Source organism: Neovison vison, chromosome 6 (assembly GCF_020171115.1).
Source record: "Neovison vison isolate M4711 chromosome 6, ASM_NN_V1, whole genome shotgun sequence".
In the NCBI taxonomy this organism is placed as follows: Eukaryota; Metazoa; Chordata; class Mammalia; order Carnivora; family Mustelidae; genus Neogale; species Neogale vison.
This window is the reverse complement of record NC_058096.1, coordinates 37,068,911-37,140,999: the sequence shown is the minus strand read 5'-3', so window position 1 is coordinate 37,140,999 and position 72,089 is coordinate 37,068,911. Positions and strand designations below refer to the sequence as shown.

General features: G+C 34.1%; 1 pseudogene; it reads left to right on the top strand.

Moving 5' to 3' along the window:
- The first annotated feature begins 13,068 nt into the window (after positions 1–13,068).
- LOC122910026 lies at positions 13,069–70,309 on the top strand (annotated as a pseudogene).
- Positions 70,310–72,089: the final 1,780 nt, after the last annotated feature.

Genomic DNA, 72,089 nt, shown 5'->3' with positions numbered 1-72,089 from the left:
ACAAAAGACTCTACCCCCAAATTGCTAGAACTCATATAGCAATCCAGCAACGTGGCAGGATATAAAATCAATGCACAGAAATTAGTTTTTATTACTATACATTAAAAATGTGCCAGAATAAAGATAAATTAAGAAATCAATCTCATTTATAATTGCACCAAAACCCATAAGAACCCTAGGAATAAACAAAAACCAAAGAGGTAAAAGATCTGTACTCTAAAAACTACAGAACACTTATGAAAGAAATTCAAGAAGACAAAGAGATGGAGAGAGATGGAAAAACATTCCAAGCTCATGGATTGGAAGAATAAACATTGTTACAATGTCTATGTTGTCCAAAGCAACCTATACATTCAATGCAATCCCTATTAAAATACCATTGACATTTTTCATTTCAATTGGGACAAACAATTCTAAAATTTGTATGGAACCAGAAAAGACCCTGAATAGCCCAGAGAAAGTTGAAAAAGAAAACCAAAGCTGGTGGGCATCACAATACCTGACTTCAAACTATATTATAGAGGTGTGATCAAGACAGCATGATATTGCACAAAAACAGATGCATAGATCAACAGAACAGAATAGAGAGCCCAGAAGTGGACCCTGAACTCTATGGTCAACTAATCTTCAACAAAGCAAGGAAGAATAGCCAATGGAAAAAAATACAGTCTCTTCAATAAATTGTGCTGGGAAAACTGGAGAGCCACATATAGAAGAATGAAACTGGATCATTCTCTTACACCATACACAGAGATAAACTCAAAATGGATGAAAGACCTAAGTGTGGACAGGAATCCATCAAAATCCTAAAAGAGAACATCAGAAATAACCTCTTCAACCTCAGCAACAACTTCTAGCAAGACATGTCTCTAAAGGCAAGGGAAACAAAATAAAAAATTAACTATTGGGAATTCATCAAGATAGAAAGCTTTTACACAACAAAAGAACCAATTAAGAAAACTAGAAGGCAACCCTCAGCATGGGAGAAGATATTTGAAAATGGTCTATCAGATAAAGGGCTGGTATCTGAGATCTATAAAGAATTTATCAAATTCAACACTCAGAAAGTAAATAATCTAGTCAAGAAAGGGCAGCAGACATGAACTGACATTTTAAAAAACAAAACAACAAACAAACAATCAAAAACATACAAATGGCCCATAGACACATGAAAAAAATGCTCTGCAGCTCTTGCCATCAGGGAAATGAAAATCAAAATCACAATGAGATACCACTGTATGCCAGTTAGAATGGCTAAAATTAAAAAGACAAGGAACAACAAATGTTGGGAAGGATGTGGAGAAAGGGGAACCCTCTTACACTGTTGGTGGGAATGCAACCTGGGACAGTGACTCTGGAAAGCACTATGGAGGTTCCGCAAGAAGTTAAAAAAATAGAGCTACTCTATGACCCAGCAATTGCACTACTAGGTATTTACCCCAAAGATACAGATGTAGTGAAAGAAGGGGTACCTGCACCCCAATGTTAATAGCAGCAATGTCCACAATAACCAAACTGTGGAAGGAGCCAAGGTGTCCTTCAGCAGATGAATGGATAAAGAAGATGTGGTTCATATATACCATGGGATATTATTCAACCATCAGAAAGGATGAACACCTACCATCTACTTTGATGAGGATGGAAATGGAGGGCTTTATGCTAAATGATGTAAGTCAATCAGAGAATGACAATGATTATATGGTTTCACTTATATGTGGAATATAAAGGATACTGCAGATGATCATAGGGAAGGGAGGGAAAACTGAAAGGGAAGAAATCAGAGAAGGAAACAAATCATGAGAAACTATAGACTCCAGGAAACAAACTGAGAGTTATGGAAAGGGAAGTAGCAAGGGGAATGAGGTATCTGGGCGACGGGAATTAAGGATGGCATGTGATGTGATGAGTACTGGGTGTTATATGCAGATAATGAATCATTGAACAGTAAGTACATAAAAAACTAATGATGTACTATATGTTGGCTAATTGAATTTAAATTAAAAAGAATTATATTATAACATAAACAGGATGAAGATTTTATTTTTTTCTTAGAGTTTGGGACCAAATAGTAACTCTATATCTTTCCTAGTGTTTACCATTTGAGAATATCATGATTGTTTTATGAAAATAATGATTTCTCTTAGCTATGCATCAGTCAAATTAAGTTGCAATATTTTATTCTAACCTCTTTATCAGAGAATTTTGGAATCTATGAAGAGTCATTAACCTGTAAATGTCCATAAATGAATAAAATTATGTGCATAATAAAAATAAAATAAAAAATAAAGTGATAATATTCCTTCTCAGGAAATTTCCCTCCCAAATATTAATGTGATATTGTAGAACATAGATTATCTTCTCTATATAGACATATAATATCTGGGTTGCAAGAGGCATCAGATTCCTTTGCAAAGAACTTGAGATGTACATTTCATAAGCCAGTGTGATAGATTCTGGATATTAGGTATTGATCAGTTTTTTTTTTTTTCCAGGAGATTAAATTTGCTCATTCTTCAATCCATGTAAGGTTTCAAACTGTTGATTTTAGGCTTACCTTTTTAGGATAAATTTCCTTATTAAGTAACAAAGCATCACTAGGTTTTTTCAAATGTTTGATGTTTTTACCCAGTAATTTTAATTAAAAAAAGTTAAGCAAAAAATAATGAACTACAGAGATCCAAACACATTTCTATATCATAAGGATTATAAAAAGCTTTATTAAAAAAACAAACCAACAAACAAATGAACAAAAGGACACTTAGGATATACTCCAGCAATATGCCTGCTCATGCATATTTTATGTTCATTAGAACTTTCACAAAAATCTGAATGAGTTGCATAAGTAAATAATCAATATGTCTGAAGAGAATGGGATCTGTCCGCTAACAGTTTTTCCCAAGGAGAGAGCATTCCTTCACAGCCTTTCTTGGTCATGGGTGAACTCGGTTGTTAATGGTCTGTGAATGGCATCATTGATACTCTCCTGGGGACAGGCCTAGTTGCTAATAATTTCTACCATGCAAATATGCTCATTGACCTACAATGGGGATGAAAGTGCAGCCTTCTGGAGCTGTTCGTAGCAATTAAACTCAGTGCCCAGGGTGGATAATTTCTACCATTAGAACAAGGAAGTGGCTAAAGCTATGCTCTGCCTTTGTCTCACATCCTGCAATTTCTATTGCTTTTCTCCTCAAACTCTGTGTCAAGTGACTTCTTCTAACGGTTTCCAGCTGAGACGATGTGTCTACATCATCCCATGTATGAAATTAGGTAGTTTAGAAAATAATGATACCAATGGGAATACAATGCAACTTTACTATACATTAATGCCTTCATTTTTGGTGTACTTTCCCTAGAACCACAAAGGTGTGTAGGTGGAAATGATAGTTTAATAGAATTGTATACAGACTCTAAACTGCAAGAGAGCCAGAAGAGAAGTCAGAAAGGCTTTTTACCCCTCCTCAGATTAACTTACTACTATTCTTTGTTGAGTTATGCTAATATATACAATGCATTATTCCTAATTATGTATCTTGTTTTAAAAGTTTGTTAAAGTAATAACATACTCCTCAAAGCCTAACCCCAAGCTAAAGAATAAAAATAAATAAATAAATAAAATAAAAATACACCCACTCTTATTGAAGAAGTTAAAAAGTGTAAGAAAAAAGTATGTGTGTTTCCTGGTTCTGGTTTCCTTTTCAGCTGTCAGAAGAGATTGGCACAGAGTCTCATGTGCATTTGTTCTATATCTTTTAAATGCCAGAAATTGCACCCCCTTAAAAAGTATTTTTTTATTTACCAGAGCCATTAATAATATGTATGAATGTGTATTTTAGAATAGAAAATTAATACAAATATTAGTTGTCTGAAAAAATTAGTATACTTTAAACCTACAAAAAATTTATGTTTCATTAAATGATCAGAAGAAATACATTGTACTTAAAGTATATTTGTTGGTGTTATTGCTTTTTCATTTTCATGGAATGGTGCTTGCAAGTAAGGAATATTAAAAATTTGCTAGAAAAAGAATTAATAGTTATTAAATCTATTAATTTTTGTAGTGGAAAAAATCAGATCTCCAGAACATAAAGAGAACTACCTTTTTGAAAAACTTGGGTAGCCATTAATAAAGGCCTTGATTTTAGTTGTAATTCTTAGTTTTCCTTAACAAGAGCCAAACCCAATATCTCCAGAATTTCTGTTTGAACAAACTGTTTTTGTTTTTGTTTTCATTTTTAAAACTTCTTATTTAGCAAAAAAATAACATTGGCATTTGAGGGACTGATGGTAAATTCTTATCAATAAACTGTTTGAAAAATAACATTTTGTGTTCTAAATTAAGACAAATTATTGTTTTTACATTTTATTGTTTTTCTATGTCTCTTATCAAAACCCAGCCTACTTTATTTATGTTTATTGCATTTATTCTTTTTCTACCCTTCTCAAATGTAACCTTCACAAAGGCATGGATTTTGCTTACTATGTTAAATTGTTCATCCTGGAACCGAGACCAATTCCTGGGACATAAGAGTGCTCAGTATGAAACATAGAAAGAATGTGTCAATGAGGATCCTTTGGAATCTCAGCCGACTTTTTATTTCACATGATAGATACTATGTGTCTTGTAAAAAAAACTTTTTTTTTTTTTTTTTTCTTCTTTGACCATTGGGAAGCTAAAGATCAAATACTTGTTACATATCCAGCAAGTATGGAGCACAAATTGAATGCATTTTGGACTTCATAATGTCCTTTCTCTTATTTTCTTTATGCTTTCATTCTCACAAATATTTGATGTGACTTTCACATTGTTATTTTTGGATATGCAAAAGGAATAAAATAAAAGGAAGCAAATAAGAATAGAGAGACATGGGACACCTGGGTGGCTCCATCTGTTCAGCCTCTAGCTCCTGATTTCAGTTGAGTTCATGATCTCATGTGTTCTGAGATCGGCCCTGCATCAAGCTCCATGGTTATGTTCCACCTTCAGCAGGGAGTCTGTTGGAAATGTTCTTTCTGCCCCTCCCCCAACTCATGCATTCGCTTTCTCTCTGTCTTCTCTCTCAAATAAATAAATAAATAAATATTATTTAAAAAAAAAAAAAGAACAGGGAGACATAGGGAAGTTAAATGGGAGAAATTTGTGAAGAGAAGGAAACTAAGAGGAAGTACGTTGTCAGTGAAGAAGAAAGAAAAGATTTGGGAACAATTCCTTAATTAGAAAGATTGAAGATCCAGAATATGTAGCAAATATTTCTTATTTAATGTGCTATATTCTGGATAAATACAAATCTATCATGGCTGAGTGTACTTTGCTTAAATTCTGTAAGACTTGTAGAGCTTTCTAGCTCACTCTGTCTCCCAATCAACCAACTAGGCAATAAGATAAGATGAAATAAAATAATTTACATTTAAGTATGAAGCTCATATCTAATGTAGTAATTTTTTAAAATTATGAGTAATAGTAGAAATAATTTATTGTTTTATAACAAATCTAGAAAGAGTAAGAGACACAGGCATAATGCAGGGAGATTCTGCAGAGAATGGAGTGATTATCCAAACAATCTCATAGCAATGAGTGGACAGCAAATAGTCAACTATTGGGTTGATGGGAAGAGCTAAAGCTGTCCTCCAAACACAACCATCAATAGCTTACAGGAACAATAATTCAGAAGATGTTTGAAGGCTTAAAATGCAGCTGAACAGTAGGCTACTCTAAAGAACTGTATTTTGTTCCCCCTCAGGTTTCTGGAAACAGAGCAATTCTGGTATTTGATGAACTATGGTTAAAGGTTAACACATTAACACAGGAAACACAATCACTAGTCTAAAACTTTCCTTGAAAAACTTTTGAGAGGGTAAAAACTGTTTCTTATCATTTGTTCCCTCACATAAATTCTTCTCTTCTTGAAATCTAAAAATACAAGACTTAATGAGAATCTACACTAATTGAACTCATCTACTCATGAAACAAGCACATCAATACTAGATCAACCCATTCCTTTTCCCTATTGGCCTTATCTACATGATTTTGCATCACAGTACTTAATGGGGGTAGACTGGAAAATGCCTAGTTAAATTTCCTGCCTTCCTCTGCCCTGCTCTGTGTCTTGGGAGACATACTATTAGAGACTGCATCAGCTGGGTGTCTTTGCCTTCTGGCTTTGAGATGGATTTGACCAAAAAGCAGAAATGGCAAAAGATTAGATGAGAGAAGGAAAATAAAGCCAGGTTGTTTATTTTCTTACTTATTTTTAGTCTGAGTTTTATAAGGTCCAAATGTGTTTCAACTATGTCTTCCATTAAGTAGTCATCCTTACCATATGCCAGCTCTCATTGGACTCTGGTGATGCCCCCCACACTTCCCTCCATTCCTTCAGGGTTAGGAGGCAATGATGGTTTTATGCAATTGCTAGAACCTACATGCCTTAAAATCCCTTGTTGGTTGCTATACCCAGTTCACATTGTATTAAAAGTCCCTATTAATTTGTCTTCAAATAGTCAGCTTCTGTGTCCTTTCATGATGTAAAGGTAATATATGTAAAAAATCCATTCTAGCCTGTGACCTGTGTCATGTTGGCCTTAACAAACCAGATTTGGAAAGCCATGCAAGAAAGAATAATTACATCTTTGGTTCCATAGTATCATTAGGAAACAAATGAGAAAAAGTGATATTATAAATTTTTGTAATTTTTAAAATAACTTTACATATACATCATGGCTTTTTAAGTAAAAACTGTAAGATTATAAAAGTGATCGTCTGCCTCCCAACTATGGTGAGGCAAATTCCAAGAAATACTTCAATACTTCTAAATATGTACAAGAGTATGTTTCAATAAGTATTACTTCTCTTTAAAAATCATGTTCTTCTGATTTTTTTCATGTACATACCTATCATCTAAGAACATGTGGTTGTTGGCAGAACATGTCAAGGAATGCTCAGAGTTAGAGGTTCTCACTGTCCCTCCTTCCCTCCCTTCCTCTCCACTCCCCTCCTTTCTTTTCTTCCCACTTATCCTCCCTCCCTCTCCTTTAATTATTAAAGGAATCCTCTGACAAGTACTGAAAGGAATGTGTCAAGGCTTAGATTAACACTAATGGAAATCAGCATGCCAATACTGTGCCCAAGATGTCAGGGAATAATATTCTGCTCTCCTCCTATGCTCCACAACAAGCCCAAGGCTTCCCTGTCTATATCTATTTGGTTTGGAGATAAAAGGCCTAGACTTGAATCTGATGTTAATCTTAGCAGCTTTCTGGTGTTGAGTTATTTATTTCATGTTTCTAACCTTCTTTCATTAGCAATAAGGGAATGATAATAACTGCACTGCATTCTTCTAAAAAGCATAACATCTAGACAAAACACTTATCATCTGGAAGTATTATATAATTATTACTGATCTCATTTATTTTACTTTATTGCTAGAAGTATAAAATATGTGACCTGGCAGAAGAACATCTAATTGGTAGAGAACTGCATTTTCTTTTCTAGAGCCAGGTTTCTGGCTTTAAGTTAATTAATTTCAGTTTGCATTCCTCCCAGCATATTCCAAATTACTGTCATGGTCCATCTATGTCTGATAGGCCAGAATGCCTTTGGCCTTTTGATTTTTAATGGCATCTAAGTTCTTTAAAATCCTGTAAGTATAAAGATTTCTTTATTTTGTATTATATTAGAAATTATGCTTTGAACTATAAGGAATACAGAAACCTCTTAATTGTGTCTCTTCTTACATTTTACAGTATATACTTATGCTTAGTTATAAGTTTTGTTTAGTTTTATTTTTACTTTCAAAATGATCTCTCTTATAACTGGAAATCAGTATATCTTCTGCTAATTCACTTAATAAATAGTAGAGTTGGTACGAGTACTGACTGTGAGGATGTTTATTTTTCTACTGATTTATCTTTTTTGCGTGTGTGTGGAGAAATTTCCATCTCAAATAAATACAAATGTCAATATAATATAAATACAAATCAATCCTTAAGTGAAATGATTCAACAGAGGAGGGTCAAAGAAAAAAATTATATTCAGTCTGGTTGTTTGTATTTTATACAATCATTAAAAATTTATTAAACCTTAATTTTGTTTTGAGAGGTAGCAGCAATATAAAAAGCAGTAATAAAACCAATGGCAAGTCATTTGAAGGTGAGATTTTATATGGAATAAAAATTGCTGTATTGGGTATTGAAAATAACTTGACCTAGTAATGATAAAAATTAATTATTTTTAATAATTTCAAATAAAAGAAGAAAAAAGGGTGCAAAAAAAATCTAGGGATTTAAAATATTGCAATTGAATTTTTCCAGAAGAACAATGCTTTTTCCTAAGAAACATTGTTGTTTTACCTTGTTGTAAGAGAGAACAAACAGAAACAACTAAGATAGATTGTGTAAAAGTGCTTCAGAAAAAAAAAATAAAAGTAAAAATGAAACATTTTTCTTCATATGTGACACAGATTTCTAGTTTAGAACTTGACTCAGTATTATTTCAACATGACTTGTGAAATGTTATTCTAAAGGTGCACAAGACTAATTTTCATTGAAGTAGCAGACCATATTTTAATCCAGAAAAGACTTTTTTTTCCTACATAACACATTTATAAGATGACTTTGATTTCTTCTGAGCATTTTCATTCATAAAGTTTTCCTTGTGCTGGTTTATAACTCTTCTCCTCTTCTCTCTCAACCTCCCTATCCTCCTTCCCCAAGCACAGACAATACTCATAATCTGCTTTATGCCATTATAGATTACTATAATTTTCTAGAATTTTATGTAAATAGAATCATAAACTATATAATCATTTTTCCTTGTTCCTTCATGGACCATAATTGTTTTAAAATTCTTTCATATTGTTCCATGTGTCAATATTGCATTCAATTTTATTGATGAGTAGTGTTTTACTATATTGATATGCCATAATTTGTTTATTCACTAAGCTTTTTATAGACATTAGGTTGTCTACAATTTTTAGCTACTAGAGATAAAACTGTTATGAAGTCTTGTTTAAGACTTTGTATGGATGTAAAGTTTAATTTCTCTTGGATAAAAACCAGGATATAGAATGGCTGGATCATTTTTTTAAGAAACTGACAAGCTTTCTTCTCCAAAGTTGCAATACCATTTTACATTTCTACCTTTAGTTTTTGAAAGTTAGGTCTTATTTTAAGCTATGTGAAGGCATGGAGAAAACACTTAGTCTAGGGTTACTTTTGGACCACTACTGAGGAAAAACCTTTCTGAGCACTCTACTTGATTCCCAATCAGTTAAGCATTTTTCTACTCTAGCTGATGGGAAAAGAAACTATTCTTGGCTACATGTGAACTTCTGTGATTGTTCTCTTTTATTCTTCCAGGTGATTTTTCCCCCCAGATTCAGATACTTTCCCAATATGCATGCAGTGATTAGCTTTCAACTAGATACTTGAGGACTCTTGGCAGATGCCCAGTGCTCTTTCTCTGTGCAGCTCTTTCTTCTCTAGGTGCTCTGTTCTGTGAAATATACCACTTCACACTTCTTGGACGACAAGTTCCATCTTCTCAAGTCAATGAGACCTCTGGCCCCTGCCTTATTTCCTCTCCTGTGTCTGTAAGCATTCAAAATTTCTCCAGATAAAAAGTTCTGGCAATTGCTAGCTCACATATTTTGTTTTAGGGAAAATATATGTTTCTTTTTTTTTTTTTTTTTTTAATTACATCTTGGCTAGTTGCTGAAGTCTCCATGGTTTTGATTCTTTCTCCTTTTCTTTCTTTCTTTCTTTTTTTTTTTTCTTTCCTCCTTCCTTTCTTCTTTCTTTCCTTTTCTTTCTTTTAAAATTCATTGTCTATTTCTGTTACCTGAAGCAAGTGTTGGTGTGGTTGCTGTATTGAGTTAGAACATTTGAGAGTCAGAGGAATCAAATAAGAGTCCATACTCTCTTCAAGCACTAACTTTAAGATAACGCTAACACTTTTATTAATACACACCTTAAGAGAGTAGATGTCTGTGCAACTCTCTACAAAAGATAATAAGACGATAGCTTTTTCTACTGATTCCAATTCTTTAATTCTTACAAAAACATGTCTACTTCAGTGGAACATATCCTGGCTGTACACTGGAAATGCCCAGATTAGTTTTAAAATTGTCTCTTGATCCCACCCTTGAAATTAAATAAAAATCTCTGGGACTTAGACATCAGCATTAGTGTTCTTTAAAAACTTCCAAGGTAATTCTAATATATGTGAGAACTGCAGCCTAATCTATTTTGAGATATTGTGTGTGTCTATGTGCATCTATGTAAGAGTGTATATGTGTGTTTGTAAATCAAGGCTGAAAACAACAAAAAAAATGCTGTTAGATATGAATGACATCTTAAACCTACCATGAATTTATAGAAACACAGAAAATAATGAAATCAATTGTGATTGAGTATTTGAAGATACTTTTATTTCAGATTTTTTTTATAAGAACTGATGGGATTTTTCTCTAAGATAAATTGAAGGAAAGGAAATATATATCAGGGAATAGTATGACCAAATGCAATAGTGTCAAAATCCAGAGAGCACACTCAGGAAATATAGTATCTGGGTTTTAAAAAAAGAAGTGTGTATGTGTTTTGTATTTTGCATTTATGAGTGGCAGAGTAAAGAAAATTAGAAGCAAAGAATGACATGCCTTGTTGGTCCAACTTTAGAGTATATTGCATTTTATTTGATGGGGTTTTACTCTGTATTTTGGTAACAGATATTTATACAAAAATTAAGTCACATAAACATAGGTTAATGTCTTAAATGTGATATATTATGAGATTTGTTAGTTATGAATGTAGTTTAGGATGCATTTTTCCTATTGATTATACAGCAGTTTTGCAGATTGTCAGAGCTCATGAGAATATACTTAAGTAAATAGCAGAAAATGTGAATGTCAAAGCAAACCATATTTTCGTCTTTGCGTATTTATTCAATCATTCGCTTATTAAAATAGTAATTATTGAGCTATTTATGACATTTAGCTAAGAGCTACATAACATATTATCCTTTAATATGTAATACTTTAGTAAATAATTTGAGAAAATAATATCATGCAGTCTGATTGTTGTCACTAATCTCTATTCAATCATGTTATTATTTCTTAAGACTGATAAGAAAATTTAAATAATGAATAGATAAATTTAGAAAGTGAGTTGAATTTATTTTCAATAAATACAAAACATGCTAGTGTATTGTGATGAGAATTTTTTTTCAACTTGTACTATGCTTGCCTTGACTGTGTTAATTTGTGATCTATTCTTCAACAGAAAATTGCGATGAAATAAACAGTGAAATTTATTGACATATATTTGTTACCAACATAAATTATACTTATAACATGCAAAGGGGTTATGTATTTTCTCAGACAGACTGCAAAAGAATTAATCTAAATACCCATAGGTAAAATTTTACCCAGAGCAAAAATTTAAAAGTGAAAGTATCAGGTAATTTGGTTTGATTGTGACAATTTTGAGTGGTTAAATAGCACATATAATGGAATTCTCTGTTAAATATTGAGGGTGGGGACAATTCTGGGTATACTTTATAAAACTAAGAGAAGAGGATGGCAAGGAAACACACTGAAACACACTGTCTGATATAAAAAAGTCTGCAAGAGATAACAAAGTTAGATAAGTAGAATAATTTAAGGTAACCGAAAATATCCACTGTTTTATAAAATAGAAAATTGGAATTTTAAATATGGCCCAATCAGGCCATCAGGGACACTTATAGAAAGGACTCTATGGTGACAGGTTAAAGCAGGAACTACACAGCCGAACCTATGAGGGAAGAGTCAATAAGAGGATAATTAGATAGCTTTATCTCGAGGTGTTTTTTTTTTTTTTAAGATTATTTAAGCACATAATGGAACTTCAGTTTATATGTAGTAGACTTAAGTTATTCTCTTCTCTCTTTTTTTTTCTCCTAAGTATTCTTATTTTGCTTTTCTAACCTAAGCTAATGGTGGACTTAAGAGATAAAATCTCAAATGCCTCTTTGTCACAGATGAAAGGCTGTGGAACTATGGAAAATATTAAATTCATAAAGAAAATTAAGAAATACATGTCAGAAAACTTTGTATTCTACTTAGTATGTTGATTGCTAAGTTGTCTGCAGATAATTAATAATTCTAAAATTCATGTTCAGTACTCCTAAACCTAAATGCATAGTTCACCTAAACAACATTATGGATCAATATGATTTCACCCCAAAAAGTAGATGAAAATTTTTTAAAAAATTAATAAAAACCATATATACATAGTATGTGTCCAGTGTATGTATGTGTGTGTGTGTGTACATGTGTATATACACATATATACATATATACTGGTTTTAAAAAATACATATATACTGGTTTTAAAAAATATATTTTATTATTATTTTTTCTGAAGGTATTTATAACCTTTTATGGATACAAACAAATGAAAGTAAAATATCTCAATTTATAATTAATTTGCCTAGGTGATCACAAAGACAAATAGATGATTAATATTTAAATTTCAGTAGTCTGATTTTTTAAATAATTTTGATTTATTTTAGTTTATTTATGTAGAATTATTCTCAAAATATAATATTTATTTTTAACATTTTCTCTTCCAGGCTCAGCTTATTGTTATTTAAGCAAACATTTGAGTAATACCTCTTACATTAAAGATTATGAAAGGGAATTGTTAAGATGGTGGATAGTAAGAGGTCCCCATGTTTGCCTTGTCCCTGCAAAACAGCTAAATAAATATCAAAACATTCTGAAAACCCAAGAAATTGATCTGAAGATTGATAGAACAAACTGCACAACAGAGAGAGAGAAGGGGTCATACTGTGGAAGGTAAGAGGTGTGGAGACATTATTTGGGGAGGAAAAGAATCACTGGTGCTGTGGAGGGGAGGCACCCCTGATCATGGAAATAGAAGAGAGAGAGAGTGCAAGACAGGGCAGTGCACAATGGATTACACCAGAAAAAACACTTCTCCAAAACTACTGACTGGGAAAATGAAAGGGGCTGGTTACTCTGAGCTTTTATAACAAGAGGAGTTCAATGACTGGTTTTAAAAGTCTGCACCATGGCCGGTGTGGAGCTTGGCAGGTGCTGTGATGTTCCTATAGAGAAGGATAGCAGGGATCCAGAAGTTGACAGCATGATCAGAAGATCCCCAGGTACTCTCTGGGGGGGGCATTTCCCCCCTCCGGGAATGCATCTGAGAGAGGTAGCACTGCCTCTCAGGGGACTGAAGAGCTGACTGTGCAATCACATCATCCCTCACTTAACATAGGGATAGAGACAGCTGCTAAGGACAACTAACCTGGACACAGGTTTTTTGCAGCATTTCACTCTAAACTACCAAGTTCTGTGCAATTCGTGTAACTGTCCTTCTGGGACAAACCAACACCAGTCCCAGCTCAAGGGGACCCTCCCCTAGAGGACCAGTGTACATTCATGCCATGCTGGGTCTCTAAAGTTTGGAATTTTGAAACTTAGCTAGCCTGCTTAGGATAAAACACAGGTGTGTCAGTCAAATGTTCTGGACACCAACAGGGTGAAAGCAGGTATATGAGGGATGCCTAGGAAACATGAAGGGAGATTATTCATACTTCTGTGAGGGTTACTGAGACAACAGAGGGTGTGAACTCCCCTCTTCAGGGATGAGGGAGAGGGCTGTTGTCATTTTTCAACCCATTAGCATGGGTTGATTTCAGTGAGTAGCACAGTGCCCACAATGGTGACCTAAGCTGTTTACACTAAACCCTGTAGCCCTGCACTTTGCAAATGCTTCTTTACTAGAAGAAGTATACCTGAGAACCAGAGCAGCAGACCCGCCCCCCAGAAGATGAGCACAAACCCCCTGCATGCACTAAGTCTCCTGATGGTAAAACTGCAAAGTTTCATCTCTATTGGATATAGGATCAGATCTCTTTTAACAAGCAGACCAGAGCACACCTACTTAAAAATTGCCACACACTGGCAAGGGTACAAATACCCCACTTCAGGTAAGGAGAAGTCAGAAGACTAACTTCAGGGAAAGAGCAGCCAAAACACAACAGCAGAGTACACCAACCTATCAAAAATACTTCTTGACGTGCCAGACTCTGGACAGCATATGACTTCTTCATAAGACCATTACTCTCAGGAGCAGAAAATTTAACAGGCTTTCATAAAACTGATAAGAAGAGAGACCTAGACATAATGCCAAGACAGATGAATTCATTCCAAAAGAAAAAATAAGAAAAAAGTCATGGCCAGGGATCTAATCAAAACAGATATAAATAATATGCCTGATCCAGAATTTACAACAACATCATAAGGATACTAGCTGGGTTTGATAAAAGCATAGAAGGCCCCAGGGAGTCCCTTATCGTAGAGATAAAAGGCCTAAAATAGCTGAAATAAAAAGTGCTATAACCTGAGATGCAAAACTGACTGGATGTAATAACAACAAAGGTGAAAGAAAAAGAGGAATGAATAATTATATAGAATACTGAAGCTAAAAAGAAGAGGGAAAGAAAAATGTTGGATCATAAATGCTGACTCAGGGAACTCAGCCACTGCATAAAGCACAATAATGTTGGTATCAGAGGAATCCTAGTAGAAGAAGAAAGGGGAAAGGGGCAAAAAGTTTATGTAAGCAAGTTATAGCTGAAAAGTTCCTTATCTTGGGGAAGGAAACAGACATCCAAATCCAGGAGGTACAGAGAATTCCCATCAAAATGAACAAAAGCAGGCCAAAACCAACATGCTGTAGTAAAATTTTCAAAATACAGAGATAAGGGAAAACAAAACAAAACAAAACAAAACCAGCACCTCTAAAAGCAGCAAGGGAAAAGAAAGCCTTAGTTTATAAGTGAAGACAAATAGCATTAGCAGCAGACCTATCTTCAGAAACTTGGCAGGCTAGAAGAGAATAGCATGATATATCAATGTGCTGAATGAGAAAAATATTCAGACAAGAATACTTTATCTAACAAGGCTGTCATTCAGAATAGAAGGAGAGATAAAGAGTTCTTGGACAAAGAAAAACTAAAGGAGTTTGTGATTACTAAACAAAGCCTGAAAGAAATATTATAGGGAACTCTTTGAGTGAGGAAGACCAAACACAGCAAAGACTAAAAAGGAACAGAGAAAATCTCCAGAAACAACTTTACAGGTAATACAATGGCACTAAGTTCATATCTATCAATAATCACTCTGAATGTAAATAGACTAAATACTCCAAAGACATAGGGTATCAGAATGGATAAAAAAGTAAGACCCATCATATGCTGCAAAAGACTCATTTTAGATTTAAAGACACCTGCATATTGAATGTGAGAGGATAGAGAACCATTTATCATTCTGATGGATGTCAAAGAAAGCCAGAGGAGCCATACTTGTATCAGACATACTATATTTTAAACCAAAGACTGTAACAAGAGATGATGAAGGGCACTATATCATAATAAAGGGGTCTATCCAACAAGAAGATCTAATAATTATAAGCGTTTATGCTTCCATGTTGGGAGCACCCAGATATATATAATAATTAATAATAAACATAAACTCACTGATAGTAATATAATAATAGTAGGGGACTTTAACACCCTACTTACATCAATGGATAGATCATCAATGCAGAAAAATCAACAAAGAAACAATGGCTGTGTATGACACACTGTACCAGATGGACTTAATAGATATACTCAGAACATTCCATCCTAAAGTAACAGAAAACACATCATTTTTGAGTGCACATGGGACATTCTTCAAAATAGATCAGATACTGTGTCCAAATCAGGCCTCAACAAATAAAGACTGAGATCATACCATGCACATTTTCTGAACACAATGCTATGAAACTTAAAGTCAACCACAAGAAAAAAATTGGGAAGACCACAAATACATAGAAGTTAGAGAACATCTTACTGAAGAATGGATGGACTAACCAGAAAATAAAAGAAGAAATAAACAAACAAAAATACATGGAAACAAATGAAAAATGAAAACACAATGGTCCAAAACCTTTGGGATGCAGTAAAAGTGGACATAGGAGAAAGTATATAGTTATGCAGATGCACCTACAGAATCAAGAAAAAACCCAAATACACAACTTAACTTTATACATAAATAATCTAGAAAAAGAAGCAAATGAAGTCTAAATCCAGCAGAAAGGAAATAATAAAGATTAGAGCAAAATTAATGATATGGAAACAAGCAGAAACTACAACAGATCAGTGAACTAGGACCTGGTTCTCTGAAAGAATTAAATTGATAAAACTCCAGTCAAACTTTTCAAAAAGAAGACAGAAAGAACAGAAATTTAAAAAAAAAAATCACCAGTGAGAGAGGAGAGACCACAAGAAACACCACAGAAATACAAACAATTATAACAGAATATTAGGAAAAATTATAGGCCTTAAATGGGCAAGCTGGAATAAATGGATAAAATGCCTAGAAACATGTAAACTAACAAAATTAAAACAAGAAGATATATAAAAATTGAACAGACTGATGATAGCCAGAAAAGAAATTGAATCTGTAATCAAAAACCTCCCCCAAAACAAGAGTCTAGGGCGAGAAGGCTTCCCAGGGGGAATTCTACCAAACATTTAATGAAGAGTTAGTACCTATTTTTCTTAGACTATTCCAAAAAAATAGAAATGGAAGGAAAATTTCCAAACTCATTCTATGAAGCCAGCATTATCTTAATTTGAAAACTGGACAAAGATCCCACTGAAAAGAATTACAGGTCAATGTCCCTGATGAACATGGATGCAAAAATTCTCAATGAAATATTAGCAAATTGAATCCAAAAGTACATTGCAGGAATCATGCACAGCAATTAAGTGACATTTATTCCTGGGCTGTGAGAATGACTCAATATTCACAAATTAATCAAAGGGAAAATCCACAATAATAAAAGACGGAATAAGAACCAGGTGATTCTCTCAATAGATGCAGGAAAACAAAAAATAAAAACAACACTTGACAAAGTATAGCATCCATTCTTGATAAAAACTTTTAACAAAGTAGATTTAGGGAGACAATACCTCAATATGATAAAGGCCATTTGTGAAAGATCCGAAGTTAATATAATCCTCAATGGGGAAAACCTGAGAGCTTTTCCTCTATGGTCAGGAACAAAACAAATATGTCCACTCTTATCATTGTTATTTAACATAGTACAGAAAGTAATCAGACGACAAAAAGAAATAAAAGAATCCACATGGGCAAGAAAGAAGTCAAACTTTCCTTATTCACAGATGACATGATAATGTATATAGAAAACTCTGAAGAGTCCATCAAAAAATTGCTAGAACTGATTCACAAATTCAATAAAGTTGCAGGACACAAAATCAATGTACAGAAATCTGTTGTATTTTTATACACCAATAATGAAACTACAGAAAGAGAATCTATCCAATTTATAGTTGCACCAAAAAACATAAGATACCTAGGAATAAACCTGATCAAAGAGGTTAAAAATACTGTACTCTGAAAACTACAAAACCCTTATTAAAGAAATTAAAGATGATACAAAGAAATGGAAAAACATCCCATGCTCATGGATGGAAGAACAAATATTGTTCAAATATCTAACTATTCAAACCAATCTACACATTTATGGCAATCCCTATCAAAATACCTCCAGCATGTTTCACAACAAATCCTAATATTGTATAGAATCACAAAAGACCTTGAGTAACCAAAGCAATCCTGAAAAAGAAAAACAAAGCTGGAGACATCACTATTCTGGTCTCCAAGCTATATTATAAATTCTAGTCATCAAGACAGTATGGTACTGGCACAAAAACAGACACACAGATGAATGGAATAGAATAGAAAACCCAGAAATGGACCCACAACTATATGGTCAACTAATATTTGACAATGAAGGAAAGAATATTCAGTGGGAAAAAAGCAGTCTTTTTAAAAAATGGTGTTGGGAAAACTGGACAGCAATATGCAGAAAAATGAAACTGGACCATTTTATTACACCATACATAAAATTATAAATTCAAAATGGATGAAAGACCTAAATGTGAGACAAGAAACCATCCAAGGCCTAGAAAGCACAGGGAGCAACCTCTTTTACATTGGCTATAGAACTTCTTACCAGATAGGTCTCCTGAGGCAAGGGAAACAAAAGCAAAATGAACTATTGGGACTTCATCAAAATAAAAAAAGCTTCTGTACAGTAAAGGAGAAAATCGACAAACTGAAAGGCAGCTTTCAGAATGGGAGAATCTATTTGTAAATGACATATCGGATAAAGGCTTAGTATCCAAAATCTATTAAGAATTGTCAAGCTCAACATCCAAAAAACAAATAATCCCATTGAAACACGAACAGAAAAAAATGAATAGACATTTTTTTTTTCTGAAGAAAACATGCAGATGGCTAACAGACACTTGAAAAGATGGTCAACATTACTCATCATCAGGGAAATACGAATCAAAACTATAATGTAATATCACCTCATTGTTGGAATGGCTCAAATTAACAACACAGGATACAACAGATATTGGCAAGGATATGGAGAACAGGGAAGCTTCTTATTCTGTTGGTAGGAATGCAAATGCAAACTGGTGCAGTTTGCTTTCCTGGAAAACAGTATGGAGGTTTCTCAAAAAACTGATAATAGAACTACCTATAACCTTGCAATTGCACTACTAGGTTTTACCCAAAGGATACAAAAATACTGATTCAAAGGGACACATAGACTGGAATGTTTATAGCAGCATTAACAACAATAGCCAGATTATGGAAAGAACCCATATGTCTATTGATTAATGAACAGATGAAAAGAGGTAGAATATGTACACAACACAATATTACTCAGCCATCAAAAAGGATGCGATCTTGCCATTTAATGATGTGGATGGAACCAAAGTAAATTACGCTAAGCAAAATAAGTCAGTCATAGAAAGACAAATACCATATGATTTCACTCATATGTGGAGTTTAAGAAGTAAAAAAGATGAACATAGGGGAAGGGCAACAAAAAGAGAAAGAGGGAAGCAAACCATAAAAGACTCTTAACTATAGAGGACAAACTAAGGGTTGATGGAGGGAGGTGGATGGGGGGTGGGCTAAATGGGTGATGGGTATCAAGGAGGGCCCTTGTTTTGATGAGCACTGAGTGTTGCATTAAGTGATGAATCACTAGATTCTACTACTCCTGAAACTCAAATCACACTATATGTTAACTAACAAGAATTTCAATAAAAACTTGAAACATTAAAAAAAAGGAAACAATAAGAAAGCATGAAGGATTACAAATATGTTTTATGATTTCATTTATAAAAATATAACCATTTATATTATTATCAAACTAAGACCAGAAAAAGTCTACCAAATGACATCACTCATAAGTAAATACAAAAAAAAAATACTGACAAAGAATTCATCACCATATTTCAAGAATGATAAAACATGACCAAAATGGTTCAATGAAGTGATGCAAAGGTATGAAATACTAGGTAAACTAGTTATATACTAACCAAAGGAATAAGTAATTAAATAATTATCTTCAGAGATGTTAAAAATGCATTATACATTTTAGCATCCACTTCTGATTATATACAATGAAATAGAAATAAGAATAGGAGAGCCTGGGATGCTCAGTCAGTTAATCATCTTTGATTTTGTCTCAGGTCATGATCTCAGGGTCGAGACATTGAGCCCCACGTTGGGTGCTGTGCTGGGTGTGGAGCCTGCTTGGTATTCTCTCTCTCTCTCCCTCTCTCCCCCTCCACCCCCCTCTTTTTCAGAAAAAAGAGAGAAAAAAGGAAAAGAAAAAAAGAAAAGAGATAAAAGAAAAGGAAAGGAAAGAAAAGAAATGAGTAGATTGATATTTTGTTAATGTTAAAAGCAGAAGTCATAATCATAGTAATTGATGAGGTAAGAAACATTTACTTTATTATCTGGAACAATGCAGTGATCCCCATTTACTTTATTATCTGGAACAATACAGTGATCCCCATTTTAATCAATGTTTTTACATGTTATTCAAAAAAAATATTAAGCATAATACTCCATAGTATATATGGACCACATCTTCCTTATCCATCCATCCACTGAAGGGCATCTTGGTTCTTTCCACAGTTTGGCAACCGTGGCCATTGCTGTTATAAACATTGGGGTACAGATGGCCCTTCTTCTCACTACATCTGTATCTATGGGGTAAATACTCAGTAGTGCAATTGCAGGGTCATAAGGAAGCTCTATTTTTAATTTCTTGAGGAATCTCCACACTGTTCTCCAAAGAGGCTGCACCAACTTGCATTCCCACCAACAGTTTAAGAGGGTTCCCCTTTCTCTACACTTTTTTCAACACACATTGTTTCCTGTTTTGCTAATTTTGGCCATTCTAACTGGTGTAAGGTGGTATCTCAATGTGGTTTTAATTTGAATCTCCCTGATGGTTAGTGATGATGAACATTTTTTCATGTGTCTGATAGCCATTTGTATGTCTTCATTGGAGAAGTATCTGTTCATGTCTTCTGCCCATTTTTTGACATGATTACCTGTTTTGTGTGTGTTGAGTTTGAGGAGTTCTTTTTTTTTTTTTTTAAAGATTTTATTTATTTATTTGACAGACAGAGATCACAAGCAGGCAGACAGGCAGGCAGAGAGAGGTAGAGGAGGAAGCAGGCTCCCTGCAGAGCAGAGAGCCCGATGTGGGACTTGATCCCAGGACCCTGAGATCATGACCTGAGTCGAAGGCAGCGGCTTAACCCACTGAGCCACCCAGGTGCCCCAAGTTTGAGGAGTTCTTTATAGATCCTGGATATCAACCTTTTGTCTGTAGTGTCATTTGCAAATATCTTCTCCCATTCCGTGGGTTGCCTCTGTGGAGTACTATATCTCCATCAGAAAGGATGAATATCCAACTTTTGTAGCAACATGGACGGGACTGAAAGAGATTATGCTGAGTGAAATAAGTCAAGCAGAGAGAGTCAATTATCATATGGTTTCACTTATTTGTGGTGCATAACAAATAACATGGAGGACATAGGGAAATGGAGAGAAGAAGGGAGTTGAGGGAAATTGGAAGGGGAGATGAACCATGAGAGACTATAGACTCTGAAAAACAATCTGAGGGTTTTGAAGGGGTGGGGGGTGGGAAGTGGGGGATCCAGGTGGTGGGTTATTATGGAGGGCACATATGGCATGGAGCACTGGGTGTGTGCATAAACAATGAATTCTTTTATGCTGAAAAGAAATTAATAAAAAAATACTAAGCAAAAAAACTACTTATAAGAAAAAATATGAAAAATAGGAATAGGAAGGACATATTATATTTTACATACCATGTAATTCTTTCCCTGGGAGGGCCAAAAGAATCAATTGAAAATTTTTGAAAACAGTAAGAGAATTCAGGAAGATAGGTGAGTTTCAAAAATCAATGACTTACCCACATATGATCAGTGACCAATATGAAAATAAAATGGAATAGTTTACATCTAGTAATAATATTGGACAGAATAAGATAGATCTATCCCTTCACCAAGAACAAAAATTAAGGATTGGAGGGGCAAGAAAAGGAGGTATATGTTTGAAGGCAGTGGAGTATTAACAACATAATGAATTATGGACCTAGGTTCAGGGGAAGAAAATTCAGTGAGCTTAGCTGAACATCTGGGGCTGTTTGGGAGGCTTTTTTTTTTTAGGCGGTAATGAAATGTTGGGCTTCTTCTGATAACGTTTTTAAAAGCATAAAATAAAATATAGAATATTAAAGGAAATATATTGCAATATAATATGCTTTCAAATTATATTTTAATGATGCTCAATAATAAATATATTTATTAATAAAACAACAGAAGCTATCTTAATTTCAAAGAAGGGATGAACTACATCTAAGTCAGGGACTAGCAGACTGGATAAAAATAAAACAAAGAACAAAACAACTATAAAAAACATACATAAAGGGATGAAAAACTTATACTACGAAACACTAGCAAACAGAGAGATGACACAATATACTGGTAACAGATGAGGTAGATTTAAGATTAGAAATGGATACTGTATCTGATAGCCATTTGTATGTCTTGATTGGAGAAGTGTCTGTTCATATCTTCTGCCCATTTTTTGATGTGTTTGTCTGTTTCGTGTGGGTTGAGTTTGAGGAGTTCATTATAGATCATTAGCCCTCAGGGAGATTCAAATTAAAACCACATTGAGATATTACCTTACACCAGTTAGAATGGCCAAAATTAACAAAACAGGAAACAACATGTGTTGGAGAGGATGTGGATAAAGGGGAACCCTCTTACACTGTTGGTGGGAATGCAAGTTGGTGCAGCCTCTTTGGAGAACAGTGTGGAGATTCCTCAAGAAATTAAAAATAGAGCTTCCCTACGATGGAAAGAACCAAGATGCCCTTCAACAGATGAATGGATAAGAAAGATGTGGTCCATATACACTATGGAGTATTATGCCTCCATCAGAAAGGACGAATATCCAACTTTTGTAGCAACATGGACGGGACTGGAAGAGATTATGCTGAGTGAAATCAGTCAAGCAGAGAGAGTCAATTATCATATGGTTTCACTCATTTGTGGAGCATAACCAATAGCATGGAGGACAAGGGGCGTTAGAGAGTAGTAGGGAATTTGGGTAAATTGGAAGGGGAGGTGAATCATGAGAGACTATGGACTCTGAAAAACAGTCTGAGGGGTTTGAAGTGGCGGGGGGGTGGGAAGTTGGGATACCAGGTGGTGGGTATTATAGAGGGCACAGCTTGCATGGAGCACTGGGTGTGGTGAAAAAATAATGAATACTGTTTTTCTGAAAATAAATAAATTGGGAGAAAAAAAAAAAAGAAATGGATACTGTAGAAAGGAGGGGCATGTTCTGATGATAAAATGGGAGTGCTACTGGGAAGATACAGCAATCTTTGATTTCTAAGCTCCTAGTAACCCCAAATATGTAAAAAACAAAAATGACAAAATTAAAGGAAAATGAAAATAATAGTGGAACACTATGATAGTGGAAAATTTGTACACACATTTCTCAGTAAATTATATAAAAGTAGCAAGGAAAATAATTTTTTTAAATGAGCAAAATATTTAAACTATAACTTCAAAACTGAAGATGTGGAATGACCAATAGACATGTGAAATCACACTTATTAGTGTAAGAATCATTCATCAAAAAGTATAAAATTCTAGAAAAAAAGGATTATGTTCTAAAGACTCAACAATCCCAAATTGTAATGAGGATATGAAATACTAGAATTTTTTCAACTGTCTTAAGGTGGTATAAATTGTTGTAAACACATTGGAAAACTATTTTGCAGTATTTACTAAATGTTAAAGTGGAGGTGTCCTATGAGCCAGGATTTCACTTCTAGGTATGAACTGAACAGAAATCTGTACATATGTATACTAAGGGACATATACACACTTTTCAAAGTGTCCTTATGTGTTATAATTGCAAACTGCAGTCAAAATGTACATCAACAACAGAATGCAGAAAGTTGTAAATGAACCACTGCTCTATCTGTAAGAGTGAATTGCGCATATGAAGAAATGTTGCACAAAAGTAGACAAACATAAAAGGTGATTAATGCCTGGTTCTATTTATTCAAAAGCCAAAAACAAGAAAAATAATCTATGGTATTAGAAATCAGAATATGGTAATTTGAAGAAAGACAATATAAAAGCTGAACAATTTCTTGTGTTTATTTACATATATCTTTACATGTAAAATGCTTTAAAATGGCATAACCTTTCTTTAGCCATTTTAGTTGACAAATTATTATTTTTAGTGTTTATTTCAAGTCACAGAAGAAAAATTCATTTTGAGACCTCTTATGGTGACCTTCTACCTTCACTATGTATACACAGCTATGAAGTATTCATGATGTAAAGTCCATTTTAGCACTGATGATGACTGTTTTTCCAGTGAGCAATTTAAGAGAGGCCTTTTGAAATGTCGATTTGTGCTGGTGGTGTGGGCTACAGCATTTTTCTTGACTAAATACCGGCTATGAGCTACTGGCTCTTCTGCCTTCATTGATTATCTAGCATCCTTGAACAAAGACTAATGATCATACAAGATGGGCAAAATGGACAAACACGGAAAAAACTAGTTAAAGGAAAAGTCTACATCTCTTATGTCAGAATTACTCTCCCAATGTAGTTCTGGACAATGTCTATGAAGCCTGTGTAAGCGTACTTGTCAGCATGTGCTGATTCAGTTGTGTCCCTGATTACAAGAATAAAAGCATGCAGTTGAGAAAGGTTATGCCCTAGAGATTTCTCTAAAAGATTGTCTATTCCTTGCCCTAGTTTTGAGACTTGAAACTTCAGTAACTTGAAACTTCAGTAACAGCAAATGTACAAAAATAAAATTTTGGAACAGATAAAATATGCCGTATATGTATTGTGATATTGTTAAATTCAATTCACTTTATCAGTGGTAGTAAGTAAATTTCATCTGAATATGATCCATGAAGAAATAGTTTGTAAAGAAGTACAAGGCCCGTGTAAGACATTTTATCTACAATGTCATCTCAGTGTACAAGTAGTCTAGGATCAAATGCTTAGCATGGTTTTGCGTGAAATACCATGTTTAACCATCCTTCTTTTTGCTATTTTACTATATAACCTCTCATAAGATCCTAAAAGTGCCATCTGTTATTACTTTGAAGCAATGAGTTTCTACTGTTCCCCCCCCTTAGGAATGCAGGTTTCAAAATATTTACCCTTCACATTCATTGATATTCTCATTTGTCTATTGAACAACTATTTAATGAATTCCCAACATGGACTAGAGAAAGCTAGTACTTCATTCAAGTGATATTTTTATAATAAACATTATATTGTTATTCATAGATATTGGTTAGAATTATTGCTTAGATATACTAATTATAGTTATTAATATACAATGTTTTGATATAAATACCAGCTAGTTCCTTCTTTAAGTGTCTAGAGATCACAAAATAGCTAAAACATAATACTGACATTTTCTTTTATATGCATATGTTTGTGTATGTCTGTATATAAAATATATGTATGTACAGCAATTGACTTTTAAGTAAGTTTTAATAGCATCATAACATTTTGTAGGGCTACTTGAAGCAATCTAACTTTATAATACTTGATAGCAATATCTGGAATTCAAGGAACATAGATTGATTTTGACTATTTAAAAAGCCTTTAATTCCTGCCTGAGAAACCAGGAATTGATTGTAATTCACTAAAAATTACTATAAATTCTTAATTTAATGAAATGATGAAATCAGCAGTATTTTATAGACACACAGAGATAAAGGATTTAGTGCTAATGCAAGGAAAGGCAGAAGAGATTTAGAATTCTTGTGATATAGATTCAAATTATGTAAGTAGTTTGAGTGTCCCAAAGCATAATAAAGTAAAAGAGAAAAAGACAGTAGTCTAAATCTATATTAAATACATATCTAGAGAAAAGTAAATCCTTTAGTTTATAATCCTCATTTGTCAAAAGAGCATAATGCATGACACCAGATAGATTTTTCTCCCTCTGCTTGTTAGTGAGATGTGTTTTCTTACTTTCTCCAAGGATTAAATAAAATATACAGTATCCAGAAAAAGGAAGTAGATGAGTCATTTATGCTTTAGAAGTAATTTTCCTTATTTTGTAACTATTATTGATCACTATATCAAATTGGAGTTAATATTTTTCCTAACATATATAAATGTTTTATTATTCAGAAGTAATTATAGTTTTGTGGATAATTGTATTCTAGTGTTTAGAGTACTAATATAGACTTTTATCCTTTATTTATGCTTAATATTGTATTTTTAACCTAACAAAAATACTACATTCACTTCTGAGATTATGTTATGTTTACCCCCACTTACTAGCTGTTTGTGTTTAAGAATTTTATTTTTGCTATGTATTGTTAAAACACATAAGTTCCTGAGCCCAGTTGCCTGGATTCAAAATCTGGCTCTCCCTTCTATTACCTGGGCAACCCCTGACAAGTTTCTTAAATCCTCTGTGCCTTGGTCATGTTATCTAAAAATAACAGATATAATGCTCATACCAATTTAATGGAATCAATATGGAAATTAAAAGAAAAAATATGCCTAAAGACACTTAGAACAGTGGCAAGCATATTAAATAGACCTAATAAATGTTAGGTTTTTAAAAATTTACCTTCTCTAAAGTCACTTTTTTTGTTTGACCCTTTAATTTGGTAAAAAAGTTGTCAAAATTTAAAAAGTTTTATTTTGTGATTAATTTTACAGCAATAGTTTTCTCATGGGAAATTTCTCATAAGTGAAAGTAAGATGTCAAAGAATTTTTCATATTTTTTTGTATCTTCTCAAATTTGTAAGGGTCCATTATTTGAACAGGGTACAAATATTAATCCACCACTTAGGGATTATCTGGGATACTTTTGCACTTGAGGACTTACAGCACGATTTGCTTTTGGATAATACTACATTTGACATCGAGCCTACATTAAATGTTTTTCCACTGAATTAAGAAAATATATGAAATATTATAATCTCAAGTTAATGATGGTAAGATTTTTTTAACAGGATTGTTTAATAGACACTTTACTGAGTTAAAGCACTGAGAAAAGAAAGCAATAGATCATTTTAAAAATGTATTTAAGTTTTTCGAAAAAAAAAAGTATTTAAGTTTTTAAACTCAATCTCCCAATTAAAAACCATTCACTTGAGCTTTTATTCCTTCCAGTAAAATATAATTACAATTTTTGTGGTGAAACTAGAATGTTTTAATATTAGTTCTCCAAAAAAGAGTAGGTAACAGAGCAAAGAACTCCATGGTGAAAAGTTTTAAGATGCTTTTTTTTTAGTAATTCAATGAGCTATAAATTATTCTAGGATGAATATTTTAATTTCAACTTTTCACATCTTATAAGACATACATTATTGTCAAATTATTATTTACTTATTGAAATTTCAATATAAGTTTAATTAGAAAAATTATACTCATAAATTTAACTTCATACTTAGACATTTAAGTTATCTAATCACTTTTTATATCTAATATTATGAAGATGATAAAAATACATAATATTATAGTAAAGACAAAATAATACACTTTTCTCACTGCTTTGATCATTTTAGGAAGATAAATCAAAGTTTACCAGTTAGAGGAGATAACCAGCTACTAAATTTTCAACAAAGGTATTCAATAACTTATTTCAGTGATCTGCCACTGCATAAAATATAATATTGCTTTTTCTATAAGTTATGAATGTGTTTTTTTTTTTTTGGAAAGAAAAGCCCCTAAATTCTATAACTTCAAGTTCTGCAGAAATTTTTATTTTGTTTATAACCACATTGCCAAGCTACTCAATATATAAATAGATTTTATTCCTTATGGAGCATTTCTTCACTTTCTTTTTGATTGACAGATACAAACAGAAGATCAAATAAATTTGATTTCTGTACCAGTAAGTGGTCATATACACCTCATTTTGTAAGACACATCTGCAGAAGTTTACTTTAAAATTTGTATGAAATGTTTATTGCAAACAAACAAATCCCACAGTGCCTGTGACAATTGAAAAACAAGACAAATACAGCAAATCAATTTTCTGAAAGTGAAGAATATGTTAATTTCTCCTCAATCATGTTTGACTACTGTCAAATTAAAATCCTGGAGGTATCATTTTGGCCTATAATCTTTTAGCTATATCCAGTCAATGCTCTGCTTTACACTCTTTGTTTATTTTATACTAATTTTACCATTTCGTCTAAAAGAACTTTGTCTTAAGATCTTAATTTTGCATTAAATGTTAAAGTTGTTTCCAGGTGAATCCTCACATATACACACATATAATGCATGTTGAATATTTTTTTAAAAGATTTTATTTATTTATTTGACAGAGAGAAATCACAAGTAGATGGAGAGGCAGGCAGAGAGAGAAAGAGAGGGAAGCAGGCTCCCCGCTGAGCAGAGAGCCCGATGCGGGACCCGATCCCAGGACCCTGAGATCATGACCTGAGACGAAGGCAGCAGCTTAACCCACTGAGCCACCCAGGCGCCCCTGCATGTTGAATATTTTTAAAATAAAACAAATTATATATATATGATATATATCATTTCATGTAATATGTGTATCATACAGTTGTGACTCTTGTGAATGAGCAATTTTTTAAAACATAGAAAGATTAAAATTTTACTTCTCCATACTTATTACTGCATAGTTAAAATTTCAACTCTAAGTAGAATATGCATGTATCACTATATTGATAAAGGAAAAAAGTAACTTGTATCTTATAGAAAAACTCCACCAGAGATTCTTACATAGTTCTTTGTTACCTAGGTAAATACTGCATCATGTTTTATCTTATTAAGTACCTCTTAGCCATGAGAAGGTATATATGGGTGGTGGACAGTGGCTAAAGCTTATAACTGATTGTAGTAAAGACCATTGGTAATTTTTAATCTATTTTTTCTTATTTGAGTATGGTTGACACACAATGTTACATTAGTTACAGGTATACAACTTAGTGATTTGACAAGTTTATACATTATGCTCTCTTCACCACAAGTGTAGCTACATCACTACTATAATCTTATTGACTGTATTCCTTATTCTGTGCCTTTTATTCCCCTGACTTATTCATTCCATAACTAGAAGTCTATATGTCCCTCTCCCCTTCATCCATTTTGCCCACTGTCTACCTACCTCCCCTTTGGCAATGATTAGTTTGTCATCTTTATTTGTAGTACTGAATCTGCTTTTTATTTGTTTATTATTTTTTTTTTTTAGAATCAACATGTTTATATTCACAGTATTTGTCTTTCTCAATCTGACTTATTCCTCTTAGTGGTATACCTTTTAAGTCCATCCATGATGCCTCAAATGACACAATTTCATTCCTTTTCATGGCTGTGTAATATTTCATGACCATGTATGTGTATGTGTGTGTGTCTGCATGTGTACACATTTTTTAATCCTTTATCTACTGATAGACACTCATGTTGCTTCCCTATCTTTTCTATTGTAAATAATGCTGCAATAAATGTACAGGTGCTTATATCTTTCCATATTAGTGTTTTTGTTTCCTTTGGATAATTGTAACACTCAGTATTAGAATTATTGGATTATATGGTATTTCTATTCTTAATTTCTGGAGGAAGCTCCATATCATCTTCCACCAATTTAAATTTCAAGCAACAGTGCACAAATGTTCCTTTTTCTCCATATCCTAAGACTTCTTATTTCTTGTCATTTTGATTTTAAACATTCTAACTGGTATAAGGTGATATCTGATTGTGGTTTTTATTTGCATTTCCCTGGTGATTAGTGAGGTTGAACATCTTTTCATTTGTCTTTTGGTCATCTAGATCTCTTCTTTGGAAAAATGTCTATTCAGGTCCTCTGAATAGACATTTTTTAATCAGATTGTTTGGGGTTTTTTGGTGCTAGCTGTTTAAGTTTTTTTTTTTTTTTTAATATGTTTTAGATAGTAAGCCCTTACTGGATATATCATTTGCAAATATCTTCTCTCAATAAGTAGGCTGTCTTTTCATTTTGTTGACAGTTTCTACTGGTGGTTTTGACTAAAAAATATTCAGTGAAGAATTATTTTCTTAGAAAGAATTAAGTTTACACTGATAATTGGTGGTATTTTATTCTAGTTAAATATATCCTTTATTTTATTATAAAAATATATATATATTTAAATATATATTTATATATTTATATATATTTATAAATATATATTTATAAATTATATATTTAATTTAAATATATATATTTAAATATATATATATATATTCTTTATTTTATTAAAGAAGACATACCTGATAACTGCCCATATAAGTAAAATTCTTACTCTTAGTCTATCCCAACCCCTGACATTTGTGTTTATCTTGCTGACTGTTCATGTGCTATAAATGTTGGTCTTTAGTACAAAGCTGTTCATGATCCTAGTGGATTTTCCAGCTTTCTGATTCTTAGTCTCAAAAGATTCAACATTGACATCCACTAAATTTGCCCTTCATCAAGCAACATGGAGACTTATGTGTCAGTATTTGCTTATTTATGAATCCAGGGCAAATAAGAATTTTAGTACCAAGGTTTAAGGAAAAATAATTGATGACTAAAAAGATTTTAGTAAATAAATATTTTATATTTATATTCAAGTAAATATTTTATATGTAACTAATGCAAAAAAATAATAGATGGGGGGTGGCTCAGTGGGGTAAGCATCTGCCTTTGGCTCAGGTCATGGTCTCAGGGTCCTGGGATGGAGCCCCATGTTGGGTTCTCTGCTCGGCGGGGAGCCTGCTTCCCCCTCTCCCTCTGCCTGCCTCTCTGCCTACTTGTGATCTCTCTCTCTCTCTTAAATAAATACAATCTTTAAAAAAAATAGATTTCTTGAAACAATATGAGTTTTTGTAAAAATAATACTTTTGTCTTCCCATATTTTTAAATTGTATTTTCAGAGCATAGTGATTAATATTTGGGTTCTGGAACTGCAAGTGCCTGAGTTCAAATTCTACTTCTGCTTCCTTGGATTGTTACTCCTTTGGGCAAGTTACTTAAGCTGTATGTGCCTCAGGTATCAGCTATTAGAGGGTAATTCATGGGGAAGAGTGTCTGACACAAAGCATTTAGACATTTGTGTCATTGGCATATAAAGCTAAAGGCTTAACTGTTAATTTCTATAATAATGCATATATTAGTGAAAAAATAATTTTCTCTTTAGCAAGACTCAGAATCTCAGAATGCCTGCATGGAGTATTTCTAAGACCCTCTATTGAAAACCAGCCTTTCCAAAAAAAAAAAAAAAAGGAGAGAGAGAGATTATTCTATGCTTTTTAAATTAATAGCCAATTAAAGAAGTGTTAAATCAAAGTAATGAGAAACAAAAATTTAAAAATGCAATAGGATGAATTAGATTTTTAAAAAGTTGCCTATAGCAAACAGCAAAAAGGAATAAACAATGCAAAGACAGTCCTAATTGGTATTATAAGGCAAAGAAAACAATGTAAAAACTGAGCTACAAAAGAAAGGAATAAACCAAGTTTATATTTTTGTTTCCTGTCATTATGAATTTGACTGGATTATATGACTTTTGATAAACTTTACAAATAATATGCTTGCATATATTTAAGACTTCTGCTCTTCTAAAACTCTGGGGCACCTCTAGAGTTCTATTTTATAAAAGATTATCTTAATGATGGTGGTTTACCTATACATTATTTTAATCTGACATATACAAATAAAAATAATGAATATTTTCAAATGGGTGTTTTAGAAAATAATCAACAGGATTTCAGTACCACTTTTGTCACAATACAGTGAACTTCATTAGTGGAATATTTTGAGAAGTTTAGTTGGTAAGAAACCTTCAATATGTCTATGAATTGACCGCTTGCTCCAAGTTCATGACATTATCCTAATATTATATTGATAGGATTCTTTTGTTACTGTCAGTGCCAGAAGTTTGAAGAGCTGATTAACTGGTCTACATTTTCTTCTTAGGAGTTTCTTCTCATTAGATCTTCTTAGGAGTTTCTTCTCAAGATCATTAGGTGGTTGTAATTGCCTTAATATTCCTACAACCTTCTACCTTCCCCCACTCTGTCACTGTATTATTTTTTACCAATGCCCTGATGGAATAAATGTATTTATAACTGCAATACAATAACAAATTTCAAGCATTTTGTCTTCATTAATACCTCACCTGACTACATTCAAAAAGCCTGGAGAATGGATTCTTGGATAGAATTCTATTACCACTTTTTTTAATAGTAATATATATACTAGCCTATTCTCAAAACTGACATTACTGATGAGTCTAGAGTATTTTTTTTTCATTTTTTTAAATTCCAAGCTACCCTTCAGTAACAAAGTTATAAAAGCACTTCTCTGTGCATGTTATGTGTCTACTAATTAATAAATAAATGATCGGATGAAGAAATAATTCATTTATGAATAAGTATTTGCATAGCACCTATCATACTTGCATTGATTGCTTTAGGCCCTGAGGATATAGTGGTGCATAAGACCAAGAAGGATATGCTTACATAGAACTTGTGGTCTGTGGTTTTCTTTCTCACCCCAAATCCCATGTACTCTGTACTTCTGAATATCCTTGTTCTCATAAAGTTCATTTCCCATTGAGTTGTCCTGGTTTAACCACAGAAACGCATACTCATTCATTTAGACATACTGAGGCAAATGTTCAGTTATACTGCTAGAAATTTGTCATTTTTTAATTTGTTTTGAGTTAATTGCTCAGATAAGATAGCTGAAGGAAAAAAATAGACAAAAATTTTATCTCGCTCTAAAATGTAAGTGCCACTTCATATTTGTTGGGGTGTGATTCAAAGATAGGTAAGTTTCAGTCAATTTTATTTTCATACTCTGGCTGCTAATACTTCTACTGTATTTTTTCACTAATAATTTATAAAAGATTGAACTTCCTCATTGCATAAGCAGTTTGGGTTTTAAAGTAAAGATGATATACATGAAACATTTGAAAAAAAAATCACACTCGTTTTCTTCAGTTACTTTAAATGTCAAAAGCTCTGCTTAGATAGGCAATACCTGTCTCCTTAATCAGGACAGAACTTGACAGAAGTAGAACAAAAGTTTTAATGTTGATTTGTTGGCAGGAGGTTGGGTGTGGCACTATTGAAATAAAACTTCAGTTTCAATTATTCAAGTTTTGAGTTTAAACTGAAAGATACATAGAAACAGGAATGTGATTTTAAAATGAGAAATGTGGTCTATGAGCATAATTTTAGCATATTCCCATCTCTAATAATTATTTAAACTCGTAAACCAAGACTGCAAATATCATGGGTCCCAGGTTCAGAGTCTAACATCTAAAAAGGAAAAAGAATGTCAGTCTTTAGCCCTCAGGGAGATTCAAATTAAAACCACATTGAGATATTACCTTACACCAGTTAGAATGGCCAAAATTAACAAAACAGGAAACAACATGTGTTGGAGAGGATGTGGAGAAAGGGGAACCCTTTTACACTGTTGGTGGGAATGCAAGTTGGTGCAGCCTCTTTGGAGAACAGTGTGGAGATTCCTCAAGAAATTAAAAATAGAGCTTCCCTATGACCCTGCAATTGCACTCCTGGGTATTTACCCCAAGGATACAGATGTCGTGAAAAGAAGGGCCATCTGTACCCCAATGTTTATAGCAGCAATGGCCACAGTCGCCAAACTATGGAAAGAACCAAGATGCCCTTCAACGGACGAATGGATAAGGAAGATGTGGTCCATATACGCTATGGAGTATTATGCCTCCATCAGAAAGGATGAATACCCAACTTTTGTAGCAACATGGACGGGACTGGAAGAGATTATGCTGAGTGAAATAAGTCAAGCAGAGAGAGTCAATTATCATATCGTTTCACTTATTTGTGGAGCATAACAAATATCATGGAGGACAAGGGGTGTTAGAGAGGAGAAGGGAGTTGGGGTAAATTGGAAGGGGAGGTGAATCACGAGAGACTATGGACTCTGAAAAACAATCTGAGGGGTTTGAAGTGGCGGGGGGGGGGGGGTGGGAGGTTGGGGTACCAGGTGGTGGGTATTATAGAGGGCACAGATTGCATGGAGCACTGGGTGTGGTGAAAAAATAATGAATACTGTTTTTCTGAAAATAAATAAATTTTTAAAAATTTAAAAAAAAAGGAAAAAGAAAAAAAAGTAAATAAATTGAGATAGGTAAGCGTTGTGTAGACTTCAAAGCAAACTTACATTACAAACTTGCAGAATTCTAGGATTCTGAAGTTTTTTGACATAAGATACTTCCATTAGGGTATGAAAAAGTATGTGGACACAGCTTTAGTAAAAGTCAAGTCTTACACACACAAGATTTAAAAATGAATGCATCGTTGTTAACTGTGAACGGTCATAATAATTGAAATAATTGCTGAAAGTGACTGGAAAGCTTTTAATCTAGATCAGTTCTTTGGAAAATAGAATGGAAGTAGGAATGAAGACTGAGAATACTTTGAGCCCACTGAATTAGCTAAGATACTAGTTGTCCATAATTGTGTGTTATAAGTTGAACTAAGTGTTTTTACTATTATTACTATTTCCTTTTTTTTTTTTTTAAACTAAGTGTCAGGAGTCACACATCATCAGCTGTCCTAATTTCAGAGCCTCACATCCTTGGCATGAAAGGGCTTTCAGATACTCACATGTGCTTGTAGATGGTGAGACTTGAAGCGATGTGAAGAATGGTTGGTATGGGGTGGAATAAACATTTACCTGTGAGTCTCACATAAATTTTGCCCTGAAATCTTTATACATTCATAAGAAGGTCAAAGTTTAGAAAACATAGTATGTTTTATATACATATACTAAACGTAATATGAATAATTTAGTAGGTGTCTCTTTTTTTTCTTTTTTTTTTTCTGGAAGGGCTTGAACTTGAATTCACTTTGGAAGCATACCTTGTTTCAGGAAAACAAAACAATATTTGTACAGTATTTCAAAATCCTTTTGCCCTACTATTTACTACCATTTAGTTAAGTGAGTGGTGACCAGTTTCATATAAACTTTGCCTAGTTTTGTGCAAGTAAAATTGTACAGTGCTTTACTTAGACCAAGCCCTTTCCCTTCAGGACTGCTTCATGCAAGAAAGGCATGCCAAGGGACTGCACTCTACACACATGTATGCATTCGCAGCCAAAACACAAGAGCATTTAATCCCTGTGGGGATGTTAACACCCTTGATGAGTGGATGATGGGGACTGATGGGTAACTTCTTTCCTCCTTTCTTCCCCGAGTTGACAGTTGTGAAATAATTTTCATGAAACTGCTTGTAGAGACTCAGACAGGATGGAAAATTGTTCACCCACAGGAATGCAAATTATGTATCACCTCTTTGTACTTTCTCTCCACATCTGTTTACTTCCCATGCCCTATCTGATTGTTTGGTAACTATTAGCCACATGTGTCTGTTAAGTATTTAAAATATGTGATCCTGAACTGAAAAGTGCTCTGAGTGTAAAATTGCACTCAAATATTGGTAAAGCTACTTAAAGTGTTTTTGCTTTTTTTTTAAATCCACCTTTCTTATAGGTTTGAGCTTTTTCAAACAGAAGTGTGGGAAAGTTTTTTTTAAATGCAAAAGAAAATCAAAATAAGGAAAACTAAAACAGATTGCATACTTTACATAAGAAATCAGGTTTTATCATTTGCTTTTTTACCATAAAATTCTATATTGATATGTTTACAATAAAGCAAGAGAAGGAAACTATGACATTTAAATTTCTGAATTTCATTTCTTGAAAGTATTTGGTAAGCGAAGAGTTAGTTAATTAATATTAAATTGATTTTCATAATTTTTAAAACTGAGAGTTGCCTTTTCTAGACATATACCCACTAAAACAAAAAAAGTTACTCACTTTGTAATTAAACTTTCTCATTTTTAGCATTTTTGTTTCAAATAGTCAATATTTTATATAGAATATATGCTGGCATTTCCTAATTGATAATTCCATCATTTCTGCATATATTAGGCAGCATTCTTATACAAGGAAGTGTTTTTTGATATTTGAGCATGCATAATTTCAATGTTAATAAAACTTTTCACTTTTTTTTTTTTTAAGATTTTATTTATTTATGTGACAGACAGAGATTACAAGTAGGCAGAGAGGCAGGCAGAGAGAGGGGAGGAAGCAGGCTCCCCGCTGAGCAGAGAGCCCCATGCGGGGCTCGATCCCAGGACTCTGAGATCACGCGGGGCTCGATCCCAGGGCTCTGAGATCATGACCTGAGCCGAAGGCAGCGGCTCAACCCACTGAGCCACCCAGGCGCCCCAAACTTTTCACTTATTAAGTTGTTAGAAATATACTAAGATACAAAACAATCATTTCAAAATGTCATTAGAGAAGAAATATTTTAAGGTAACATAGAAAATGATAATAATTACTTTGTAATGTTTCTTAATTTCTTTCTATTAAATATACCATTCTTAAGTTTATTTGTTAGATTTGACAAATAGGAAATTTAAGTTTAATTATATTCAATTATCTTTTTTCTTCGTTATTTCTTATTACTTTTGATTTTTTTTAAATAAATCCAAAAAATCCATTCATGTATTTCACATGTGATATGTAAAGTATGCAATGATGTTAATAAATAATTATACATTTTAAAAAAGTAAAACACAAGTCTATAGAGATAATAAGATAATATTACTACTATTACTACTAATAGTAATGGCAAAGGACTCTTCCATGTAGAATACTGGTTAATGGATACAGGAATAATGGAATTATGGAATTACACATTCTATGTAGAAAATATAATGAAAAAAATTTCCTGTCTCCTTAGTTCCTGTTCTTCATTACCAACTCAACTACTTCTCCATACATAACTTTTCTTAACCATTATTTTTTAATATTTCTCATGAGTTTATGTTTTATAAGCAAATTTGAAAATCCCCAAAAGTATAATATCCTATTGTATATGTGAGATATCTTCTCACTAGAAGTCTGAGAACTTTCTCCAACAAAACAATGTTTTGTTAAATGAAAATACCATAATAATTTAAAAATTGATAATCAAGTTGATTTCCAATATTTTGACATTATAATAGTTTCAAAAGGTAATATTTGTATCATATTTCTTTTAAGTTTATGTATATTTATAAGATGAACTCCTTTAGGTAAAATATCAGAGTTAAGTGTGGAAATATTTTTAAATTTTGATGTATATTTCTAAATTGTCTTAATAGAAGGTATATTATTTACACCCTAATCCACCATATATGAGATTATCTATTTCTCCACACGTTATCAACTGATTGTTTTCAAGCTTCTGGATTTTTGTTAAATTGAAGAGTAGAAATTGTATTGTTTTAATATTTATTTTTCTTATTAAGAGTGAAGATAGGCATATTTTCAAAATTTTGAGAGCAAGTGAACTTATTTTGTTTAAAACTTTTTTTAGAGTTGTCCATTTATCTTTTTATTTTTATTTTTATTTTTATTTTATTTATTTGACAAAGAGAGCAAAAGAGCACAAGCAGGGGGAGCAGCAGGAGAGGAGAAGCAGGCTCCCCGCCCAGCATGGAACACTGTACAGGACTTGAACCCAGGACCCTGGGATCATGCTAAGGCAGATGCTTAACCATCTGTCCATTTATCCTTAATCCATTTTTCTATCAAAATTATTATTAGAACATATAATATGGAGATTTGCCTATAGTTGTGGATAAAATTGCCAATAATTTTCCCAGTTTGTCAGTCAAATCATGTTTAATTATTTTTTCAATCAGAATTTCAAAATGCTTTCTAGCTTTATATATAAATATTTTATTTTGCTCTTTGGGTTTTGAGTCACAGTTAGAAAATTATTTTCATGCTCCAAGTTCATAGAAGATGTTTCTCCTATATTTTCTTTCAGTACTTTAATGATTAGTATTTCATTTGTATCATTCAAACATTTATAATCAACATTTGTATGATTCAAACATCATTTGTATCATTTCAAACATACGATAAACATTCATTCATTTATCCATGAATGAGGTGACATATACAGATTTTCATTTATTTGTTTGTTTTGCAGAGAGCTACCAATGTTTACAAATAGGATTTATTTATTTTTCCATCTTTTCTCCACTGATTTCACATCCCACTCTTATTAAATACTTAATTTGTCCTTGGTTTATATCTACCCTCTGTTTTCTTTTTAATGGTTCAATTTATTCATGAGCCATTACTGTTAATACACCAATTTAATATTCATCAAGATAAAAATCTAGGGAATATATTTCTTCCTTGGACTTCCTCAAGTTTGTAGGTTAGTGATTTTCCCTTCCTTCTTTATTGAGTGCTTCATATATTTTTTGTTTATTTTTATTACGTTCTCTTCTATGGATTTAATGTTTCTGAATTACAATTTTTTTGTTATACAAGTGAGGATTTAATTGAGCTTTATTTGTTTTATTTGTTTACTTAATTGTAAGCATATGATTATTTTTTCTTGCTTCTTGGCAACAGCTTTCTAAGTAAATGCTCTTCATCTGACATAAGATCTGGTGCTTTTTCACATTCATACAGTTTCTCATAATAATTTTATTGATTATACATACCCATTTTTTTACCCATTTTTTTTAAACTCATAATTTAATAAGAACATTTTTCACAAACTAGTAATTTTCAAGAAGTTTCTGTGTGGAGAGCACAGTGGCCTTGTTACTCTAGGTAGATTTACATTTTCTGTATGATTCTTTGGGAAGGCCCCCAATTTTGCTTTTCTGAAGTAAATTTGATGCAAAAGTGCTTTTAGGATCAGCCCTGCCCATTCCAGTTTCTGCATTCATTATTGCAAATGACAAACATGTTTTGCACTAGAAAGCGTGCTCTTGAAAGTATTTCCAGTACTTGTAGGATTTGATGCAGCTGAGCTAGCTCACCTCTCTCCCTACTTCTTTCTTTCAATTCTTTCCTCATGACTTTGAATCAGATCTCATTGTTTTCAGTAACGCTTATGCTTATTGTAAAATCTGAAGGGTTTTGATGTCTTGTTGTTGTTGTTGTTGTTGTTGTTTAATTAACTTATCAAGGTTTCTTTGGTTGTTTCTCATGTTCTTGTTGTTGCTTTTTTGTATTTTCTAGGAGAATAAAGAGAAAGATGCTGAACTATGTCACCATGTTTCTACCAGAAATTTTTGAAATAATTGGAACACATATAGATACTTAAAAAACAGATATATAATCCTTTCCATCTGGTGTGAACATAAAGATTGAAAAGAATATTCTTCAGAGCATAAAAATATATTATCCTGGATTATTTAATTTTATAATTATGCAGTTATATAATTTTATAATTATATAGTAATAAATATAATTAACAAAATAGTTGACACCTGGTTTTACAAATAAAGAACTAGGGGCACCTGGGTGGCTTAGTCAGTTAAGCATCCAACTCTCTGTCTCAGCCTAGGTCTTGCTTTCAAGGTTTTGAGTTCAAACCTCATGTTGGCCTCCATGCCTAACATAGAACCTACTTAATAAAACTAAAACTAAAAATAAAGAATCACCACTGAATAATTATAATGGAGGCAATACACATCACTCAGTTTTCATGCACCATGATTGTAAAATAGTGAAGGAAAATGTGTGATTTAAAATTAAGGAATAAATTATAGTATAGGTCAGTATGAATGAAACTAAAGACCCATATGATCATTTTTCAGAACTCATGTATTATTCTTATTTCAAATTAAAATAAATAGGAAAATAATATTTTGTGAGTTTTTTTTTAATTAAATATATTAGGTCCATCCTTGCTAAACATTAGAAATACTGGTCTTTGGCAAATTTCACTCTACATTTCATTTCCTACCTCAACTCTGTGAGCTACTGAATATTATTCATGCAGATGTCAGCAGAGTTGCAGTCATAAGTGGAACTATTTACTTATTTACTTACTCACTTACTTACCTATGCATTTAAATCTTTTGGCATGGGTAGGAGATGATCCCTGGGCATTCTTGCTCAGTTTGTTTATGTTTTGTTCTATGACACAAAGTATGATTCTTGCACAATGACACTTCAGAATGAAACTTTGGGTGATATAAAAAAGTATTATCAACTACATATAGTGTAGAAGACAGTATATGGCCATGTACATCAACTTGAGTTCTACTTCTGTGTCCAAATTTGAGTTTTTCTTTTAATTTAGTTAAGTCAAACGTCTCATTCCTTTTTTGTTGTTGTTTTGTTTTCAGGAATTGCAACTAAATTAAAGAGCTAAATGCAGGATAGGAAAACTGAGAACTAGATTTAGATTGTGATTAGTTTTATGTGTGTACCATAAAGATTATGGAAAAAAATAAGTCTATGATTTATAATCACTAAACTTAGTTTAATACATTTGATAGTGTTGTGAAATACTGTGACTACTATGAAAGATCAGTTTACTGAGCAGTGGTCAATTATTAAACCAGAGGCAGCCTTAAGGGTTAATTAGAAACCACTGAAGTAAACAGTATCTTCATTTTTTTTTTTCCATTGCAGAAGGCAATGGCTGGCCATTAGAGTGTGATGATATTTGCTCTGGGAAGGATGACATTCTATGATAATGATAACAATGATCATAGTGACAGACAAATCTAAAAGTACTCACTTCAAAGGTAAACAAATTGATAAAATGATAAATATCATACTGGGTCTTGGGGAACAAAGTCAGTTGTGCTCTGACACTGATTTGCTCTGTGTATGTGGGGATGTCTTTCTTTAGACTAGAAAATTAACGACATACCAGGTATAAAAGAGACAAAAAGGTGGTTTAGTTCTTAGAGGTTTTGGGAAATTTAAGATTCACCCTATTCAAGGTGAGATTCCTGAAACAGGCCATTTGCTATTGTACTCTTCAGGGCCTGAGAGAATTTTTATGACGAGAACCTTAGGAAAGGAGGTAAAAAGGCTTTTCTGCATCTCTTCCAGGAGAATCAACCTTTGTTTAAAAGGTTGTATGTTGAGAGTTCCCTGGATGTGGAGAGTTTTAAGAAATTTAAAAACCAATCAAATAAATAAGGGAATTTCTCCTCTTAGATGTACGTTTTTTGTGTTGAGGTGCTTGAGACAACCAGTTTGGGAGCTTGGAAACAAGTTCTCAACTTTGTAGCAAGTTGACAAGTATTACAGCAAAGGGGAAGAACACATTCAAATAAATATTTTTCACATGTAATTTGCAATGCTAGTACTGGGACTTCACGAATTTATAATATGTATCTGAATTTATGCTATTTATCTAAGAAGAGACACAGGACTTATATACAAAAAACAAATGAAAACCCAGAATAGCCTAAGCTATCTGCCACACTATCAATACCTGAAATCAGGCCTCTGATTTTTTGTTGTTTGCCATTTCATTGTTTTAGACTGTTCAATAAAAGGAAGTGACAGCATTAGTAGCCAAGTCAAGATGATTATTCACAGCAGTAGAGTGCTTTTTCGTATGTATGTGTTACATAGAGTTTGATTTTACTGGAGCACAAATTAACATATTAGGAGAAATTTTAAAGGGTTGTGCTTAGAGACGGTGTTGCATGCTATGTCAAACAGAATTCATTTAGTACTCTAGCAACAGGTAGTTAGTGAGTGGGGATGTGTTGCAGTGGAGGAACATTTATTCAAAAGACCTAATATCATCTAAGAGAATGCAGTCAAAACCTATCCCTTATCCCCCTCTGGAAAGAGACATTCATTATCTTTATTGCCCCAGAATATAAGCAAATCAGCTCAAGGAAAAGAAAGATCTCCCTTCCGACTGCTTGTTTATACAAACATCTTTGAAAAAGTAGTTTGGAGTATATTAGATGTTAATGCCTAAGTGTACAAAAAGATGGGAGACCTAACGAGAATGGTCTTTCAAAACAAGATTCTTCTCTAATCTCTCCTAATCCCTCCCCTCTGGTTTAGATATTTCTCTGTGCATGCTGCTCTCTCCAATAATGAAGAGATTTACCAAATCCCCATGACACTAACAGATAAAATAAAAGAAGCACTGTTAAACTTGAATTTCAGGTGAACAACACTTGTTTTGTTTTTTAAGATTAAGTATGTTCCATGCACTATTTGAGATATAATTATCCTAAAAAGTATTCTTTGCCTATCTGAAATTAAAATTTAACTGGGCATTATGTATTTTGTTTGCTAAATCTGACAACCTTACCATGAAGTAAATGAAATATATGCTTTGGTGGCCGTAACTTGAAAAGGTTCCTCTGAGGCCCTGGTAGGGAGTCTAATCACCTTATATTTGTAATTTTGAATCAGTTTTCTGAAACTTCCAAATTCTTCCACCAATGGAAAACCTGTATATTCCCCTGAGTCTAATAGTATACTGTATATTACCTATAGTAATGACAAATGTATTTTGTATATTACCTATAGTAATGAGAAAATGCATTCTCTAGTAGATAAAAGAAAGAATCATCTAAGTCTGAATGTCTGAATTGTGCTCAAAACTTTTTTTTTTCCTTTAGTGTGTGTGTGTGAGATTTGGTAAATATTTTTCTTTTCTTTTACAAATTCAGATTTAGTTTTTAAAATCCTACTTTACAAAATTCATGTCAAATAAACACATTGATTGAATTGTAATAAAACTCTGAAACATTTTCAGAAACTTCAGAACAGAAATTTCTTGAGAACTTTAGGCCTTTGGGCCTGTTTTCTGAGGGAATAAAGAGGAAGGGTGCCAATTATACCTACCTAGCTTGTATGAATTACTGTAATCCTTCAAGAATCAACTCAAAGTTTATACTTCTAACATCATGTCAAGTCTTTCATCCCACCTGGTATTATTCTATTTCATATTTCTCATAAAAATTTTACAAGATGCAGAGACACTATTTATTAGAATGTTTGTTTATCTGTTTTCTTACACTGGAATATAAGCATAAATCTCATCTCCTTGTTCATTGTCTTGTTTCTTATAGCACCTGCACTATGCTAGGCTGTCAAATACTTATTAGAACAATGGACAGATTAAATATATTCATTAGGTATTCTTTTGTGTTAGGCACTATGCTGCAGTCTGGGAATCCAGTGTTAATACAATTACACTCACTAAGTTTAAAATTATGGTCAAGGAGATAGTAGGAAGTATGATAATCCATTCAAATAATAAACACATAGAACTTTGGGATCACAGTGTTTTTAATTTAATTTAGCCTGGGTGGCGCAGTTGGTTGGACGACTGCCTCCGGCTCAGGGCGTGATCCTGGAGTTCCGGGATCGAGTCCCACATCAGGCTCCCAGCTCCATGGGGAGTCTGCTTCGCTCTCTGACCTTCTCCTCGCTCATGCTCTCTCTCACTGTCTCTCTCTCTCAAATAAATAAAATAGAAAAAAAAAATTAATTTAATTTAATTTAATTTTATTTTATTTTATTTATTTGAGAAAGAGAGAGCACAAGCAGGGGGAGTGGCAGAGGTAGTGGGGCAGGGAGCAGGAGAGGGAGCAGTAGAGGGGACAGGAGAAGCAGGTTCCCTGCTCAGCAGGGGGTCTATGACTTTAGCCTAAGGCAGACACTTTAACCTATGGAGGCACCGAGGTGCCCTGGATCACAGTGTTTCTGTTTTTTGTTTGTTTGTTTGTCTGTTTTTAAATTTTTATTTATTTATTTGACAGCGATCACAAGTAGGCAGAGAGGCAGGCAGAGAGAGAGAGAGAGAGGAAAGCAGGCTCCCTGCTGAGCAGAGAACCCGATATGGGGCTCGATCCCAGGACCCTGGGATCATGACCTGAGCTGAAGGCAGAGGCTTTAACCCACTGAGCCACCCAGGTGCCCCTGGATCACAGTATTTTTAAGTATCAGAAAAGTAAACAAGAAGACCCTTAATTTATATCATTATTATTATTATTATTGTTGTTGTTTGTAAGAGAAACTAGGTTTGTCTTGTTACCAACCTGCCCACTTTGGTTCTGTAGAGATTTTTTTTCTGTGACCTTATAATCTATATGTAACAAACACTTATCTTTAAGAGAACATTTGACTAATTTTACTTTTTTAAATTATTTATTTATTTATGTTCAGATGGTCAACACAAAACCTTAATTTGGCTTTCTCCTGTTATCTAGATTTATGAAAATCAAGTTAGATTACTGAAATTTGTGCCTGTCTTTCCACTGTAATTGTTCCCTTGTGATTAAAACCAAATGCCTAGAAATTATACTTCAGAGTACCTATAGCTAGTGACTGAAAACAGCAGTTTCTCTGTGCATGAAAACAAAATCTTACCTCTATAAACAGCACACTTAGCAGTGAAGAGAACCTTACTCATAAATATCTATATATATGTAGAGAATATGCTAAACAGTCTAACCACAACCAATCTAAAAGATTATCAACAGATCTGTTTTGAAAATTCAAACTATAAATGTATTTCTAGGAAAAGAAACAGTTAAATATAAAATCTTGTAGGTACATTATATACATTATATGTAACAAGAATTACATTGCTTCATTGTGGTAGATGATATACCATGACATTTAGTATTTGAAAACTTTTTTGCTACTATTGTTTTTAAGGGAGAAATCCCTAGTAATAGTTTAACATTTTCTTTCCAGACTCTAAAAGAAATAGATACTTCTAGTCAAATTTGAAAGTAAAAACTAATCAGCCATAATTCCATCCCACTAATTCAAAGATAATTTACGACTTCTAGCATTCTGGTAGGTGCTGATAACTTTTAATGGGATTAGAAATGGTGTGTGGGAGCTGGTTCAAATTAATTCATGAGAACCATTTTGAAATTTATTTGCAGCTTTCTTTACTTCTCTTCTTACCTTTCTTCCTACCTTCCTTTTTCCCTTCCTACCTTCATTTGTAAAGAAATTCTGCAGTGTTGAGCTATTCCATTTTAAATTTTCTAATTTATTTGACCATTGCTTTCCTATTGATAATATTACAATGAGCGCTTAGTCTAGTAATGTTGACTTTTAGCAGAGGCATAGTACTGTTTTAATATAAACATAATACTGTCTGGGCCGCTTTCTTCAGGGAAAAATATTGGAGCAGTGTGGTTAAAAATACTTATCTTGTATGCATGATTCTAGCCCTTTAGGAATTCAATGCCATCTAATTTGATAATAAAATTATGCTTATTCTACTATGCCTTAAAAATGTGACATTCAAATTTAGTTTTCCTTCTTCCCTTACTTTGGCACAATGAGCATGCACTTACAAAATATAATTTAAAAAATGTTGTGGCATGATGCTGCTTGAATGGACTTGAAACCATCCATTTGTAACTATGTCTTTGCAATTTGTAGTGAGCTGGGCTGCAGTGAGAACTGATAAAAGCAGGGTTTAGACTCTGTTCCAACTATTTAGCCCCACTGTACTGATAGGATTAATGTCACTGATAAGAAGAGACTCCAGAGAACTAACTCTTTCTCTCCCTGTGTAGGAGAGGAAAGAGGAAAGGGCATGTGAGAACTTAATGAGAAGGCAGCCAGTTATCTTTAAGCCATGAAGAGAACCCTTGCCAGAAACTGAATTTTTTGGCACCTTAATGATGGAATTCTAGCTTCCAGAACTAGGAGAAAATAAATTTCTGGTTTTTAACCGTGCAGTATTTTATTACAGTGGTCCAAGCAGACTAATGCAATTTTCTTTGGAAACCTAAGAAGCTGATCAGTTCCACCACCAAAATACTAACTGCCTTCACAATCAGAGGCAGGAAACATGCATTAAAGAAGCCGCTTTACCTCACAGCACTAGAATTCTTCCTGCTCCTATGCATATTTTTCAGAGCTCTCATACTGAGAGCACAAGAGTACATATGGTGTGGAAAAAAACAAAAAAGCTAAGAACAAGCTAGTGTATCACATAGTGTTCTATGATTACCAAAAACAAACAAACAAACAAAAACAAAAACCTTAATGATTCCCAAGACTTCATATGCTTGAATATATCAAATGTGTTATAAAAGTTTCTGCTCTCAAGGTAAACAGATCTCTATTTTCTTAGGTAGATTGTAAACATGGCAATTCTAGACTCTCCTGATTAATTTTTGTCATGTAACTTGGGCAATAGGTTCAGCTATGTGACCTGGTTTGGTCAATGGGATTCTAGCAGGCTTGAAAACACTTATACAATTTGAATTTTTCCTCTTCTGTGATTTTTATCTCTATTAAAAAAGAAAAAAAAAAAATCCCCCCACCGCCCCAGTCTATCTCATTTGTTCCAGGAGAAGGAAAAGATGTGAGGAGCAGAGCGAAGTTGTTCATCTCCCCATGTGATTCAAGACTTCAGCCAAACCCAGTTGAGATTAGACTATTCCCACCTTCATCTCTCATGAGGTAAAATAATGAACAATGATTTCTTATATCATTGAACTTAATGTTGCTTTATTATTATTATTGTTTTTTATCCTCAATACCAATACCTAACTGATACAACATGATAAAAGTAACTATTACTTATTGGGTATTTACTCTGTGCTGAGAATCATGTCCTAATCCATTAAATCTTTACCCAAGTGAATGAGTTTAGTGTTATATCCTTATCTTAAAGATGAGAACCATGCTATCGGATACCCAGCAAAACTGTTGCAGATTTAGGATACGAACACATACTATACTGACGCTACAATCTGGACTCAAATACACTATGTTTTTCTATCCTTAGAAACCAGCTGAATTATACATCTTTGCCCCCCAAAATAAGATCCAAGATCTTAAAGATCTATCATTAGTATCTTTGAAGGTATTTTTATTAAAATGACTACATTTTTGATGGAGAGATTTTTCTTAAAAATAGAGTAATTCTCTTTCAATTGATGGTTACAGTTCTTGATAATATTTTGGACTAATATGTTAAACAAACAACTCGAGATCTTCAAGTAAATTTATCTAATATTCATTTATTACTAAATTATTCCCTAAGGGCATATATAACCTACCATGATTATAAGATTGATATTAATTAAAGATAAGATTCTGTACTTTGCAAAGGTAAACTAGTGTTAGGATAATACTAACTGACCCACTCAACACTATTTCTAACTTCATTGACTTATGATATGTTTGGGATTTCTTTGAGGGCTAGTCATAGTCTACCTGGATGATGGTTAAATTATTCCTGTGTTTATAAATAATATATTATCCTCACCTAATGTAACTTAAAAAAGCTGTTACTAATTCTTTCAAGGTACTGGCTAATTTATCTCAACTTATTTTTTTTTAAAGATTTTTTATTTATTCATTTGACAGAGAGAGATCACAAGTAGGCAGAGAGGCAGGCAGAGAGAGAGAGAGAGAGGGGAGGAAACAGGATCCCTGCTGAGCAGAGAGCCCGATGCGGGACTTGATCCCAGGACCCTGAGATCATGACCTGAGCCGAAGGCAGTGGCTTAACCCTCTGAGCCACCCAGGCGCCCGATCTCAATTTATTTTTAATCCTTAAGTGTTTTGAACACATTAGTTATGAGATGTAGCTATTATTGTTAATAGTAGTAATAATAATAATAATGATGAAAATTATCTTTTTATGTTTGGTTCACATCATTATTCTCCATGGAGTATCTATCTTTTCCAGGTCTTCTGTATTAAATTCTATAATTTCAAGACCCAATACAAATGTGTCAGTCTTATTGAAATTTCCTCCAATTTTTCATTCTAGGAATTATTTCTTACTCCTTTGAATACTTTCAGAGTGTTTCTGGGGTTTATTTTATGGTGCTCATCATGTCATAACTTGTATCTTTCCCAATTAATTTTATTTTCAAAGATTTCAAGCCTATAGAAAATTGAAGGAATTTTGTAATCACCATCTATATATCATTCACCTAGATTTGCTAATTGTTGGTAGTTTGACATATATATATATATTTACTACTTCTGTGCAAATATCTAAAAGTAAATTGAGGGTTTCATGGTCTTTCTCCTGTAATACTTATTTTTTTCAAGTATTATTTATTTTTATTTTAGAGAGAGGGAGAATGGGGAGGAGAGGTAGAAGGAGATGGAGAAAGAAACTGAAGCACATGGGGCTTGACATCAGGACCCTAAGATGAAGACCCAAGCTAAAACCAAGAGTCAGATGCTTAACTGACTGCACTATCCAGGCATACCTCCTGTAAATATTTCTATGTGTGTTACCTAGAACAAAAGTATTCTTCTATAAAGTTACAAAAAATTATCATATAAACAAAATTAGCATTGGTACTATAATATAAATTAAAATAAGGTCTTTAAAATTTAACTAATCATACCAACAGCCTCCTTTTCATCTGTCCTTCTTCCTCTCAGGTTTTAACCAAGATTTATATATTGAGGGCTGCCAGGGTGGTTCAGTATGTTAAGCATCTGCCTTCAACTCAGGCCATGATCCCAGCATCCTGAGATCAAGTCCCACATTGGGCTCCTTGCTCCGTGGGGAACCTGAATCTCCCTCTGCCTGCTACTCCCCCTGCTTGTGTTCTCTTTCTCTTTCTTTCTCTCTGACATATTAATAAATAAAATCTTTATTAAAAATAAGATTAACATATTGACTTTATTGTTTTGTTTCTTTGGTGCCTTTTTTATAGAGTAGTATTCTCCACTTTTTGCCTTACCTGATGTGTATGTTTAAGAATGCAGGCCAATCGTCTTCCTCATAAGATTTAAGTTATACTTTGGGGGGCGCCTGGGTGGCTCAATGGGTTAAGTCCTCTGTCTTTGGCTCATGTTATGATCCCAGGGTCCTGGGATCGAGCCTCACATTGGGCTCTCTGCTCAGCGGAGAGCCTGCTTCCTCTCCTCTCTCTCTGCCTGCCTCTCTGCCTACTTGTGATCTCTGTCTGTCAAATAAATAAATAAAATCTTAAAAAAAAGTTATACTTTGGTTACAATAATACTTGGTCATCCCTATGTAATCATATTAGAAGTCACATAATATCAGTAGGTTCCATTGTTAATGATACGAAATCTAATCACCTGACCAAATAGTATCCTTCAGGAGATATATAGTTGAGAGCAACTATATATGGTATCTTTTCAATTAATAACCAATGCACAGATTTGTACATATTCTGTGCCTCTTACACCCCATTTACTTATGTGTGTTCATTGATGATCTTGCTTAAAGTAATTGTGTATTTTCAGGGCACCTGGGTGGCTCCACCCGTTGAGCATCCAACACTTGGTTTAGGCTCAGGTCATGATCTCATCATGGTTGTGGTATTGAGCTCCACTTTCAGTAGGGAGTCTGCTTAAACATTCTCTCCCTCTGCCTCCCTGCCCACTCATGCTCTCTCTCTTTTTCTCTCTAAAATAAACTTTTTAAAAAAGTTGTACATTTTCATATCAGATAACTCTTGTTTTCACCTTACATACTCTAAGATAGTGGTCTCAAGGAGCATCAAGACCAACATCACCAGGGAACTTGTTAAAATTCTCAGTCTGTATCACAGACCTAATAAATCAGGAGCTCTGGGGTGGAGCCAAGAAATATGTGTTTTAGCAAGCCCTCCTGGTGAATCTAATGTACAATGAAGTTTGGGAACCAGTGCTTCAGAACTACATTTCATTCCAGAATTTGCCATGGTTACCATCTGTGGTAAGTGTAACTTGACAACACCTTAGATCTGTTGTACTTCAGACCTTTAACTTTTTGCTTAGGATTTAACTGCCTCTTAAGTATTCTCCTCTTTAGTGCTTTAATGGTACAACTACATGTGTATTTTACAGGATTCTTCAGAAGGTCACAGCAGAGTGAGCCCCCTGTTGGCAACAGGGAAGACCAATTCAATAATGCACCCTTGGATTAGTTGTTTCTTTGTTTGTTTTTTCTTTTAAGTCTCTCTACATTCCCTTATCTCATCTTTGAATTACTTTCCAAAATAAACTGACTTCATAAAAACCATTGCTTCTGGCTCTGCTCTCTATGGGTAACCAAAAATAGCATATTTTGAATCAGATGTGGCACTGAAAAATCCAAGGTTGAGTTTGGCATGATAGAAATGTGTCACTAATTCCTCTGCCACATGGTGATGCTAAGATTATATTACTAGTGGTAATCAGAAAGATGACCACCTCGGGAATGTGGTTGTGTCACAATTAGTACTCTTTTACCTGGAAGTGATTGGTTTTAGAGCCAGGTATTTAAGTATATAGGCTTATGTTGTAGTGGGGTACTAAAAGAAATGGGGTAAGTGCTAATTATAAGATTGTAAATATATATATATATATATATATATATATATATATATGGCTTGGAAGCCTTTAAAAAAACAAAGGACATATTCAAATTCTGGCACTTAAAATTCAAGGCATACTATAAAAGTCAAAAGGCTTCCACAGCAGCATTTGAAGACATTATATCCTACAGGATTAACTAGGCTGAAAATTAGGCCTGGGAATTCATTGTAAGGGTAGTGGAGTTACAGAGGATACTGAATGCATAACATTTACAGGTCTCTTAAGTTTAATTCAACTCCCTGATAGGAAAAGATTAAGACTCTGAGACTTACTGAGGATGAAGATATTTGAAAGATGACCTAAGATTCATGAGCCCATAATTTTTCTTTTGAATTTCTGTATTGATAGATGTAACCCCCAACCCACTGAAAGAGAAGCCTCTCTCCTCACACACCCCTCCATAATTTAGAAATCCTGTATGGGCTTAGAAATTGATGCTTGTCCTCCTCAAGATTCTCCTCGACTTCTGTTCATTGTCTCTAAGCCAATAACTAAGATCAAGTCACAGCACAGCCTGAGGGACAATGTAATTCCATTTTTGTGAAGAAATAGTAGATATACCAGAGAATTGTAAGACTTGCCCTGACAGAACTTGAATGAACATATATGGAATTTGATCTTGAAGGTATTGGACAAGGGAATATAGAGTGTAAGTCTGAATAGGAGAGAAATTATTGATTCCTTTGTGACTCAGGAGTTTATGTCCCAGCATGGACCACATGCCGGTGTTGATATGTTGCTGAGATGTCCAGTTAAAGACAGCAGTTAAATGATGGTTTATGGTAAATAAAATAAAGATGCCAGAATTGTCTTAGCAGACAATTGTAAAAGGGTCAGAAGACTAAAAGAGGATTGTTGCTTGACTTGTATTAGTGGTAAAAGTCTAGTACTGAAGATTGGAAGGCTGATGTCCTTTGTCACAGTAGAGAATTAAAATTCTTCAGTTAGTTTTTGGATTTAAATCAATTATTAGGGTTACAGTCCAATCATTATGAGAAAATGAGTCCTCTTGAAAAGTTGTACAGTACCACCGTAAGTATATCTAACAATTACTTCTCAATAGTTTTTAAAGCCTCCTGTAGCCAGTTACAGGAAAACTGTACTTTGAGAAAAGGGACATATCCAGATATTTCTAGGACATACACTTTATCAAAGACCAAAAAGCCTACTGTAGTTTTTTTGTTGTTGTTGTTCGTTTGTTTGTTTGTTTGTTTTTTGTTAGAGTGAGGTAGAAAAGAACCTAGATGTTATATAAAGCTCTGTCCAAATTCATCATGCAGTCCAACCACAGTATTCACTGGTTCACTGTATAAATATTTCTGTAACCCCCAGTCCATAATTGGTAGGCCAGGTAAAATGAATTGATATAATACAGAAATGAGAACCATTATGCTAAGGGACTGAGAGGAACTCTTGAAACCGCCCACTTCTCTAACCAACAAAATAAATCAGAATTAATAGGTCATCAAGGGAGGAGGGCAACATTTTAGACTTCTAACACTTATCTTCTAAGACTTAAAAGAGGTAAAAGTGGTTGTCTCTGTCTCAACCCCATTCATCTACTCTCTGGCCCCTGAAAAAAAACTGTGGAACATGGTGGATGATGGTGGACTACCATGAATATAAATAAGAGTAGTTCTGATTGTAGCAGCTGTTAATGCCAGATGATGCATATTTATATCAGATCAGCACTGCCTCCATCATTTGCTTTGGTGTTATTGATCTGATGAATGCATTCTTTACAATCTCTATTAGTAGGAAGCTTCAAAATTTATGCTCTTTGGTAAAAAGATCAGTAGAAAAAAGAATTGACCTTCTTTCCCAAGGTTACATTACTTTTATTCTCTGTCACATTACAGTCTGCAGGGATCTGATACTTTTGACATTCCAGAAAACATCATGTCGACCCACTATATTGATGAGATAATGCTAATTAGACAATTTAAAAAAAGAAATAGCAAGTGTTCTGTGTATATTGTAAAATATATATGTGCCACAGGGTGAAAGATGAACATACACAAATTTAGGGGACTGTCATATTGATACAACTTGAAGTTTTTAGGAGACCAGTCATCCGAGGTTTCCTAAAACTTCCCTTTTAATGTAAAGGCAGTGAATTACACCTCATAAATTGTTATAATTTATATGTAATTTATATATAAATTAATTATACAATTTAGACAGAGGCACTGCATCTGGTAAGCCATTTTAGATTCTGAAGTCAAAATATATACACTAAGAAAATACTGTTCTGATTTTTTTGTTTGTTTGTTTGTTTGTTTGTTTTCTGTTGAGGGCCTCAAAATGCTGTCAGTTTTGAGTGAGGTCTAGATTACGTTAGGACACTTCAGCATGTCACTCACCATTTGAGAAGCAGCTCCTTGTATACAAACAGATCCTAGTAGAGATGGAATGCCCTGTCACTTATCAAGTGTATATGTGGCTGATGCTTCTCATCATAAGTCAATATCATTAGATTTATGTAGTCCTAAAGCTGGTTCATACAGAAATATTACATTCAGGATTGGGCCTGAGCCCAAGAGGGCACAAGTTAAGTTACATGAACATGGCCCAGACTACCTAGTCACATAACTCTTACAGAAACTTTTCCATCAACTTACACTGGGGTTGGCATCCTCAGGGTTTGCTTATGATGAGTTATCACAGGAGAAATAAATTTGGCCTGGTTCACACATGGTTTAGCTCATGATGTTGGTACTGGTTGAAAGCAAACAGCTTTATAATAATGCAGCTTAAACAAGCAAGGCCAAGAAAAAAAATTTTTTTTTGAAGGGAAACCACTCCACTTAACAGAGCTATGAACAGTGCATTTGGTCCTCCTCCTATGTGGTGGAAGAAATGGCCTGAAGAATGTTCACGAACACCTGGGACATTATGAAAAATTTGGTTAGTTATTATTTATGTATTTTTTAGTTTTGTCTTATTATATTATAACTCTGTTGGATAGAAAATATCAGCTCTTTGTTTTTCATCTTTCCACATATTTCTACATTAAGTCATAGGAGAGGTAGTAGATTCCCAGGGATGCCGTAACAAATCATAAACTTAGTGCCAAAAAAACCCAGAAATGTATTCTCTCATAATCCTGGGATGGAAGTCCAAAATCAAAGTGTTGGCAGAGCCACTATTTCTCCAAAAGCTTTGAAGGTAGATCTTTTCTGTTTCTTCCAGCTTTTGGTGACTTCTGATGTTCCTTAATTTGTGGCAGCATAACTCAAATCTTTGTTTCTGTGTCTACATAGCCTTCTTCTCTAAGTGCCTGCTTAGTCTATCTCTTACAGGGACACTTTCATTGGATTTAGGTCCATCTTACTCCACAATGATCTCATCTGTATCTTTACCTTAATTTCCTCTTTAAAGACTCCATTTCTAATTAAAATCACATTCTGAGATTATGGATAGACTCAAATTTAGGGGTGGGGGAAGAGAATTATTCAGTCTACAATAAAGTACTAAACTAATATTTAATGATTGATAATCTGTTTTTCTGACTCAATTTAGAGGTTCAAAATACAGATTATTTATTTATTTATTTATTTTATTGACATATAATGTATTATTAACCCCAGGGATATGGGTCTGTGAATTGTCAGGCTTACACACTTCACTCACCATAGCACATACCCTCCCCAATGTTCATGACCCAACCACCCTCTCCCTTCCCCCCTGCCCCCAGCAGCCCTCAGTTTGTTTTGTGAGATTAAGAGTCTTTTATGTTTTGTCTCCCTCCTGATCCCATCTTGTTTCATTTTTTCCTTTCCTCCCTCCCCAGATCCCCCATTCTGCCTCTCAAATTCCTCATATCAGGGAGATCATATAATAATTGTCTTCCTCTGATTGACTTATTTTGCTCAGCATAATACCTTCTAGCTCCATCCATGTCATCGCAAATGCCAAGATTTCATTTCTTTTGATGGCTGCATGGTATTCCATAATATATATATATATATATATATATATATATATATATATACCGCTTCTTCTTTATCCATTCATCTGTTGATGGACATCTAGGTTCTTTCCATAGTTTGGCTATTGTGGACATTGTTGCTATAAACATTCGGGTGCACATGACCCTTTGGGTCACTACATTTGTATCCTTAGGGTAAATGTGCAGTAGTGCAATTACTGGGTTGTAGGGTAGCTCTATTTTCAGCTTTTTGAGGAACCTCTACGTTGTTTTCCAGAGTGGCTGCACCAGCTTGCATTCCCACCAACAGTGTAGGAGGGTTCCCCTTTCTCTGCATCCTCGCCAGCATCTGTCATTTTCTGACTTTTTAATTTTAACCATTCTGACTGTCATGAGGTGGTATCTCATTGTGGTTTTGATTTGCATTTCCCTAATGCCAAGTGACGTGGAGCACTTCTTCATGTGTCTGTTAGCCATCTGTATTCAAAAGACAGAGTTTAAGAAGTTTATTTTTTCAAAGGAATTCCTATTTTTACTTTATTTTTTTAAAAGATTTTATTTATTTATTTGAAGGACAAAAATCACAAGTAGGCAGAGAGGCAGGTTGAGAGAGAGGAGGAAGCAAGCTCCCTGCTGAGCAGAGAACCCGATGCGGGGCTCGATCCCAGGACCCTGGGATCATGACCTGAGCGAAAGGCAGAGGCTTAACCCACTGAGCCACCCAAGTGCCCCAGATTCCTATATTTTAGATGACATACAGTATAGATATTATATCACTGTTACTCATACAAGTTATAAGCAGTGGTTGCTCTCATGTAGTTTCTTCAATTAAACTATTTTAACATACTATAAAGCCTTTTAAAAATAATAATGATTATTATTAATGACTTAATTAATTAATTTTTTTGAGATAAAATGATATTGAGCAAGAGAAAGAGAGACCCCATGAGCAGGAAGGGAATAGAGGGAGAGGGCTCCATTGAGCAAGAAGCCCAACATGGGGCTCAATCCCAGGACCCTGATATCATGACCTGAGCTGAAAGCAGACACTTAACCGACTGGCCCACTTCTAAAATGATTTTAATGTTGAAAACACTTGGACTATAATCTTGTGTTTCAGTTGTAGACTCTTGATAGGTTCCCCCCAGAAAAGCAATGTTGAAAGTCTAACCCCTTCTACTTCACAGTGTGACTGTATTTGGAAAGAGGGTCTTCCTACAGGCAACAAAGTTAAAATGAGGTCATTAGGGTGAGCCATAATCCAATAGAACTGATGTCCTTATATAAAGAGGGAAAATACAAAAGGAAGATAATGTGAAGACACAGTAGGAAAAAATCACTCATTACCTTAAGTGATGTATCTATAAGCTAAGAAATGCCAAGAATTGGGGTGCCTGGGTGGCTCAGTGGTTTGAAGCCTCTGCCTTCAGCTCAGGTCATGTTCCCAGGGATCGAGCCCTGCATCAGGCTCTCTGCTCAGCGAGGAGCCTGCTTCCTCCTCTCTCTCTGCCTGCTTCTCTGCCTACTTGTGATCTCTGTCTGTCAAATAAATAAATAAAATCTTTATTAAATAAAAAAAAAGAAAGAAAGAAAAAAATGCCAAGAATTGCTGGTAGGCACTAGAAGGTAGGAGAAAGGAAAGATTCTCCTCTAGAGCCATTATAGAGAACATGGTCCTGCTGATAGCTTAATTCAGATTTCTAGTGTCCACAGCTATGAGGCAGTATTTCTGTTGTTTTAAGCCACCAAGTTATGGTACTTTTTAAATGGAGCCCTAGGAAACTACTACTAGTGTATTGTATCATGGACTATTATGCATGTTCTTATGATATAAAATAGTTTATATGTCTTTATAATGTGTTTTAAACTATTTAATGTGTGAGTTTATGGATGGTTTCTGAATTGCTTAATGATTGGTTGTTAAAATACAGCATGACTCATTTCTGAAAAACAGGTAGATAAGTACAGAGATTTTTTTTCAACAAATTTTCTCCCATAGTACCATGGTTAATACTATACTCATTTTAACTGCAAGTGTACATAACAACAGTAACTGGATTGAGGAGTGAATTGATGAAATAAAAAGAAACTTTTCCCATGTAATATTTATGTAGTAAAGCAAATAATGGCAAGGTGATTGCTGTTGAGAGTCAACCTGTATTTTCTACGTTGTATTTAAGATGTTTGAATTTCAGCATGATAACAAATGCTTTTACAAGGCATCATTTTTTTATGTGATTTTTTTTGTTTAGTTTTAGTCTTATTTTACCACATAGACCATTTATTAACTGTCTTAGAAACTCCATCGTTTACTCTTATGACACATGCACATTTAGGTTATTAAAAAAAAGGATTCATTGATTATTAGTTGCAGATTTCTTGTTAACTTGTATATATGTCATCAACTCTCATTGGATGCAACTACTAGAGATAGATAAGTGTCAGTTTTTTGTAGAGAGATAAATATTCCATTTTTTTAAAGATATTTGTACAATTAAACCAAATTCCAATCTTACTAGTTACACTTGGTTTTTTGACCAACAGTGATTTGAAGTGTTAAATGATAGTTTTCATATTGTGCTCATTAATTTCTATCTGATTTTGGATAATTAGTTAAGTTTATCCTAGCTATTTTAAAGAGAAACAAGTTGAATTTATACCATTTTTTTCCTATTTGATCTATATTGTATTTCAGCAAGACTTTGTAGGAATTGTAATGATATTAAAATTATTCTTTTGTCAGACATTTTCTCACTCATTTTAGAATCAACCTTTAAAATTTACATTTTTAATTTTGTAGATATATAACACTAAATTACCATTTTAAACATTTCAAAATGCAAAGATCAGAGGCCCTTAGTTTATTCACAGTATAACAAATTTCTAGAACTTCTTCATCTTACAAAGTTAAAAGTCTGTACTCAATAAGAACTCATTCTCCCTCACATCTCCCTAGCCCTTGATACCTTTCTACTTTCCTTGCTTTCCCTATAATTTTTATTACTTTAGATACCTAAATTGATGGAATTATATAGCATATGTCCTTTTGTGATTTGCTTGTTTTACTTAGCATAGCGTCTTTGAGGTTCCTCCATGTTATAGCAACTGACAGGATTTCCTCCTTTTTATGACAGCACGATATTCCATGGTGTGTGTTTGTTTGCATGTGTATGTGTGTGTGTACCACATTTATTTTTGATCCAATTTTTTGAAATTTATTTCCATTGAATATGATGCTACTGGTTTTGAGTCCAGGAATCTTACTAAAGGACTCTAGAGATTAGTTAACTAAATTCCTTCCAACCCTCTATATTGATTTATCCAATTTTACTCTAAAATCTTTCCCATTCTCCTTAACCAGTAACTTCACATCATTAGTTAAATATGAGTGCAATATAGAAATCAAGTCCTATATTATATTCCAGTCTCCCTAAAATACCAAGTGAAGTAAAGGCTTGCAAATTTAGAAAATAAAATTTCTAAAACCAATGCTAATCCCAGGTATGGGCAAGTGCATCCCTGAATTTATAGTGGGTGGTAAGTCATAAATTTATTAATGAAACACCAACTCAGACAGGAGTTATATGCCTCAAACACTGAGATTCATTCATATAATTTCTCCCTAATAGCAGACTGTATTTTTTAGGGTTCTACAGAGAAAAAGAGCCACTAATATATAAATAAAACCAATAGAATTCCTATAAAAGGAGATTTAATACAACAAATTTGTTCATGTGATTATAGAGGCAAAGTCTCATGACCTGCTGTCTGCAAGCTGAAGATCCAGGAAAGTTGGCGGTACAATTCAGTCTGTGTCCAGAGGCTTAAGAACCAGGGAAACTGATGGTTTAAATCCCATCTTGAGGGCCAGAAAAGATGAGATGAGGTATCCCAAGCAAATATCTCAGACAGACACCCAGGAAGCAAAAAGGGGGGAAATTTCTCCTTTCTCTGCCAGTATTCTACTCACATCCTGGACAGATTGGATAATGCCCACCTAAACTAGGAAGGGCAATCTACTGAATCTGGAGATGTAAATGCTAATCTCATCTGGAAACTTGCCCACAGACAGATTCAGATACTGTTCAATCTGGGCACCTTGTGATCAGCCAAAATGACATAGAAGATTAACTAACACAAGTCCACTCCTTGTCAACTTGGCAATCATGTGTATCTCCATAAGCCACACTTAATCTTCAAAGAAAGAGAATAAGAAGGTCATAATTTTGGTTTACGTGATAAAACTATCCTCCTACAAAAAAAAAAAAAAAAAACCCATTACCCTCTTGCCCAGAAAAGGAGATAAAGTCTTTGAGTGGGTTTATTAGCCGTCTTCATATCCCAGAACTAAATACTATGATATAAAATTAACAATTCCTAAATACTATGATAAAAAATCAATACCCTTTATGTTACATGATAAGGGAACAAGAGAGGAAAGAAAATGAAAACAGTAGAGCAGGAATGGGGACCATTTGCATTTGGGCTACTTCTTATAATTTCTTGTGCTTTCAGTGTCTGTTCAAGCCTGATCATTGACAATATCTCTTTCATTTGATGATGGAATATTGATGTGCATTCCAAACTTTATGGCTCAATAGGCCAGATAACACCCAGTTTATGATATGCAGCTCAGGTTGCATGGTAACTTCATGTCCTGTGGTTAAGCATTCAATTTCTACTAAGGCCCAACAGCTGGCAAGTGTGGTTTCTCAAAAGAGAACTATTTATCTGTGGCTAATGGTAGGGCCTTGCTCCAAAATCTTATGTTGTAATTCACCTATAAGGGCCTGCCAAAGATTCCAAATAACATCCTCATCTGCCACTGATTCTTCAAACACCATTGCGTCTTCTGGATTAAATGGCTGAAGAGGCAGAGTAGCTTGCATGACAGTCTGGACCTGTCACAGTCTTCTCTTGTTCTGGGCCTATTAATGACTAAATATTTGTGCCCCCAACCAAAAATCATATGTTGAAGCTCTATCTGCAATATGCTGATGGTTAATTTATGTTGTTTAAATGCCACCCAGTTTATATTATTTTGCTATAGCAACCTGAGCTGACTTAAGACAGGGCCCCACTGAGGATAGCTACTTTTTGGTCACTTGGTAAATGGGTCAGAGTATCACAACCAACTGAGGAATATATTGCTTCCAAAATCTAAAGAAACCCACAGGCATTGTGTCCCTTTTTTTGACTGTAGAAAGGGTCAGATGTAACAATTTATCCTTCACCTGAGAAGGTATATCTCAACAAGCCAACATCACTGAACCCCTGGAAAAACTTAACCACCATATTTCCCTTCCCCAAACATCAATCCTCATCTGTAAAACAGTGTATCTGTTTCACTGTATTTATTTTTCAGATATCTTGAACATCTCTTCAATGCTTAAAATTCTTTTTCTAATTCCTAGTTTCCTTTTAAGTGAATACTTTGTTTATTCTTCTCTCTGATATGAGGGATTTGAAAGGCAGGGCAGGGGGTCATGGAGGGAAGGGAGGGGAAAAAATGAAATAAGATGGATTTGGGAAGGGAGAAAAATCATAAGATAATCTTAATCTCAGGAAACAAACTGAGGGTTGCGGGTGTGGGGAGGATGTGGGAGGAGGGATAGAGTGGCTGGGTTATGGACATTGGGGAGGGTATGTGCTATGCTGAGTCCTTGAATTGTATAAGATTGAGGATTCAAAGACCTGTACCCCTGAAGCTAATATATTATAGGTTAATGAAATTTTTAAAAAAAGTTTATTCTCTATTTTCAGATCACATTTCATCATTCCTTCTTATAAATATATTGATATTAAAAAGAATGTCAATTACCTGTCACATTTATAGATGTTACATTTACATCAGGTTGAAGACCTCCTACTCTAACATGGAAGTCACCTATTAATGAGAAAATTCTTATATAGATTACAGCATTGGTGAGCATCAGGAGACTTGGGTGACAAAAACAAACTTAAGAATTAAAGTTTCACCCAAGAACAAGAAAAGTTCAAAACTGCAACATTTTGCTGTTTTTTGTTTTGCTTTGCTTTTGAGATGTTACTCAAGTACATCTTCAGGATTAAAAAGAGGATTAATTTCCTTGTTATGGAGTAGAAACTCTGGAGCTGGACTTCCTGCCTGAGTTCAGCATCTGCTTCCTTATTTACTGATTTTATAATCCTGGGAAGTTATAAATATTATTATGCCTCAGTTTTCTTATCAGTAAAAAGGCCATAATTATGTATACTAAAATGCATTGGTTAGATAAGACACTGTTAGGAACTTAGAAAAGAGGGTGTCACAAACTAAAAACTCAGTAAGTATGAGTTATCCATTATTATTATGATTATTAGTGCAAAGACAAGGAGTACACTTTTTCTTAAGCATTTAAAAAGTATCAGTTATCTGTAAATGCACAAGCATGAGCTGAAACTTTGAAATCTGGTATCCACTTATGGAGTGGTTTTGAGATTCAGACTAGACAATATAAGAAATGGCATTGTAAACTGCTATATAATATGTGTTTTTTTTGCATTATTAGCATCACACAAGTATATAAGTAGAATGGCTTACAAATTTCTTAGACCGTGCATTTTTTACTTTTTACCTTGAATGCTTTTGGCATTCAGTTGAGACTGATTTATCCTCATGAAAGTCTCTGGGAGCAAAGGAGAAATGCAGTATAATTTGTTCTTGATCCCTTGAGCTTTCCAAAGCTCTCCAAGGAATGTGGAAATAAAACTTTAGAATTTTTCTTAAATTTTATCACACCCTTGTTTTAATTCTATAAAAATGCTTGTGGGTATGATAGGAATGATAACTCAAATTTTTAATATGTTCATGCCAAATATGCACTAGGCATATGTTTTGGTCAACAATGTTTTAGGCATGTTTTCTGAGTCTTATCCAGGGGTTAGAATGTCTTGTTCTAAACACATTGACATTTTGGTAAATTACCATACTGGATGTTAAATTAATAACATTGAAATCATTATTAAAAATGGTTGCTAAAATAAAAATACTTTAAAACATTTAATTATAAAGTAAACTTTTCCTGTTAAAAAGCTGACCAATATTGAGCAAACAGCAAAATTTCTCAAGACCCCTGATTACTTATGTAAAAAAAAAAGATAATGAAATGCTTATTAATTTCTGAGTTTTACATGTAGTGATGTTCTTTTATTCAAAATCAAGACAAACTTTGAAGAGAAAAATATATCTTTTATTGTTCTTTTCTTAAAACTAAATCAGTTTTTTTCTGTTACCTATTGTAAGATATATTTATGACTTTTTAAACATACATGTATTATTTTATCTTTTTCCTTAGCATTATGAATATATCTCTATCTGCTCCCCATGTCCACATCTATATCCAGTTGTTTGCAAGAATCATTAACAATGAGCCATTATGTCAAGATCAACTAGTACTGTTCTTAAAAGAGTGAGGAGAGCAAAAAAGCACACATAGTACTAAAATGCTTTTATGTTAAGGTTCTGCTTTTGAAGCTGAACACATATTCTTGCCTGCTTAACTCTTTTTGTTTCAAGTGAAACTTCTGGTTCCCTTAGCAGATGACATCTCTTCTATCATTGCTAAATGTCTTGTATATATTTTGGGGAGGAAAGACGGCATATCCTATAATCGTTTCTTTTTATTTGTTTCTTTAGTTATTTTATTTTGCAATAGGCCAATGATTATTGGCTTTTAAAAAATTTTTTTATTTCTTTTCAACGTGACAGTATTCGTTGTTTTTGCACCACACCCAGTGCTCCATGCAATCCGTGCCCTCCCTAATACCCACCACCTGGTTCCCCCTACCTCCTACCCCCCAGCCCTTCAAAATCCTCAGATTGTTTTTCAGAGTCCATAGTCACTCATGGTTCACCTCTCCTTCCAATTTCCCTCAACTCCCTTCTTTCTCCATCTCCCCTTTTCCTCCATGTTATCTGTTATGCTCCACAAATAAGTGAAACCATATGATAATTGACTCTCTCTGCTTGACTTATTTCACTCAGCATAATCTCTTCCAGTCCCGTCCATGTTGCTACAAAAGTTGGGTATTCATCCTTTCTGATGGAGGCATAATACTCCATAGTATATATAGACCACATCTTCCTTATCCATTCGTCTGTTGAAGGGCATCTTGGTTCTTTCCACAGTTTGGCGACCGTGGCCATTGCTGCTATAAACATTGGGGTACAGACGGCCCTTCTTTTCACTACATCTTTATCTTTGGGGTAAATACCCAGGAGTGCAATTGCAGGGTCATAGGGAAGCTCTATTTTTAATTTCTTGAGGAATCTCCACACTGTTCTCCAAAGAGGCTGCACCAAATTGCATTCCCACCAACAGTGTAAGAAAGTTCCCCTTTCTCCAAATCCCCTCCAACACATGTTGTTTTCTGTCTTGTTAATTTTGACCATTCTAACTGGTATAAGGTGGTATCTCAATGTGGTTTTAATTTGAATCTCCCTGATGGTTAGTGATGATAAACATTTTTTCATGTGTCTGATAGCCATTAGTATGTGTCTTCACTGGAGAAGTGTCTGTTCATATCTTCTGCCCATTTTTTTATATGATTGTCTGCTTTGTACGTATTGAACTCATACAGCAAGTCAGTAGCATGGCAGGATACAATGTACAGAAATGTACATTCTGTACATACATTCGATTCTCTAATTTCTCTTTCTGTATTTTCATTGTTAGTGTATAAGAAAGCCACTGATTTCTATACATTGATGTATGTACATTGTATGTATGTATGTACCAATGTACAGAAATGTACAGAATGTACAAGAACCATAAGATACCTGGGAATAAACCTAACCAAAGCATTCGAGGAACTACAGAACACTCATGAAAGAAATTGAAGAAGACACAAAAAGATGGATGGCGATTCCATGCTTTTGGATTGGAAGAATAAACATTGTTAAAATGTCTCTACTGCCTAGAGCTATCTATACTTTTAATGCTATTCTGATCAAAATTACACCAGTATTTTTCAAAGAGCTGGAGCAAATAATCTTAAAATTTTTATGGAATCATAAGAGATCCAAAATCGCTAAGGAAATGTTGAAAAACAAAAATAAAACTGGGGGCATCGCGTTACCTAATTTCAAGCTTTATTACAAAACTTGATCACCAAGTGATCACAAAGTGATCACTAAGACAGTATGGTACTGGCATAAAAACAGACACATAGACCAGTGGAACAGAGTAGAGAGCCCAGATATGGACCCTCAACTCTATGGGCAAATAATCTTCGACAAAACAGGGAAAAATATACAGTGGAAAAAAAGACACTCTCGGGGCACCTGGGCGGCTCAGTTGGTTAAGCGGCTGCTTTCAGCTCAGGTCATGATCCCAGTGTCCTGGGATCGAGTCCCACATCGGGCTCCTTGCTCAGCAGGGAGCCTGCTTCTCTCTCTGTCTCTTCCTGCCACTCTGTCTGCATGTGCTCGCTCTCCCTCTCTGAGAAGTAAGTAAATAAAATATTAAAAAAAAAAAAAGACAGTCTCTTCAATAAATGGTGCTGGGAAAACTGGACAGCTATATGTAGAAGAAGGAAACTTGACCGTTCTCTTACACCGTACACAAAGATAAACTCAAAATGGATAAAATACCTCAACATGAGATAGGAATCCATCAGAATCTCAGAGGAGATCATAGGCAGTAACCTCTTCGATATCAGTCACAGCAACTTCTTTCAAGATATGTCTCCAAAGGCAAAGGAAACAAAAGTGAAAATGAACTTTTGGGACTTCATCAAGATCAAAAGCTTCTGCACAGCAAAGGAAACAGTCAACAAAATAAAGAGGCATCCCACGGAATGGGAGAAGATATTTGCAAATGACAGTACAGACAAAAGGTTGATATCCAGGATCTATAAAGAACTCCTCAAAATCAACACACACAAAACAGACAATCATATAAAAAAATGGGCAGATTATTGGCTTTTGATTCTCACTTGCCTGGCATCTCTTGAAAATAGTTGCAGGTTCTGGCAGCTGGTGAACACAGGCTTTAATCCCAGTGCTACTTACAAGCTGTGTGCCATTTGGCAAGTCTCCTAAAATCTCTGGCCCTTAATTTAGTACTTTATTAAGTGATTATAGCAATTCCAAATTACCCAGGATTGCTGTAAGAATTGTACTAGATACTATACATAAAATTGTATATACCCTAGCAGGTAATCCACAAATATTAACACAGAAAAGGGAAAAGGTACCGTTTTTCCCAGTCCCAGATTTTTGGCAGATTCTCTTAAGCACTATAATCCATAAAGTTGCAAACCACTAAACTTTTCTTAAATGTTTATCTATATAAAATTAAAAAGACATAAATGTGCGAGGCCAAGTACTCTGTGATGAAGCAATTATAAAGTTGGAGATTAATTTTTGATTAAAATTAAATTAATTTCTAATTAAAAATTTTAAATGTCCAATTAAAATTCTCCCAGAGTTGACTTTTTCCCTCTGATCTAGTACTCACTACTCCACTAGTGTTTGTCCTTAATGTAAAGGAATCACAGTTATATGAAGGCCAGTTTTACCTGCCCTTCTCCCCCAACCCATATACTGGCTTCTCAGCAATGAATTGGTTAGTCTGATGTCTACACTAAGAGCAACAAGAGTAACATAGCTGAACTATGCCAGTGGCTCTCAATGATTAAATGACAGACTTGGCTTGACCTCTAGATGGTTGCTTGGTTTGCCACCCATACCATTCATCATGACCGATGATGTCCACGTGGATTTTTGTCTCTTTTAAATCTTTTCTAGATCTAAGAAATTCTCAGGATATTACTTTTCTTTTACTACATGAAAAATTAAATTGATATAATTACCATTATCTAAACTATTAAAGTTTTCTGAATTTTCAGATATTTAGTGCATATTAGTCAAATAAGGACCAAGTGATAGGATTTCAGATTGTTCTATGGTTAAGAGATAATGTAATTTAGAAATACAAGGGTGACATATAGAACTGTCTGTTGGATTAATCACTTACCTCCACACCATGGTTCAGATTTGCATATATGTCTCAGATATGCATATCCTATGAGATATTACTGTTTATCATTTTTAAAAATTTAATTTAATTTAATTTAATTTTTTATTAACATATATTATTTGCCCCAGGGATACTGCTTATCAAATTTGAAAGCTGCATAAAAACCTTAGGGGAAAATTACTCTAAAGAAAAAAACAAATTTGTAGAGACTTGGGACCTTCAAGTTATGAGAAATCTGTCTATTGAGAATTTATAAACAATATGTAAGTATGTTTTCCAAAATAGATAGACTATAGAAATATATTGAAGGGACGCTTGGGTGGCTCAGTTGGTTAAGTGGCTGCCTTCGGCTCAGGTCATGATCCCATCGTCCTGGGATCGAGTCCTGCATTGGGCTCCTTGCTCTGTGGGAAGCCTGCTTCTCCCTCTGCCATTCTTTCTGCCTGTGCTCACTCTTCTCTCTCTCTGACAAATAAAAATAAAATCTTAAAACAAAAAGAGATATATTGAATACAAAATGTGGATTATATTTAGTTTTCAGGAATAAAATTCTGGGTTTCCTAAAATCTAAAAAAAACAAACAAAAAAACCATAGAATAAAGATTCTAGGGTTTTAAAGTTTATTTTCAGAAATCTCAATAATTTTAAATTAATACAAGGATATAATCACCAGTAACATCCTCACCACTATAAGATTAAAGAAAAAAATTAATTACTTCCAAGTGTAAAAGCCTATATTATCTAATAAGTTCTACTTCAGTTTTGAATATCACTATGTTAGACACTATTAAGTGGTTATCAAAAATCTTCCTGTTTCAATTTTCTCATTTCACCTCCATTAGGAGCCTGGAAAGCTAAGTATGTATGTTGTCAATCACCATTTTCAGGTAGTAGTTACTACATAACACAGGAGTTATGTGACATAAGTGGAAGTTTGCTGAGGAGATTCTGGGGAAAGGGTCTTCTTGATAAAGGAAGTTTCTTTTTGTCTTAAATGAGAGTTCCAAAGCTTGAAGACTCAGGACCATTTTGTGACCACGAGAGACAGCTAAGGAAATCATCTTAAATTTTGAGCTACTGAACTAGTATCAGTAGCTACCTACCTTCACTTCTTTTGTTATATTAAGAGAGCAATAAAACTCTAGTCTGTTTTTTGCTTTTGTTTGTTTGTTTGTTTTTTTACCAGTGTGAGTCTGGCTTTTTGTTATCTACTGCTGAAAAAAAAATATCATTTCTGAATCCACTTATAACTGTGATAAGTAAGTATTACTAATTGTGAATACATTACATTTATAATGAACATAAATTGAAAATCCATCCTACTTGAATTGTCAACTTGGTGTAATAAAATGTTATGAAAGTTTTCCAAGGAACCCAAGGGATCCCCAGACACCACAAAACAGGTCTTGTGGGTATGTGGAAAAAACTAGAAGAATAATAGGTCATTCTGCTTTTAGCTAGAATACTTCTCTTTTTATTTATTAAGCTTTCATGATAGTGTTCTTTTGAAAAAGGAGTTCTATAACTAAAATATTTCTGAAAGCTACTAATGAAAGGAAAAAAAAAATGTTAGGCTATCTGTTGAAAATCCTGAGTTCCAGTCCCACTCTGACTTTATAACTTCTTAATAATATTGCTTTTGATAAGATAATTATTAAATCTTTAAATATTCAGGCATATATCACATATTTTTACATGAAAACTTTCATCTAAAACTTTGCTGAATCTCACAGTAATATTTGTGGCAGTGACTGACAACATTCTAAACACTGGTTCATTATATTACTTTTGAATATGTTTCTGTATGTGTACAGGATTTAAAATGTGATTGGTGAGTTGTCTAATATTTCTAATATGTGATTACTCATTGAAAAGGATTGCAGACAAACAGAAATGTCAACAGATGGATATTTTTGCACAAGAACATCTACCTCACATATAAACTGAAAACTGCATATAATGGAGGACTCTCCAAAGTAATATTTTCTGTATACCTTTGTTTTAATAAAAATTTTATGTATTTTTATGTTTACATGATACTAGTATCCTTAAACTCTATTAAATACCAAAAATAGAAAAGTCATAAATAATAAATATATATGAAAATAACAAAAATTTTCTATTTGTACACTAAAAATATAAAATTGCTCCTCATACACTTTACATGAACCTAATAGGGGTGTGGAATTCAAAACAATCTTTTCCTGTAATCAGTTTTAAAATCATTCTTTAAATTACTTCACGTAAATTTTAAGCTAAAATTAAGTTGAAAATTATAGGAATATATAAAGTTACCAAAGAAACTCAAAATTTTAAAAGGAGATCTTTAGCAAGAAAGACTTTTATTTCCCTAGAAAACCAGAAAATATTTTCCCAAGAAAAAATAATACTTATGTTATTACCACTAATTCTCATAGTAGGAAAGGATAAAAGTGGGTTAGTGCCCGGTGATGCCAAAATAATTTACCTTAGAATTATGTCTGGAGGAGTAGTTTTAGCTTTAAGATGATTCTTATAATTTAAAGCTCACTAAATATGGGAAAGTACCAAATTTGACACTTAAAAGGCAAAGAATTACATTAGATGCAACCCACCCAAAAACTCTCCATGAATTCTTAGTTTCTTTTTCATGTGTCTGGGCCGCTTCCTCCTCTTCTTTTTTCTCCTCTTCCTCCTCCTCCTTTTTTCTTAACAGTCATTTAAAGCGTTTAAGCAATCAAATTTCCCATAGCTACAGACTATGAGCTACTCCTTCTCGGCCCTTCCAGTCAGCAATCACCCTAATCTGCCCTGGCATTGTTAGGAAATTACACATTCTTAAAGTTTTTCCTTCGTACTCCCCTGTACCACCTGCCCTGGTGTCTTCTACTAGCAAGCATAGATCTTTCTAGGTAGCAAAATTAACCAGTGTTACAATGATCCCTGCTAGTTTGTGACCATCAACTACCAGTTTGTTGGCACGTTAAGGTTTCTTCAAATGTCTCTCAGATCAGACTTCATGAACTTTTGAAAGTTATAATCTGACACTGTTCATGATTTTGGAAGGTATTGATAGTGAAGTCCTTTATTAGAAATATGCAAATAACAGTGAGTATGGATGAAATGCTTGTTTTGGTACCTGCAAAATGTTTCATATCAATTATCTCACTCATCTCAAAACAACATTGAAGAAAGCACTTCTAAGGATTTTTTTTCCCCCTCAAAAACTGGTAGACTTGTATTAATGAAGCAAATCTGTGTAACTCCAAAATCTTTCCTTCTTAGTTGCCTTACAGGCAGGCATAGTACATTGACGGCCAGAGGCTTAGAGTCTTCCTGCCTTGGAAATGAGCATTAGGTACTCATTACACCTTTTGATTATGGTTTTAACTGGAATATTTTTATAAAATGTCATATACCTCTTAATATGTTCTCTCTAAAGTAGGAACATACCTTCTTGTTCTCCAAAAAAATCTCAGTACCATGGATTTCCAGGGTAGATTTATAAGTATAGCATAGTAGATAGATACCTAGATAAACACTGATATGTACATACATTTCCGAATAGAAAAACTTATAAATATGTGGAAATTAAATAAAATACAAAATATAAAAAATCAAAAGGGAAATTAGAAATACTTTGAGATTAATGAAAACAAATAAAATACATACAAAAAATATGGAATATTGCTAAACCACTAGCTAGAAGGAATTTATACCTGTAAACACATTAATAAAGAAGAAGGAGTTGGGTTTAAGGTGGAGGCATAGCAAGAGCTTAAATTACATCCTCCCATGGGCACAAAAATTCTACAATTACAGGGGAAGCAGGGAGCATGCATCTGGTGTGCCTCTGCTGGATGGGCTCCTTCTAGAGCCTGTGCATCCCTGTGTGGCTCGAAAGGAAATGGAGGAAGAGCCAGAGCTCAAGGGGCACCCCTAACTCTGCTGATGGAGATTTTGCCCCTTTGCTGCCAGGAGCCCCCTTCTTCTCTGGGCCCTAGTGCTTTCAAGCTCCCCAGTGGCCTGTGGCTCACAAGTGGAATGGTTGCTGAGGCCCAGGGCATTGGGTTTTTGTGCACCCAGTAAAGGGAAGTGAGGAGCCTCGATGGTCGCTACTCCATGGACTCCAGGTGCAGAAAACCCCACTTAATAAGGAGCAGCTGTGTTCCCTTTAAGCAGATAGATACCCGTGGTTACCAGTGAAGAGCCCTTATTCTACACTGTTCCATACAAAAGTACAGTACCAATATATCTGTGTCAGCTGAGGGTGCTATAAACACCTCACAAATTCCAGCTTCAGAACAAGAGACCCTAGTGAAACCAAAGTCATTGCTTTTGAAGTTGCTAAAATCTGCGCACAAAAAGACACTTCTATTATAAAAGGTTATATTTTATTTTGGCCAGTATATTATGACAAAACAATTATATGATGAGAAACTATAGCATATTGTGTATTATTCCAATTATCTTCTAAGGGATTTGCTTAGAGTGCCAAGCTTCTCTGTAAAAAAATACAGGAAAATATATATAACAATCCACAGAAACTTTGTAGTAGTCAATCAACATAAACCATCAGATTCAGGCACATTTCAAATCTGTGAGTAAAAATAAGTGTCACCTAGAAGGTGGGAGTGATCAAAAGGGCCCTGGGCAAGAGTTGCAGAAAGAGAAACTTTCATCTTCAGATTTGCTTTCTAGACCATCTACCTCATGTAAAAGAAGAGTAATTAGTTGGACAGAGGAACATTCAGGTGCATTACCTGGTGAATGACAGAGGAAAAAGCACCACAAATCTGATTGTATTTATCTTTCCTTTGATGAAAACCTTCCTCTGTGTGTAATAAGGGAGGTCATTTTGTGAAAGAAGCAGTAGCAGTGAATCAGCAGAGACTCACTCCATCAAATCCAGATCTTGATGCTGGTATAAGTGAACATTCACATGATTGGTTGGATCAGGATTCAGTCTCAGATCAATTCAGTGTAGATTTTGAAGTTGTGTCTCTCAATTCAGAAGATGATAGCCTTAGTGAAGAAGGACAAGAACTCTCAGAGGAGGAGGAGGAGGTATATTGAGTAACTGTGTATCAGGCAGGGAAGAGTAATACAGATTCACTTAGGAAGATCCTGAAATTTCCTCAGCAGACTACTGAAGTGTACTTCATGCAATGAAATGAATCCTCCTCTTCTACTTCTTTGCAACAGATGTTGGGATCCTCATGAGAACTGGCTTCCTGAAGATAAAGTGAAAGATAAAGGTAAAATGCCTGAGAAAGACAAACTAGAAAACTAAACTTAAGTAAAAGAGGGCTTTGATGTCCCTGATTGTTAAGGGAAAAACAAACAAACAAACAAAAAAAACAAAAAAAAAACAAAAAAAACTGAATAGTAACACAGAGAACCATGTGTTGAGGAAAATGATGATAAAATCATACAAGCTTCCCAATCCCAAAAAAGTGAGGACCATTCTCAGTCATCAACTTTTATAGCAGCCAAGAAAACATCAGAGAGTTTGAAAGGGAAGAAACACAAGACAAAGAAAAAAATCATAGATCTAGTTTTTCCCTTAATGCCATTGAACCTTATGTGATTTACCAATGACAGCCTAAATATGGTTGTATTGTTCATGGCAAAACAGGACATTTTATGGCAGACTTTATGTGTGCAAAGAAGCTAAAGAGAAGGATAAGTCCTGCTCAGTATGTAGACAACCAATTCAAATAATTGTGCTAACTTACTTCTCTTAGCGGACATGCTTATAAAAGTAAAATTCTGTATTTCTAACTGCATAACTCTAAAAATTTAGACAAGATGATTTTTTTTTTTACACTTATCAGAGCAAGAATGTATCTCAGTACATGTAGATTTCTACTCTGTAGTATAATTTACCTACTTTGGGAGGGGGAATAGTAAATACTTCCCTTTAGAAAAATTTCACTTCTGTTAATATTTTATATTTTGTTTTTAATGTTATTTAAATTGGATATATAGCTCATCCTTAACTCCTAATCCTTATATTTTAAATGATTTTGACTTCCTTAAAATTCAGAGAAGTATCTGATTTTGAAAAATTTAAGTAAGACACTTAAAGTAAGTTATGTACATTCAGGGTACAGTGTGCAGTGATTATGCTACTTACAAAACATTCAAATCTTCAAATAGTTTCATTTGCCTAGTCATTTAATTGTCTACTTTTTTAGTTTTAATATATGCATATTATTTATTGATTTATAAATAAAAATATTAAATGTTTGATTTTTTAAAATCTGTAATTATATGTGGAATAATTACTCTAAAAATGACCTGATATTGGGGCACCTGGGTGGCTCAGTGGGTTAAAGCCTCTGCCTTTGGCTCAGGGCATGATCACAGGCTCCTGGGATTGAACCCCATATGGGGCTCTCTGCTCAGCAGGGAGCCTGCCCCCCCCACAGCCCCCCGCTGCCTGCCTCTCTGCCTACTTGTCATCTCTGTCTGTCAAATAAATAAATAAAATTAATAAAAATAAAAATAAAAATGATCTGATACATAGTCCTGGGGTCTGGGATCAAGTCCTGCATAAGATTCCTTGCTCAGCAGAGAATCTGTTTCTCCCTTTCCTTCTGCTGCTGCTTCTCTTTCTCACTCTCCATCAAATAAATAAAATTTTAAAATAAATAAATAAATAAAAGTTACCTGATAATTGAATGAACAGTTTCCACAACAAAGAAGTAAATGACAACATCAAGAGGGAGAAAGGAAGAGACATGGACTTGTCAAGAAAAAAAACAAAAAAACAAAAAACACAAAATCTCACTGAGGAATGAGAGATTCCAACTCCATATCACCGATGCCAGCTCTTAGATCCTTCACAGGAGTGAAATTCCAAATCATTAGGTTTTAAAAATTGGTGGATTTGGGTGACTCAGTCAGTTGAGCATCCAACTTCTGATTTTGGCTCAGGTCATGATCTCAGGGTCATGGGATCGAGCCCCCTGTCTGGCTCCATACTTAGCAATGAGTCTGTTTGAGATTCTCTCTCTCTCTTTCTCTTTCTGTCTCTCAAATAAATAAATAAATCTTTTAAAAAAAATCAACAGAGATTATGTTCAAAAAAACTATAGAGAATGGGAAATTCACTCTTAAAGTGTTTCTGTGCAAATTACTCAATTTGGAAGCCAGCACACACACACACACACACACACACACACACACACCAATTTGAAAAGTGCATAGACCATATGTAGAAGAGACCCATTTACTAAATTTAAAGCATCTGCCAGGAAGGTGGAAGCAGCAGGGACCCTCCCCAGGGACTTCTCCCTCTGGTGGGAGCCATTTTTGAGATCTTAAAATATCTTATTAATATTCACACTAATGGGCACTATTTTGGAATTATCCCTCCAATTTGCTAGTACCAGTGGGTGTGCCCTGCTGAGAGCTAAAACCTTCAATATGCCATGATGGTCATGGATCCACCCCACAGGTGAACTGGGGGAAATCATAATACAAGAAAATCTCATAGCTAACATTATACTCAGTGGGGGA